Below are 72,089 nucleotides of genomic sequence, written 5' to 3'. Positions count from 1 at the left end.
ATGAAGAGCACACCCATGGAAGCCAGAGAGCGAAAGAGGACAATGAACAACATTCAGACACTTGCAATTGGTGGTGGCAAAGAATTCATGCAGCAAGGTTTGTTTTCTATTCATCTTTTTGGTTATAAGTTATTATTATTGGAGTGTATCTATTGTTTGATTTTTTTCATTAACTATTAATTCATTATATAATATTGCTACTATAAGTAATCTTTGTTACTATAATATTGCTACTATAAGTAATCTTTGTTAGTTCATTACAAGACCTTTCTTAAAGATGCGTGTGGTGATAATGGTCCTCAAGATACTGGAGATATGTTACGTAGTTCCATGAGAAAACATGACATTATTTCCATAGTTCAAGATCCACGCTACAAGAAGGTACGATAGATACTTGCAAATGAGATAATGAAAGATATAACTAACATTTTAGGCATTGAGGAAGTTCAGAATGCATGTGATGAAGTAGGCATAAGCACAAAAGGATACGAGGCTCTCCATCAATTACTGCAAGATACACTTCGTAAAAACAAGGCATCACACAAAATATTTTTCTTGCCCCCCAAGAAGATTAAGATTAGCAAAGAGGACATGCAATGAAGATGTGCAACGTAAGATTGGAGAGTACAACTGCATCAATGATGTACTGACCATTAGAGCTTGGGGAAAAAAGCAAGGCAATAATGGTAATATTGTGGTTCCTTACGAGTTCAACAATATATTTGTTGATTTACGTCTTCAAAAAGTTATGATCTTATTCTATGGATTATGTAATAATTGTAAGTAACTTTTATATCTCTTGCAAACTAGTTGAAAAAGTCTATGAAAAATCAAAGCTTATTTAATTTTGTTTGTCATGGAAGGTGACAAAGTTAGCTTTGTGTTGAAAATGGATGAGTGTCAGATTGTGAAAAGAAAGAGGATAGAGCGAATGAGTATCACACTCATGAATGAGGCTATGGCATATGAAAAAAGTTTAGAGTTATCGTCTTTTCCAGTGAAGACACATTTGAGGCAAATACTGAGATCAACCAAACTCTTGATAGGGAGAGGATTTGCAAGATAGACTTTCCCTCATATAGTGTCCAATCTGAGAAAGAGATATGGTGGCTTGGGGCATTTGAAGCACCAAAAGAGACACATGAAGTTCTCGCTTAGATGTTTGTTAGGATACCCTGGATTACCACTGTCATCAAAGCACAGATTCAGGGAGAAAAACTTGAGGTAGAGGGCAAGGGTACTTATAGAGTGGATTGGCATTTGGGGGGTGACCTGAAGACAATAAAGTGCTTGGATGTCCAGAAGGTGCTAACACCCCAAATCCTTGTTCGTGGTGTATGAGAATGGTGAGGGAAAACAAAAAAAAAAAGTCGAGAAAGAAGAGGATGCTTGAGAATCAAGATATTGAGCATGACCCCATGGACGATGATGATAGCAATTGGGTTGGAGGTTTCTTGTCTACCAACATGCTAGCTTTGCCAAACAAGAATTTGAGAGACCCATAATAGAATCCTATAATTCCATTTGAACTGAAGAATGTCCACTTCTGTACACTGCATGCATTCATGCATGTGTTTGACCGTTTGCTCAAGTGTCACATAGATTATGAATTTACCATGCAAGGCAAAGAACGACAAGAAGAAGCTCTTTATAAAGTAGAGTAACTACTCAACTCAATTGGGTGCCATGGTGGCAATGTGCATATTACTGTTAACAAAAGGACCTCTGGCATGAATCATGAGGTTGCACAACAAGTGTCCATGAGTGGAAATAAAGCAAGACGTTCTCTCAAGAAGCTAGAAAATGCAAAAGACTCAACCAAGCCTTGGAACTTGTGGAATGATTTATGCAAATGTACAACATTTGACTGCACCGATTCAAGCCTTGTAATTCTACGTGAGAAGGTTTGGTCAGAGTTCAACAAGATGGTGAAACTTTTGACCAAAATCAAGACAACCACCACAGAGGAGTGACAAAAATTTCAAGATGAGCTTTCTAATTTTACGAAGTCCATGGTTGATACATGGGGTGAAACCAACATTACGCACTACATGGTAAACACATTTTCTCCTTCCTACTGGATATTAAGAAACGAGTATGAATAACTACTGACTCTGTCTTAATTTTTTTGCAACACATTCTTTATGCTCATGGTGCATACTTCATGAATGAGTATGGTTCTCTAGACATGTGGAGCACACAAGGAATGGAGAAATCTCACTATCGAGCTAGAAGAGTATATTTTAAAAACACCCAGCATGGAGGAGGGAAGACTCGTACAAATCACCTCAAGGAGATGTTTAACTGGTTTTACAAATACACTTTTGGGAGAAAATTATCCATGGCTTTAAAGGGCACGTATGAGTAATCTAGCAAGGGCAGCATGAAATAATTCCAAACACAATGGCACAGGACTAGTACGTCATGCAGCATGGAGATCTTCACAAAGACGCATAGGAAGAATTTGGAAGTAGAAACAACACTTTGAAGTTGAAATTATTTTGAATAAAGCTGTAAACATTTTTGACTTAGGAAGTAGACAACATTTAGAAGAAAGTTGTAAAGCTTTTTGACTTGAAAATAAAAAATAATTGCACCATTCCATTATATTGAAGATTTAAAGTGAAAATATCTACAACGAAAAGAGCTAATTGCTCTTGAGTCTCTTCTCTTCTTGCTCCCCCTCTTCCGTAGGCACTTTCCCTCTATAACGCAAAAACCTCTTACGACTATAGCCCTTGAGTGACTTTACATCCTCCACTCCTGCACCTAGGGCATAGCTTGAATAACATAGGAAATAACCTGCTCGAGAAGGCCAAAAACCAAGGCCGTATCCAAAGATACAGATGGCAGCTATAAGCATGACTTTATGTATATTATAAGGTATAAATGCATACCCTATATATAGATAGGACTTTCAGTGTAAGAGAATCTCTGCATCCTTGGAGTACTTGCTATGATATATAATAAATATATTTTTTTCGATAGAAGAGATGTAGTGTGCAAGGGCGGCATCTTGCCCAACTCTTGCACGACCAACACCACCTCGTCCAAGAAATCCATCGGTGTCGTCAAGCTCTATTTGCATTGACACAAAGAACCAGGAGGGAACAAACTAAAGTAAGAAATAATTCAAACAGACTGAAGCAATAAGAATTAAACCACACAAACTTAAGTAATAAGAATTAAACCAGACAAACTTAAGCAATAATTTAACTTCTAGTTCTCATCCTCCTCCAACTTGGCTGCATCCCAAAGGTTGATGGAGCCCTCTTTGTTTTCTTGGTCAAGTTTGGGAGAAAGTTCCTTGCCAAACTCAGAAATGCCCATATCCTGCTGAAGGACTTGAAATTCTTCCTCTGAAGGAAGAGAAACTTCATTCTCCTTGGCTTTTTTAAAGCACAAGGACATTGCTTCTGGGGCCTCTATGAAGTTTTCTGTCACTTCCGTATCCAATGCGAGAAATTCATCCTTATGCTCATTCTCTACATCGAGAACATCGGACGCAGCTTCACAACCGTCTGCTATTATAGCAAGACAGTAATCCTCCCTGAAATTGTAGAGTTTTTGAATGTGAGAGAGGAGGAGGTAATACTTCCCATTAATTAGGAAGGATGGTAGCCTAGGGATGACAAAATTGGACGTCAATCGCTCCCCATGGGCGGATGACGTTCCTTCATCAATGATGGTGGAGGCCTTAAACTCTGCTGCCACATCAAAATTTGTGTGCTGAGGAGTTCTTCTTCTTGGACACAAGGTCCAGGACCTCTTCTTCTACAGACAAAGCACTTGAAATAAAGGATTGTTCTGATTTATTAGTCCTTCCTTTGAGCTCCTCCTTTGTGTAATCCTCCTTATCAGCATGAAGAAAGAGGTAGGCAACAAACCCAAAATAATATTCTAGCAACCTGCATCTCTTGCCATGCACTAGGCACATGTCAACACATATCTTGATACGTTGATCATCTGAGTAAGTGTCCCACCTCTTCGACATGCTTGAATTCTGAGACAAGGTGACTGCAACGCTTGACAAGTGAACATACGTAATTGACCCTTCCGAGATAGTTCCTCCACCGACCAACTTGCAATACTCTGTCCACTCTCCCTCCAGTGATGTCCTTGCCATGTCCTTGATAATATCCTCCAGAGACTGAAAGAAACGTTAAACATAGGTTCTACATGGGAAAGGGATTTCTCTTACCCATCCCTCCTCAGCAAATCAAAGAGATGCTCTGTGACGCTGGGCTCGTCCCCTTAAACTCCTCCAACCAATAAATCATCCACATCATCTGCAACATTGTACAAGTGAGAACTCTTAACCTCCATCGTTGCTGTGATCTGGCTGAAAATCGTTCACAGTACGATAAGGGGAAAGCAAAGGAGGGTGAATGCAGCTATCACACCATGGACGGTAAGGGCCATACTCGCACCATTGATGGTATGGAAGGCGAGAAATTTTTGAGCGCAGAGAAAAGAACAAAAAAAAGACTTGCACCGTGGCCGTGGGACGATATGGAAATTATCAAAAGACATCTTTATATAGGTCAAATAATAGGGCTGACCTCACATGATTTAGGATCAAACGCCACGTGTGGTAGGGCTTATGTCATCGTCCATTCACGAATTGCCACGAGTAGGGCTGACGATATTGACGTCATGATTACGTTTTGCTTTATAAAAAGGAGGAATATTTTTTTTCCAACCTTTTTTTCCATTGCGTTTCTCCATGCTTGTCAGATCCCTGTCCCCACCACGCAATGAGTTCAAGAGTGCTAGCAGCGAAAGTAGCACTTCTTGCGCGGAGCAGGGTCCCTCACTCGGGGCCTTGCCCACGAATATCTAGACAAGAGACTAATCCCTCGGTTCTTCCAAAACCGGACCCGAAAAAACGTCCCTCGCCCGGAAAGCATAGGCGATTCCTCCATGATATTTTTACTCTAACGTAGTGAAGAGCCTTAACTAACTAAACTGATTTGACCATACCCGTAAGTCCCATAGTCAGATCAAGGAAGAGATTGCACTTGGATCATAGAGACCAACGCATTTTTCCTCATTGTTGAGAGGCACAACCATTGATTCTTTTCTATAGAACAATTTTTATCCGGGATTTACTTTATCTATCGTACCATAACAGAATTGAGTCCCAATTTTAGGGATCCATCAGTCCAGCCTAACCCCATCTTGTCCCGTGGGTTAGCCAACCGCCCAACCACTGTAGTGATGGGATCCAATTAAGAATTTGGTTAGGTTTTGTCCCGGGTACCAGGGAAAAGAGTTCCCAGGCCCCCTAGCCGGATATTCATGCAAACTTAAAATTAGTCACACCACTTACACACCCAATATGAAATTGCCTTTTTCACAGAATCAGCTCTCTTTAAAACAATCGTTTAATGAAACCATAGTGTCACTGATCATAATCCTCCAAAATATCCAATTGAATCCTAATTTCTAATTTTTCCTTCATCGGTGTACCTATGGCATCATTGGCAACCAGAACGCTCACCACCTGTCCCCCCAGGAGCCTTTTCGATAGTTCTTAGCTCACAGTAACCGGCAATATATTCACATATCAAAATGGAATCTCCGTTGAAGATCAACAAGATCAACCAACGGATCCATATAAAAGAGCCATGGACTCATCCGTTGAGGACCAGTAAGGTCAATCAACCAGATCCATGCCCGAATTGAGAAAACAACTCTTACTCCTTGTTCCAATATCTTCCTTGACGCACACGTGGGTATCATCGGTGACCCACAGCCCGAGCATCGTATGGTCAGCACCCTCTAGGATCCTTGGCAGGTGACCTAGCGCTTCACTCATAGGACACTTCCTTGGTCCCTCATCCACCGTACCGGAAGCTCACCATTTTAATCGAACCGAGGCTGGTCAAGACCTCGACCGACCTTGCTATGCGAGACGTCCTCCATTGACTCTCCGTCAGCTGATGCAACTTTATTAGATTAGGTCTCCACGACCTCATCCACAAGACGGTCAAAATGCTTCCCCAGCATTCTTGACATAAAACAGTCATTTAAAAACATGTCATAAATACAGTTTCTATAACAAACTCTCGTCTTTCCACATTGTTCCATCATCAATCCACATTATTTAATTCCACAACCATTTCATAAGTATTCCTATTCTCATCCAATCACATCATTTTCATCTCATCACATCTTTCCTCAATTTATCCTCATCGGATCTCATCCACTCACATCTACCCATATCCACATCTCATCACATCACATTCATTCACATCTCATCCATTCATACCACATCACATTCACTCACATCACATCTCATTCATTTTACCTCACATCTCATTCATTCACATCTCATTCATTTTACCTCACATCTCATTCATTCACATCTATCCTGATTCACATCCCATCACATCACATTCATTCATATCCATCACATTCATTCTCATCACCATATATCACATCACTTCTATCCACATCATATCTATGTCATCTCATTCATCCACATCCATCCAATCATTGACATGTACGACTTCTCACATCTATCTATACATTCATATCTATCACTTCACATTCGCATATATTCATGACACATCACATCTCTTTACATCACATCACATTCTTTCACATACACATCTATATCCATTCTTTCACATACATCCACATCCATTCTTTGACATATACATTCACATCCATTCTTTACTTATACATTCATATCCATTTTCATCACATAACATCCACTCATATCCCATATCATCCATTTACATCTTGATTCACATGACATCACATCTCATCCATTCATTCACATCTATCTGATTCACATCACATCTCATCACATCTATTCACCTCACATCTCATCACCTCTATTCACATCACATCCATCCATCCATTCACATCTATCTGATTCATATCACATCTCATCACGTCTATTCACCTCACATCTCATCACCTCTATTCACATCACATCCATCCATCCATTCACATCTATCTGATTCACATCTCATCACCTCTATTCACATCACATCCATCCATCCATTCACATCTCATCACCTCTATTCACATCACATCCATCCATCCATCCATTCACATCTCATCACCTCTATTCACATCACATCCATCCATCCATTCACATCTATCTGATTCAGATCTCATCACATCTATTCACCTCACATCTCATCACCTCTATTCACATCACATCTCATCACCTCTATTCACATCACATCTATCCATCCCTTCATTCACATCTATTTCATAGAATTTAAACATAGAATTTAAGAGAATTCTAATTTTGACATAAAGATTCTTTACGCATCTATTTATGCATAAAAATCAACTTCAATGGGAATAACACTTTTATAAAAATCCTTTTATGCATCTATTCTAGGCATAAAATCAATTTTAATGAAAATAACACTTTTGAAATAAAAATAAATCCTTTATGCATCTTTCTATGCATAAAATCAATTTTAATGAAAATAACACTTTTGAAATAAAAATAAATCCTTTATGCATCTTTCTATGCATAAAATCAATTCTAATGAAAATGACACTTTTGAAATAAAAATAAATCCTTTATGCATCTTTCTATGCATAAAATCAATTTTAATGAAAATGACACTTTTATAATAAAAATTTCCATTATGCATCTTTCCATGCATAAAATCAATTTTAATGAGAATAACACTTTTGAAAGAAAAATAAATCCTTTATGCATCTTTCTAGGCATAAAATCAATTTTAATGAAAATAACACTTTTGAAATAAAAATAAATCCTTTATGCATCTTTCTATGCATAAAATCAATTTTAATGAGAATAACACTTTTGAAAGAAAAATAAATCTTTTATGCATCTTTCTATGCATAAAATCAATTTTAATGAAAATAACGCTTTTATAATAAAAATTTCCATTATGCATCTTTCTATGCATAGAAATTAAATTCAATGAAAACAACACTTTTATAATAAAAATTTTCATTATGCATCTTTCTATGCATAGAAATTAAATTCAATGAAAACAACACTTTTATAATAAAAATTTTCATTATGCATCTTTCTATGCATAGAAATTAATTTTTATAATTAATATCAGTGATATCCATGCATATTCACAGGTGAATATGTACATGGAGTAAATTAGAATATTTCTTTTATGAATGCTCAAACGGTGGGAATTACTCTTTTAGAATAACATAAAAATACTTTCTTTTCCATAAAATTCAAGAAAATTTTGCCATAACCTCCTTTGTACGGCTGACCATTTCTCAATTTTTAACATTCTATTTTCTATTTAAATTACCCCAATAAGATATAAAGGATTCTAACCTACACAAGTTTCAATTTCAAGAGAGTAAACAATAAGAAAAGTTTAATCAATTTGTTTGTTGATCATTCTAGGATAAAGAAAGGCTGAATTGTAAGGAAGAGAAGGGGATGGCCTTTTCATCAAGGCATAGCATTATAATTTAATTTAATCAACTATAAAAAACAAGCAGATTAAGAAAACCATAGATTTAAAATTTAAAAGTAAGAAGAATTTAGCTTACATAGAGTTTGTAAGCTTTCCTTTGGCTTGAGGGATTGAGGGTTCTACTCTTGTTTGGATCAAGAGTGGCCACCAATTACTTTGGAGAGGATTAAGCCAAAAATAATTGAATTATCAAGAAATTCAATGTAATTGGCTCTGGGTGTAGGAGTAGAGTAACAGTGCATAAACACTATTAACCTTTTACAAAGGGGGAGGCTTCTATTTATAGGAAAAAATAAGCCTCTAACCAAGCAAACTGATTCTAGAATTTTCCAGATCAGTTTGGTCAATTTTGACCATTTTTGGGTGAGTTTAGCTTACTTTTTGGATCTAGTTGAAACAGTAGAGAGGAGAGATGAAAATATCTCATTATTTATGAGTTTAAAAATCCTCCACACATGTGAAATAGGCACCTCCTTCATGAGGGGAGATCCCCACATTGAGGTGTCAAAAATGTATCATTTCCTCTAAATATCTCTTCTTTTTTAACTAATAAACCTTGTCGTTAGTCAACTCTTCATCTTATGTGAGCATTTACTCATTTTTGGGAGATTTTCTTTTATTCTTCAATTTATCTTGTCCCTACATTTGGATTAATCTTATTGGTCCATAGGAACCTTAATTGGAGCATAATTCAAAAATTTCTAAGGTCCTTTTTACCTATTTTCAATTAATTCCAATTGCACATTGGAAAGTTCTTTTTGAATTTCTATTTCAAGGGAAACCATTTTAGACACTAGAAGGATTTTTATATCCATAAATATCTCAATTTTGAATTACCTCCCTCTAGACATTTTCTCTCTGTAGGCCAAAACAGGATCTTTCTTTTATTTCAGAGAGGGGAATAATTATAAGATCAGAAGGGGAGGTTCTTACACCTGCACACCTCAAAGGCCGGAGGGAGGAATCTTACAACGTTTTGCTCCTACAACTCCCCAAACAGCTCAATCCTCCATACCAGCCCCTGTTCCCAGTCCTTGTAGGTTTTTTGCTCTCTTCGCCTTGTATTTCGGTCTCTTCGTTCACGGCGCGATATGACCATTCTCCAACTTTTGGAATCGTCATATCGCTCCGTGGATGATTTGGGTTAATTTTATTGCTGTAAGATTCCTCCCCCAACCCCTTTTTGATGTCTAGTATCTTCCCCTGTAATCAATTCCTTTTCTGAAATATAAGAGATCTTGTTTGTGGCTGTTTTAACCTAGAGAGAGAAAATATTCTAGAGAGAGAATATTCAGATTTTGAATATTTTTGGATAGAAAAATATCTCATCTTATTAAAATAAGTTTCCCTGAAACAGAAATTCAAAAAGAATTTTTCAATGTGCAATTGGAATTAATTGGAAATAGGTATAAAGAACCTTAGTCTAAGGGTCTAGATTTTCAGAAATTTTTGGATTATGGTCCAATTAAGGTTCCTATGGGCCAATAGCATCAATCCATGTGTAGGGAGGAGATAAATCCAAATTGTAAAAGAAGATACCCAAAAATGAGTAAATGCTCACATAAGATGAAGAGTTGAAAATGTACAAGGTTTATTAGTAAAAAACTATGAGCAATATTAAAAATATGAGATATTTTGGGTATCCAAAAATGAGTAAATGATCACATAAGATGAAGAGTTGAAAATGTACAAGGTTTATTAGTAAAAAACTATGAGCAATAAAATTTTGACACATATGTAAGGAAGGAGAGTTCTTTAAAGAAGGTGCATATTTCACATAAGATGAAGAGTTGAAAATGTACAAGGTTTATTAGTAAAAAACTATAAGCAATAAAATTTTGACACATATGTAAGGAAGGAGAGTTCTTTAAAGAAGGTGCATATTTCACATAAGATGAAGAGTTGAAAATGTACAAGGTTTATTAGTAAAAAAACTATGAGCAATAAAATTTTGACACATATGTAAGGAAGGGGAGTTCTTTAAAGGAGGTGCATAATTCACATGCTTGAATGAGTTTTAAACTCAAAAATAATGTGATATTTTTATCTCTCATATCTCTTGAACCAAACCAAATCAAAATGGAACCAAATCGAATCAAAAAGTAACCAAACTAGGTCCAAATCTAGTCCAAATTCAACCAAACTGACTTGGAAAATTCTAGAATCAGTTTGTTTGGTTAGGAGCTCAATTTTTCCTATAAATAGAAGCCTTCCCTTGTTGAAAAAAATATAGTGTCTTATGCATTGTTACTCTACTCCACCTAAGCCAAGAACTGTGAATTCTTTAATAATTCACTAGTTTTTGACACTTCTCTCTTTCTTCAATCCCCATTGGTGGCTCCATCAACATACTAAACCAATTGATTGGTTGGGAGCCTCTATCGTGATCAAAGAATCAAGAAAATTATAAGATAAGTATAGTGAATTTTGATCTTTTCTATAATTTCTCAATGATTCTCTCTTCTCAACCCCTCTCAAGCTTGAGAAGCTTAATTGGTATGGTTTTTGAAATGCTATTGAAGTTAATTAATTAATGATAGTAAAGAATTACATAAAATTTTATTTATATTTAATTCTAATGGTTTTTCTCTCTCTCACTTAAGAAATGATCATACTCATGACCCTTTTTCAATCCAAATGAAGCTTTTCATAAGGCTTCTCCTTAATCCAAGATTAAGCTATGCTTGAGACCAAATTAATGGCTTTTTTCTATGCTTTTAGTTTATGTATATTGATGATTCAATCCATTATGGATTGATGATCCAATTAGAGACCATTCTAATTATTTCCTTAATGGTAAGCCTTATCTCTTAAAAAAAATTGAGATTTATCAGTCATAGTAGCGGAGCTATGGCAAAATTTTTATAGAAATTACGCATAAAATAATTTCATTCAAAGCATAAAAAGAGGACTTCCTACCATATTCTAGGAACTATCATCCTAGATTAATTAAAAGAATTCTATTATGCATGGAGATGTGGATGTTTGCATGTAGACGTAGATGTATAGATGTAGATGTGGATGTGGAGGTGGATGGATGCATGTAGATGTAGATGTATAGATGTAGATGGGAATGGAGATGTGGATGTATGCATGTAGATGTAGAAGTATAGATGTAGATGTGGATGTGGAGGTGGATGTATGCATGTAGATGTAGATGTGGATGTAGATGTGGAGGTGGATGTATGCATGTAGTTGTAGATGTATGGATGTGAGTGTGAATGTGGAGGTGGATGTATGCATGGAGATGTGGATGTATGCATGTAGAAGTAGATGTATAGATGAGGATGTAAATGGAGATGTGGATGGATGCATGTAGATGTAGATGTATAGATGTAGATGTGAATGGAGATTATGATGTATGCATGTAGATGTAGAAGTATAGATGTAGATGTGGATGTGGAGGTGGATGTATGCATGTAGAAGTAGATGTATAGATGAGGATGTAAATGGAGATGTGGATGGATGCATGTAGAAGTAGATGTATAGATGTAGATGTGAATGGAGATGTGGATGTATGCATGTAGATGTAGATGTGGATGTAGATGTGGAGGTGGATGCATGCATGTAGTTGTAGATGTATGGATGTGAGTGTGAATGTGGAGGTGGATGTATGCATGGAGATGTGGATGTATGCATGTAGAAGTAGATGTATAGATGAGGATGTAAATGGAGATGTGGATGGATGCATGTAGATGTAGATGTGAATGGAGATGTGGATGTATGCATGTAGATGTAGAAGTATAGATGTAGATGTGGATGTGGAGGTGGATGTATGCATGTAGAAGTAGATGTATAGATGAGGATGTAAATGGAGATGTGGATGGATGCATGTAGAAGTAGATGTATAGATGTAGATGTGAATGGAGATGTGGATGTATGCATGTAGATGTAGATGTGGAAGTGGAGGTGGATGGATGCATGTAGAAGTAGATGTATAGATATAGATGTGAATGGAGATGTGGATGTATGCATGTAGATGTAGATGTATAGATGTAGATGTGGATGTGGAGGTGGATGTATGCATGTAGATGTAGATGTAGATGTAGATGTGGAGGTGGATGTATGCATGTAGATGTAGATGTATAGATGTGGATGTGAATGTATGATATATGTAGATGTGAATGGAGATGTGGATGTATGCATGTAGATGTAGATGTATAGATGTAGATGTGGATGTGGAGGTGGATGGATGCATGTAGAAGTAGATGTATAGATGTAGATGTGAATGGAGATGTGGATGTATGCATGTAGATGTAGATGTATAGATGTAGATGTGGAAGTGAAGGTGGATGGATGCATGTAGAAGTAGATGTATAGATATAGATGTGAATGGAGATGTGGATGTATGCATGTAGATGTAGATGTATAGATGGGGATGTGAATGGAGATGTGGATGTATGGATGTATGGAGGTAGATGTATAGATGTGGATGTGAATGTGGAGGTGGATGTATGCATGTAGATGTAAATGTATGGATGTGAATGTGAATGTGGATGTGGATGTATGCATGGAGTTGTGGATGTATGCATGTAGATATGAATGTATGCATATAGATGTGGATGTATGGATGTGAATGTGGATGTGGATGTGGATATATGTATGGATGTGAATATATGATATGTGATGTGAAGGAATCTGAAGTGATGAGATGGAAAATGATGTGATGGGATGTGTACACATATAAATGGAATGTGGAATAAGTAAGGTGGGTTGATGAGGGATAATGTGGAAAAATGAGAGTTAATATAGAAACTGTTTGTAAATGCTGTTTGTAAATGACTGTTTTATGTCAAGAATGCTGGGGGAGCATTTTGACCGTCTTGTGATTAAGGTCGTGGACCTAACTGATAAAGTTGCAACTGTTGACGGAGAGTCAATGAAGGACGTCTCGCGTAGCAAGGTCGGCCGAGGTCTTGACCAGCCTCGGTGCGATTAAAATGGTGAGCTTCCGGTACAGTGGATGAGGGGCCAAGGAAGCGGCCTATGAGTGAAGCGCTAGGTCACCTGTGAAGGATCCTAGAGGGTGTTGACCATACGGTGCTCGGGCTCTGGGTCGCCTAGGATACCCACGCGTGCGTCGAGGAAGATATTGGAACAAGAGTAGGAGTTGTTTTTTGAAATCGGGCATGGATCTGGTTGATTGACCTTGCTGGTCTTCAATGGATGAGTCCATGGCTCTTTATATGGATCTGTTGGTTGATCTTGCTGATCTTCAACGAGAGTCCATCTTGATAAGTGATTATATTGCCGAGTATTATGGGCTAGGGATTAGGAAACGGCCCCTGAGTGGACAGGTGGTGAGCGTCCTAGTTGCCAATGATGCCATAGATACTCTGATGAAGGAATGATGGAAAAATTAAGAATCAACTGGATAAATTGGAAGATGGTGATCAGTGATATCATGGTTTTATTAAAGGATTGTTTTAAACTGGTTGAATATGTGAAAAGGCAATTTCATATTGGGTGTGTGAGTGGTGTGACTAGTTTTATTTTGCATGAACATCCGGCTAGGGGGCCTTGGAACTCTTTTCCTTGGTACCCGGGACAAAACCTAACCAAATTCTTAATTGGATCCCATCACTACAGTGGTTGGGCGGTTGGTTAACCCATGGGACTGGATGGGGTTAGGCTGGACTGATGGATCCGTAAATCGAGACTCAAACTTTTGTTTTTACGATCGATAAAATAAATCCCGGACAGTAACTGTTCTATGGATAGGAATCAACGGCTGTGCCTCTTGAATGGGGAAAAAAGCGTTGATCCCAATGATCCAAGTGCAAGTTTCTTCCTCGATCTGACCAAGTATCTTATAGATGTAATTGGATCAGCTCGATCAGAAATGATCTTGACCACGTTAGAGTAAAAAGTTATCCTGGTGGAATCACCCGTGCTTTCCGGTAAAGGAAGTTTTTTCGGGTTCGGTTTTGGAACAATCGACGGATTAGTCTTTTATCCGGATATCCGTGGGTGAGGCCCCGAATGTGGGACCCCTGTCCCGCGCGAGAAGTGCTACTTCCGCTGCTAGTATCCCAAATCTGTTGCTCGGTGGGAACAGGGATCCTACAATTGCCACATTATTGTTTCATTCACCGCGCGATATTTATATTGGCCCACATTTGGATTCACCATATCACGCACTGGATGGTTGTGTCGACTAATTTTTGGCTACTAATTTTGCCTTCTCTTTTCCAGTACTGCCATGGCCGGCACGAAACATACCGTCAAGAGAGTTTCAATGCCAGCACCAGATCCACCACCAAATCCAACGCCGGTTCCAGATCTTCCCCAGAAGACATTCCAAAGGACCTCACAAGCGAACCTGTGCTCCCTGAGGTCAAACCCAGCACCACCAGGAATATTTCAAAGGCCCAGGTCTCTTTGCAGAGGCAAAGGAAAATGTTTGCGGAGATAAGGAAGGTGCAGGTGGCTGTGAATCTCCTCATCCCAAAAGCTCCTTTCTTGAGGATTGTCAGATCCATTAGCGATAGAATAAAGATGAAAGGTTACTTTAAATGGCAGAGTAGTGCCATTTCATGTCTTCAAGAGTCATGCAAGGACTTCCTTATAAACTTATTGAATAATAGTAACATTTGTGTTGCCCATGCCAAGAGGGTCACACTAATGGACAAGGACATAACAGTAGTAAGTAGAGTTAGGTATAGGTATGATAAGGTCATGCAACCTTTGCCATTCAGGGATAGGAAGGCATCAAAAATCCTCTCCATTCCTCCTGCTTTGAAGAGAAAGAGGGCTGCAGACAAGGTGAAGATTGAAGAGGTGAAAACACCAGGTCCACAAAGTTGGAAGAGGTTGGTAAAGGGGGGGGATTTGAAGGGAAAGGAGAGTTTTAGAAGAGAATGTGGTTAGGGATGAATTGGCAAAAAACCTTCTAGAGTTGGAGATAGAGAATAATGACAGACTTAAGATGGTGCCTAGTCAGATCATATGCAATGTCTCCTACACCGCCAAGCAAGAGGAGTACCTCCATATCACCTCCAATGGATGTTTATATCCTCATTGAAAAGAATAGGGAGATCAATGATAGTATTGTGCTTACTTGTTTAAGGTGTGTACTCTTCACCTTTTTTTAAATGCTTCCTTAATTGGATTTCTTTTTCCCTTTCCTAATGTTTTTAATTCAATCTGCAGGGCATTGTTGAAACAGCTTTTGTCAGCAGACTAGGCAAAGCAAGTATATATTTGTGATTCTTTGGTATCAACTATCCTAATTGACTCGTCGAGGTCTGAAGAGGATCTTGCTCCTTATTTCGAGGGAGTTAGTCCAGGTACCTGCTTTGTTGTGCTACCATATGTAGAGAAGTATGTATTTTCTTTGGATTTCAAGCTGTTGATGGAATTTAAATTATTAGTTGCTTGTGTTAGGTTTCTTATATTTTTTGTTTACTTTCTCAATTTCAGAGGGCACTGGTCTGGTTGTTTGATTAATGTGGTGAAACGCCAGATAATTTTTATGAATAGCCTTCTCTCGGAATGCACGGACAGTCTAAATTGTAAGTCAACAATCATGTTCTCCCAATACTCTTGAATGATAGGTTTAATCCATTTTGCATATGTTTAACCATCTCCTTTGCTTTCCACAAAGATTTTTCACCAATTAAAGAAGGTATTCAAGCCTTGTACAACCTTGATGTTATCATTTATGTATTCATACGTAGGTAGAACCTTTGGTACCCCTTGAGAAATCATATGTGCCCCTTCATCATTACACTTCCATAGTTCAATTCCATTTTCAGGTAACCACTCACTTGACTTGGGATGTATTTTGTATTGCATCAATGGTATGGCATCATTCATATAAAATCTAAACTACAATGGCTTTGAATGTCCTACTAGTTTATCTGCTCCATCATGCAAGTACCCTTTCACATACTCTTTGAAATCTGGCAGCTCCTTCATAGAAAAGGCATTGGTTTCATACTTGTGAACTCATTAAAGATTATCATTATAGTAGCTGAGGAAAGGTAAATGTCTGCCTTGTTCTAAGCTTCTTAGAAAATAAACTAAACAATACATCAATATCCTCATGTGTGTGTCCCACCATAAGAAAACCAAGTTGAACCGTGTCAAAAACCCCTTTTGCCACCAACAAAGACAAATATGCAAATACATACCAATATCTCCTCAAGGCAAGAGGGTTAGTGGGAAAATCTAGTTCTGGAGGATTGAAGGTTGAGAAAATGCAATCAGCTTGAGATGTGTTAGTAGGTGGCGTGTTAGGATAGGGGTTAAGTAGCTTACTAGTGACATTAGAATAGACAGGGTAAGTTGATTTTGAAGATGAGGAAGAGGATTCTTCTTGACCTTGACCTGTGCTAGGGGTGGGTGCCTAGGCTTATGAGACTTTATAAATTCTTGTAAGTCCAGAATTTCTTCGAAATTGATAGTGGGATAGTCAATGTGGGTAGCATCAAAATTGTATTGTACATCTATTAGCATGGCTTCTAAGTGCTTGTAGATATTAGAGTAGAGTTTTAGAATTCCAAAAGGATGATATAAGGTGGACTCACATAAATTTAGATATTGGCGAGTGTTATATACTTTAAGCCACCCATGACTTATAATCCACTGGTAACTATGTACTACTACCTCATAGTTGGCCGACATCTCAAGAATGTCATCTAAGACAAACAAGTCTAATTTTTGACACTATTGTCTAAAATTTTTCAATTTTGGAGGATGCGACACCAACTACAAAGGTTTAGCACTATAGGATGTAAAGGGTAGAAGAATGTGTCTTATGGATTAGTTAATACTAAGTCTCCCCCATAAAATTCCCATTATTATGATAGGGTCAGCATCTCTTTTAGTATTTTGTTTAATTAGGGTTAGTTCTCCTAGACCTTCCTAGCTTATATAGTTCTCCTCGCAAAATCAGTTGATAAGGTTTAGCAAGTTTGATAAGCCTTCGCATTTTATCTTTGTTCAAAGGTACTTCTTGGCGGCGGCGAAAAACCATACGCTAGGTAATCAGAGATTTCCTCACTCCATTCGGGTACCATGTCCAACTTGAACAAACAAGCATCAGGGAGATCATCATCAACACCAGTTGCTAGTTTCCCATTTGGAATTCTTGACATATGATTGGCTAACACATGTTGTGTTCCCTTTCTTACCGTGACTGTAAAGTTGAATTCCAATAATAATAGCAACCATCATGTGATTCTCCCCATGGTGTAAGGCTTATTCACCAGGTATAATAAGGCTTAATGGTCCACGAAGAATACGAATTTGTTTGCTAAGAGGTAATGTCGATATTTCTTGACGGCATAAACCATGGCCAATCCTTCCCTCTCTGTGGTGGTGTAGTTCACGTTTGCATCATTTAACTGACTAGTGTGAAGAAGACTGGATAGTCCGATTTGAACTCACCAGGCTGGGCTAGTACGCAACCAATAGCAAAATTTGATGCATCAATATGCACATGAAATATGAGATCCCAATTGGGGGATCGTAGAATTGGCACGCTAGCCAATGCTTGCTTCAGTAGATCATATGCTTCCTAGCATTCCTCAGTCCATTCAAAGACAATGAGGAGCTTGTACAATGATTTGGCTATTTCAGCCGCATAGAAAATTATGAAGCGACGATAATACCCCACATGCCACATAAATCTTTACACACCCTTGTAATTGGTGGGGTGGTGGCAGCTCCAATATTAGCTTAACCTTGCTATCATCCATGGATACACCATTCTTTGAGACAATGTGTTCCAATATTACACCATGCTTGACCCAAAACTGACACTTTAAAGGGTTTAGGGATATACGATATAATCAACATCGTTTGAACACTTTCCTCAAGCAGGCCAGATGGTATGCCCATCGAGAGTGTGCACATAGATCATCAATGAGAATACCTCCAACCTCTTCTATAAGTAGTCCTTTGAAGTTGAAATGTTGTTGGGGCATTGGTGAGGCTGAAGGGCATAACCTTGTATGGAAATGTCCCCCACATTGTATTGAAGGCTATCTTATGCTGGTCCTTTGGTGCTATATGGACACCCAATTGTAACCAGAGAATCCATCCAAGAAGCTGTAAGCTTCTTCCCCATCCACTCTTTCCAAAACATGTTCCGTATAGGGTAGTGGATAATGGTCTTTCCTAGTAGTTGCGTTGACCTTTTTAAGATCAACACATACCCTTAGTTTTCCATTCTTTTTTGGCACTATTACGATTGGTGACAACCAATTCGTATGTTCGATTTCATAGATGAAATCTGCAGCAATGAGCGTGTCTATTTCCTCCTTTATAATTTCCACATACTTAGGATTTATCTGGTATGGTTTCTATTTGGTTGACCTTGACCTTTCCATGATTTGAATCATATGTTGTACCACCTCAGGTGGTACCCCCTTCATCTCCTTATAATTCTAGGCAAAATAGTCCTTAAATTCCTTAAGGAGAGCGATGAGCTCATCTTCTTTAGCCAAAGTCAAGTCCTTAGAAATGTATACGGGTCGAGCTTCCTCCCTCGGTCCCACAATATCCACTTCCTTGTTGACGTCTGTCGGGCCATCGTATGATGTGGAAAGCCCATCCTCCTTAACCCTTGTTGTCGTCAATCGGACCACTTTCCATTCGTCAACAGTATAGGTTTTAAAGTGGTCCGGTACTGAGAGCAAGTCTGGTTTATCCTCATTTTCACTTTTGGTTTTAGCCATGATCTTTCTAGCCTCATATTCTGCTTTTGCAAGGCTTTATTACATTTTTGGTGCCCAGCTTTTGAAATCTTGAAGGGTGACTTTCTCCTTTGTCTTCCCTATAGCGATATCTTACTCAACTCCTCACCCCAATCTTTAGAGAAAGTCAAGTCCTTAGAAATGTATACGGGTCGAGCTTCCTCCCCCGGTCCCACAATATCCACTTCCTTGACATCTGTCGGGGGCCATCGTATGATGTGGAAAGCCCATCCTCCTTAACCCTTGTTGCCTTCAATCGGACCACTTTCCATTCGTCTCAACAGTATAGGTTTTAAAGTGGTCGAGTACTGAGGGCAAGTCTAGTTTGTCCTCATTTTCACTTTTGGTTTTAGCCATGATCTTTCTAGCCTCATATTTTGCTTTTGCAAGGCTTTATTACATTTTTGGTGCCCAGCTTTTGAAATCTTGAAGGGTGACTTTCTCCTTGTGTCTTCCCTATAGCGATATCTTACTTAACTCCTCACCCCAATCTTTAGAGAACTCATCGTGTACCTTAGTGGCCTCAAGGTATCTCAACCACTAGGCATCCGCTAGGCATCCGTGGTTTTTCTTCATAATAGGGCATTTTGTCGGGCTATATATCGTTTCTGTTTTTGCCACCTTCTGAGGTGTTGAAAATTAGTACGACCTTGTGCTATGGTCCCTTCTATACTCGATGTCTCCTCTTCTGATGCTTCATCAATGGTCTGCCAAAATAACCATACACATAGAGGTCGTTGGGGATAGTTCCAGATTCCACATACTAGGTCCCCCTAGGTTTCATCGCATCTATGGTGGCCAACACATACATCCAGTTCTCACTGAAATCTAGAGGAGGAAGTGACTCATACATTTCAGTTTCCTCTTCTTCCTTGGGATATCCCACTGAGGGGGGGTTGGCATATTTTTACAGAGGTAGTCGATTGCGTTGTGACCGAATCATTACCAAACAATTGCCCTTCCATGGGGTGTGCTTTCCATGTTCTCAGATCAATATTTAAAATTTGTGAATCCCTATGTACATACACACGTGTTCTAAGGCCCAATCATGCACCGATTTGGATTCCCTCATGAAGGGTCTCCCCAATATTATGTCATATGAATTAGGTTGGCACAGGAAGTCCATGACCACAAATGTATGATGGTAGTGAAACGTAAAGAGTTTGAATTCCACATTCTCCAGAAGTCCAATGGGCCTTGAAGATGTCCCGTCATCCATTTTAACGAGATTAGATCTTTTTTAAGATCAAGTTTCCTCCAATTTTCCCAGCAAAGTTTTGTGATGATGCTAACCCCCACCCCACCATCCAGGATAGCTAGTGCCTGGTACCCATTATGATGAATCGAGATTGTAGCATTTGTGTCATCTCTTTTGTAATAATGCCCCAATTGATTAATTGGTATCTTAACGCCCCAATTGATTAACTGGTAACTTAACGACTCGAGTTTTCCTTGTGTGTCTCAAGGTTCTTTCTCCCAGAGGTGGCAGAGTCTCATCTATAGTATCAGCTGGCTTTAGTCTACCTTCTACTCGTTCTTTTACGTCTGTCCATAGGGTTGGTGAATTGCATAATAGTTGCCCTAATGGCATTTGTACAGAGGCGTGGACAACACAGCTACGAGACTTCCTATGTCTCTGGGTTCTTTGGAGATAGAGGGTTCTCCCCATATGTGTGACTCGCATTCCTCCCCATATGTGTGACTTGCATTCCTCCCCATATGTGTGACTGGCATTCCTCCCCATATGTGTGACTCGCATTCCTCCATAGGGAAGGAACGGATGGACTCCCCCAACACATTTTCCTCAAACATTATGGACAGTGTGTTTGCTTGGGACCCCTCTTCTGTTTCTTCCGGAATTTGGGTAGGTACGTCCAATTCCCTTTCCCCCTTGTGAGCTCATTTTGTGGATAAATTGTATCCCTGACCCAGTTACCCTTACCTTTGGCTTAATGAAGCCGTTGGCATTCTTCAACTAAGGCCCTGGCATCTTCAAGCTTTCTTATTTCCTCATCGGCATTGGGGTATTCACCGACTTCTTTAGGAGTTGTTGGTTTCTCCCTTTGCTCTTCTAGGTTTGGCCCCTTGATCCTTTGATCCCCCTCTTCTCTCGATTGGGTGGATCCTGTGTGGATTGTATCTTCTTCAGATCCATCTTGGATTGTGACCCTTGTGTCACTCTTACCCACTTTTTTCACTCTTCTCCTGCGGCTAGTTCTGGAAATAGTCGCATCCGCTCGGTTTTTCCCCTTGTCTCTTAATTGAGCTTGAGCTCTTGTTAGGACATTGAGTGGTGTGATATTTCCAAGTTGCACAACACTAATGGCTCAAATGATGGCCTAATTGGCCATAGAATTCCAACCACTTGTGCGGTATGGACAATCCTTGATCAAATGATCAATCCCACATTTAGTATAAGTGAGTACTAGCATGTCATTGGGCATAACAGCCACTTTTCCACCAAGGTGGGGAAGGGTGAAAGCCAAGTGATTATCCAAAGCATTTCTAACTCTGGCACCATAACTCATCCTTTGACTTCTTCATCTGAACAAAAAGATATGCTACATGCTGTAGCCCGTGCCCAAGAACCCACTGACCCCCGTCAGCTACCCAAAAAGCTTATGGAGTATCCAAAATCCTATTGAGAAAAAAGAAAGGCTCCAAGCTCCCTAATAGTTAGTTGGAGAGTGCCAGGCTTGGTTGGAAACTGATCCTCCTACTGTCTACCTTGAACCATGCTCGTCTGTCTCAAACTAGAGACCTACACATGAAGCTCAAGTTTATCCTTGCAAACTTCTAGACTAACCACTCCTGCAAGAGTTAACAGAAGAAGAAGCTACCCCCCAGCAAAACATAGGGTGGTGTAATATCTTAGAGACCTGGGAAATGAACATCATAGGGGAACCAATGCGAAAATCCCTGTTCCCATCCCATACACCTCAAAAAGCTTGAGACAAAGAAGACCCGACCTTCCTCAAGGGATAGCCTCTGTTCCAAGAGACATTGTAGGTATCTCTTCTTTCCTCTCTTCTCATGTCCAAATTCCTATTAGCACCTTGCTCCAAGGTAGCCCAAGCCTATGGAATGGCTTGAAAGACTGGATGGAGGGATGTCTCAGGGTATGCATGCATGAAACCATGGAGCATGATAGCTCTAATGATTATGAGGAAGAAGAATTCCACATACATCTTAAGGTAAAAGGGACTCCTACTATTTGAGTGAACAAGCTCGGACAATACTTTGAAGGCGATGAACTTAATGTGGCCTTGCCGATAACTTTGAATGGCCACCAAGTTACTACAATATTGGATGGAGAAGCCGGAGTAAGCATTGTGACCAAACAATGCTGGGAAAAATGGGGAGCACCTACCCTTGATAACACTTGATTGTTAGTGAAACTCGCTGATGGAGCCACCGCTAGACCCATTGGTCTACTAAGGGATCTTAAAATTAAGATTTTGGGAACCACCTTGTGGTAAAATGAATTTTGGATGTCATCTAGTTTCATATGATTGTATCCTTGGAAGACCCCTTATGTGAGAGTCCAAGATGATCCATGATTGGGATCCTAACCACATCTATATTCAGAGAAAAGATCTTACCTTCAAGATCAATCTATGTACGTGGAAAGTACACCCCCTGAGTGGTAGACCATTTTCAGAGGACTCAATCACAACTACACGAACTACTAAAGTTCATCTATGCCAGACATGGCATAAAATACTAGACGATGAAAGGGAGAGTGAGGATTGCACACCACTTCCAGAGCCAAAAGTCTCTGAGAACTGGATGCATATCCTTGCTACCCTGGACATCTTGCCTAGAAAAACTAGTACTAGATTTGCACAGCGGATGGGCAAGATCTTACATCATTATATATGCTTAGTTCAGCATATTGGCCCAATATAGCCACGCAAGAGCTTGAACAGGTTGTTTGAGCCAAGCCATCAAGGAGTGCATGCTCCCATATGTTGAGATTCAAGCTCGATGTCAGTGTGAGCCAGCTATGCTATGTGCTGGCATGTTAGGTAGGAACATGTGTGAGACATAAATGACCGCGTCCAGCTGGTCATAGTGTGTGGACATTAGCTAGGGTTAGATGTGTGTGGACACAACTCATAGTGTGTTGTGTGTATTATGGATGATGGCTTTATGCATTGTGTGAGAAGGGAGATGGCTTCCCTCTATGGTTAGGGTTTGCAATATACATTAGGGTTTTCTCCTGTGTGTGTGTCTCCTCTCCCTCTACCTATCTTTTAACATGGTATCAGAGCCTTGTGCTGTCTATTAGGGTTTATGAGTGAGTGAGAGAAGAGGGAGAAAAAGCTGTGAAGCTTGCCATTTGATGCTGTGAAGCTTGGAGCACACCGATTACTATCAGATCTGAGAGCTTGGCCTACCGGGTAAGGTCTTCTAAACATCCTTGAGCGGATTGTAGGTGATTCACACAGAAACAAAGCAAATTAGAGCAACCCAAAGCAAAGAAAAATTTTGGTTTTTTGGAAGCTTTCCATTAAAGCTTGGAAGCGGTGATGTATGGTGGAAATACATGTAAATCTAGCAAAGACACATGTATATGACAAGGAGGAATGTATTGGCAACTCATGTACAAGCCCTACACTGATTTTGGAGCAATTTGGATGCATTTGAATGAGTGAAAATTTTTGGTTTTTGAGCTCTCACAAAACAGAGAAAAGGAAGTTAAAATTTGATGCATTTGGAGCACGTTTTTGGCAAAAATCAAAGCATTGATGTTAAAACCCTAAGATCTCTCTAAATAATTGTTATGCATAAAACATGCATAGAACAGGCATAAACTCAACCACCCAACCACCCCCGAGCCCAAGGGATGCACACATGAATAAAGAATGAAATACATCATACCTCTACCTTGATGTCCCATACCATCAAGAGGTATAATACAAACCAATAGCATGTAGCTATAGTGTGAAATGGTAGGTGAGTAGATATGGACCTCTACACAAGAGACCATAGCATAGCCTTGGCCTCATGGAGCCCAAACCTCCAAGCCCCCAAGCTCCCTTGAGTGTGCCCCATGCCTCTATTATATAGGAGGGCCCTCAAGTGACTCTTGACTTTCCATTCCTCATGTGTGACCCTTGGATGCCTGACCCTAACCTTAAACCTTAAGGTTAGTCCTAACCCATGCTCCACTAGAGCTTGTTCCCATGCTCCCATGCTCACAAGCCTAATGTGGGTTAGCCTCCTAGTATATGCACACATAATGTGTAAATAATATAGCACACATAATGTACATATAACATACTTCCCCTCTCTCAAAACATTGCACTCTTGCAATGAAAAGAAGGAGAACTGCGTTGAACAATCTCAACCGACTCCCAAGTCGAATTCTCAATTTCCCTATCTTTCCACCTAATTTTAACCTCAGGGATTAGTCAACTACAAAGTTTCCTTTCCCTCAATTCAAGTACCTTATCAGGTTCATGTGGAACATAGGATAATTCATCGACTTCAACGAGTTCTTGAGGAGTGACTGTGTCATCCTCACCTCCCAATTTCCCTTTCAATCTATCGATATGAAAGACTGGATGAACTCTAACAATTGGAGGTAGTTTTAGTTCATACGCAACCGTGCCAATCCGATATATTACTCGAAATGGACCACAATATCTAGGAGATAAATTCGAGCATTTTCCCATTGACAAAGTCTGAGAATCTTTAAGAACATTAAAATAAATCAACGCTCCTGGTTCAAAAAACCGAGATGAGCGTCCCCTATCAGCATAAAACCGTGCCCTATCATGAGCACTCCTGATAGAATTCCGAGCTTCGGTCAGAATTTCCTACATATCTCGCAAGAAATCCCTCGATGCATCAAGCTCGATGTCCTTAAGACTGACATCAATAGGTGCCCTGAATTGATACCCATACATAAGTATGCACGGACTAAAATAATAGCCGTAAATTTAGAACTGTTATAGGCAAATTCCATCATTGGAAGATATTTCCCAATATGATGATTTTCTAGAGACATGCACGAAGCATATACTCTACAATCTGATTCATACACTCTGTTTGCCCATCAGACTACTGCGGATGATCAGAACAATTCACATTCAAAGTAACTTTTTCGTTGTAAATCTTTCGGAATAAAGTAGGAAAACATGGCATTATAACAGCAGAAACCAGGGATTCATCGGTGCCCCGACATACCCACATCTGCATATGGAATAATCGACGTCTCGAGTTACCCATATCAACATAGAGTCATCAACGTCTCGATGAGTCACATATGTCCATCCGTAAACCTATCAGGTTGATTGTGTAAATCACCTAAAGTACGGAACTAAAGAAAGAAATGCCAACAAAGGAAGAATCCAAATTTCATTATCCGAACACAACAAGATAAACTTGTTTGAACTCTAGAAAGAGATTTCCACAAGTGAAAATGCCGATGAGATTGCCCTCATCATAACATGTAGGCTATAGATAAAAGAAGTTTATCTAGAGAATGCCCACACTATAACTTCTAGTGAATTTAGAAAATAAGATTGTCTTTGAATGTTGAGGTCAACATGCTAAGTGATGTAAGCAAAGCAACAATCTTGAGTCCAAATTATCCCATAAGATAATATATGTGAGGGATCCCTAGCGTCCCATACCACCATGATACCACCCATACATACCTTAACAATTTGAAACTCCCTAGTATGCCGTCTAGGAAAATATGAATAAAATCCTGTAAAAAGGAATAAGATGGCCTTATCCAGACTTTCACATACTAAAACCTGTCTCTATATACTTGAGACTACATCAAGGAATAAATCCTTCTGAGTACATCATTAGAAAAGAAATTGAATTATCGGCGCCTTTCTAATGATAACTACCCAAAACACAATAAAGTTAGGGTAGGAAAATAACTCACCTAGATATATAAGCAACTAGGTATCCGAGTTGGAATATATACAAGAGTATAAGAAATATACTCCAAAATTATGTGCAAAAAACGAAGACAAATGCTACCTTCAAAGCACCATAGTTGATCATAAAAATCAATGCATACCATCTAATGGACATAAATCATGCCAAAAGAAGCATTAAAATTGGTGGCCAACTCATCAATCCGGAGTATATGAACGTTATGTTGTTCAAATAAAACTCCAAAGTAAGAAAGTGAAACACATGTGTGTAACACTCAATAAGAAAACCCTAGACATAAGTGATCTAGGCAAAACCTGATGAGTCCATATAAAACTTGGAAAACATCCAATAAAATCCACCAAAACAGACCGATCAACTGACCCATGATAGAGGCTTAAGAAATTAAGCACAAACCACACTTTAATAAGTGCAAAATAAATTATCATGGAAAAGTGTCAAAGGTGAAACACACTTTGAACGTAAATTATAGCCATCAAAAGAAATTAAGGAACATGTCCAAAAAGAATGGCTAAACAATGGTAAAAAATCATGAATACATCGTTTAGAATTAATCCAAACATAAATATCCATTAATACGAGGTATAATCGTATTAATAATATGTGAATAATACGCATCTATCTAATGTCAGCACGAGAAAACGTACTTCAACATTAAATAACCCTCGAAAATATTAAATTCTCGAGAAAAAGAATTATCATGATTTTTTTCTAATTTTCCTAAATTTTACAGGGCCTCAAAATATAATAATTTTGAATTCCACCAAACCTATCTCATGGCATTCCAAACCTATATTTTTCCAGAAAATTTTTAGCAATTTAATTTGCCAAAATACCATTGATATTATAAAAATACCAATTTTTAGGATTTCTAAATATAATATCTAGAATATTCCTAATTTTCCCTGAGAATCCCATCGTTCACGAAATTTCCAATTCCGCCCGACAATTCTCAAATCCAATGAAAATTTTCAATTTTAATGGATTTTTCTAATTTTCTGGGTCAAAAAATATATTTTTAAAGGAATTTGAATGGTCACGGGCGCCCGAATGGACACACCACATGCCAAACACCAACCCCACATTTTTCCAAAATTTAAAATAACCTTTGTCTAATTTTCCACTAATTTTCAAGAATTTTTTGAAATTTTTAATCAACCCCGAACGCATTTAGAATACGAACGGTCAAAAAATTTCGGAATTCCAACGGTTTTCCCGGAATACGGAAAGCCAAAAGTTTTGGGAAAATGAAAAGACAAAAAAAAATTCGGAATGTGAAAGGTCAAAAGTTTCCGGAATACGGAAGGTCAAAAGTTTTCCGGAATTCGGAAAGCCAAAAGGTTTCGGGAAAACGGAAAGCCAAAGGTTTTCCGGAAGATGAAAAGCCAAGAAATTTTAAGAAGAAATTTTCCAGGAATTTTTCAGAGATTTTTTAACCTCAAATTCCAATTTTCTGAATTTTTTAGGCTTTTTTTTTCAAGCTTTTTTCTTGAAAAATCTCCAAAAGCTTTTTTTTAAAAATAAAAAACTCATTTTTTTAAAAAAATGAAAAAAAATGGAAAAATAAGCTTTATTAGCTTATGACTTGGTTTTGATTTTTCAGGGGGGGGGGGGGGCGCGATTTTTCGCCGGCGGCTGCTGCGCAGCCCCCCCTCCCGTCGTCGCCTGCTGCGTGTAAGAGAGAGAGAGATTGATTCTCTCTTCTCCCCTCTCTCCTCCCTTTCCTCTCCATTCTCTTTCTCCACCCTTCTCTCTGTTAATCAGAGATTAGCTTAATCCTCAATTAAGCTTTTTTCAATTAAATCCTTAATCATAATTAGCATTAATTATGATTAATGTAAAAAATTCATTTTTAAGAGAATTTTCACCCGGAAAAGAGAAAGAAAAATCAGATTTGAGAGGCGGAGAGGACCCCACGCACACGGGAGAGCAATTTATGCATCAACACGCTGTCCCCTACTGAATTTCAGTAGCAAATTGACAGAAATTTGATCGCATTCCCGCGGAAAAAACCCGCAAAAATGTATAAAAAATACATTTTTAATCATAAAAATGCTCAAAAAATTCCTAAAAAATTAGGAAAAATTTCTAAAAAATTCTAGAAATTCAGGGAATCCATCCTACAAAAATATCCACCATAAACTTTATGGTATTTTTGTAAAAAATTCCATTAATGCTCGATTTTAACCATTAAAAATAGAGAAAAATAGCATTAACTCACGGAATTTCCCCGCAACGTCGATTCGTCCATTGAATTGAAGTACCACACGTTCCAATCACCATAACGATGATCCATGTGCATTTCATCAACACAAATCAACAAAAAAATAACATTTTATTAGTAAATATTAAAATTTACTAAAAAAAATCAACAATTAAATAGAGATTGCTCTGATACCACTGTTAAAACCCTAAGATCTCTCTAGATAATTGTTATGCATAAAACATGCATAGAACAGGCATAAACTCAACCACCCAACCACCCCCGAGCCCAAGGGATGCACACATGAATAAAGAATGAAATACATCATACCTCTACCTTGATGTCCCATACCATCAAGAGGTATAATACAAACCAATAGCATGTAGCTATAGTGTGAAATGGTAGGTGAGTAGATATGGACCTCTACACAAGAGACCATAGCATAGCCTTGGCCTCATGGAGCCCAAACCTCCAAGCCCCCAAGCTCCCTTGAGTGTGCCCCATGCCCCTATTATATAGGAGGGCCCTCAAGTGACTCTTGACTTTCCATTCCTCATGTGTGACCCTTGGATGCCTGACCCTAACCTTAAACCTTAAGGTTAGTCCTAACCCATGCTCCACTAGAGCTTGTTCCCATGCTCCCATGCTCACAAGCCTAATGTGGGTTAGCCTCCTAGTATATGCACACATAATGTGTAAATAATATAGCACACATAATGTACATATAACAATTGACTGGTTGCACACATACCTAGGTGTGTTGGGTACTTGTTTACCTCATCAATTAGCAACATAAACACTCACAAACCCCCCTACAGTAGCCGACGCATTTTGGACAGAGAAACAGGGTAATTTTTTGACATTTTTGATACAAGGAGGTTGATTACAACTTGGGTGCTTGATATATTTCAAAATTGGTTTAGCAATTAGTTGCTACACACACTTGAGAAGGAGGCTACATGATTGGATTGATCAATTATCATCAATTGAGCTGGGAATGAGCTAATTAAACAGGCTGTCTACTGGTTGCAGAGAAACAGAGTGAGTTTAATCGAACAATTTACTCATTGGTCTTAAACAATTGGACTAATTCCTTTTACATGGAGTTAGTGGACATCATTGCTAAGCTAATGAATACCTGGTTGCTCAATTTGGACAAGGATTGAAGAAATTAGAGCAAAATTACTACCGGTTTTTTTGGTTTTTCTGGTTTTTCACAAAACAGAGAAAGGGGTTTGATAAAATTGATATGTACACATGTCGGATGGTGTTGATACTCAACATTGAGGTTGTTTAGGTGTCAATGCAAGTTGTACATACTTGATTGAACCACTACATTGTGATTTGGAGCCTTGGAAGGCACATCAAAATAGGGTATCAAGGACTGTGTGAGTCAGTTCATTTTGGATGCATACAGGTTGATTTTCTACATCAAATATGGAGTTTGTTGACTATTTTGGAGTATCTGGAACACTTATTGGAGTGTGGTTGAGCTGAGGAAGGCTCATTTACAGATTTGGAATTGTGCGGAAGGTGTATTTTCATTGTGCGGAAGGTGTATTTGCATTGTGCAATCTAGCCATGATGATAATGGCAGAAATCAGGCTTTCTATTCGCAAAAAGAGGTTTTAGAGGCAGGGGGAGATTCGCATCACGAGGCCATGGTAATGGTCGTGGATGGTAGGATAGGTCACCACAACAGAATTTTCAGCCTTCATATGGTGCTAGAGGTGGTCGTGGATATACACCTCAGAGAGGCAGAGGTAATCCTCGTGGTAGAGGACGTTGGCAAGGCCAACAAACATCTATGAATTATGGTGTTGCTCTTCCTTCTCTATGTAAGATTCCTCCCGAGCCTCTCAAGATGTCCACTATCTTCCCCTGTAATCAAATCCCTCTTCAGATATATAAAAGATCTTGTTTCTACCTATTTTGGCCTAGAGAGAGAAAATGTTCTAGAGAGAGATTATTCAGATTTTAGATATTTTTGGATGGAAAAATATCTCATCTTATTAAAATAAATTCCCCCAAAACAGAAGTTCAAAAAGATTTTCAGAAGGCGCATTAGAAATCAATTTATTCATCCAAATGTGTGGAGGAGATAAATAGAAGAAATAAAGAAAATCCCTCCAAAAATGAGTACATACTTGCATAAGATGAAGAGTGGACTAAGGACCAAAGGAAATACTAAAAAAATAAATTTTTGACACCTCAGAGTGGGGATTCCCCCTCATGAAGGAGGCGCCTCTTTCACATGTGTGGTGGAGTTTTAAATTCTCAAATATTGAGATATTTCATCTCTCCTCTCTCCTAATTCAAGTCTAGTTCCAAAAAGTAAGCTAAACTAACCCAAAAATGATCAAAATTGACCAAATTGATTTGGAAAATTCTAGAATCCGTTTGCTTGGTTAGAAGCTCACTTTTTCCTATAAATAGAAGCCTCCCCCTTTGTTGAAGCTTAATAGTGTTTTATGCACTGTTACTCTACTCCTCCCCAGAGCTAAAAACTGTGAATTTCTTAATAATTCATTAGTTTTTGATCTTTCCCTCTTCTAAAGAATTGGTGGCCACACTTGTTGCAAAACAAGAGTAGATCCCTCAAACCATCAAGCCAAAGGAAAGCTCCCAGAATTTCATGTAAGTTACAAATCCTACTTTTTCTTATTCTTTTAATGGTTTTCTAATTTTTTGTTATCTTTAAAATCATAATCTGATGCTATGCCTTGCTGGAAAGGCTTTCCCCCTCTCTCATTCTTAAATTCAGCCCTTTTTTATCCTAGTTAAGTAATCAAATTGTTTGGATTCAACTTTTCATATTATTTCTCTTTTGAAAGTGAAATTTGATTAGTTTAGAATGCTTTAAACAAATTGGGGATAATTTTTAAGTAAATTAAGAATATGAAAAATTAAAAATGGTCAGTAATACAAAGGAGGTTATGGCAAAACTTTCTTAAATTTTGTGAAATAAGTATTACCTTTTATTATTCAAAAAGAGTAATCCCCATCGTTTGTGTATTCTAAAGTGTTATTTTCACTCTATGCATAGGAAAATGCATAGTAGAAATATTTTCATTACAAAAGTGTTATTTCTATTAGATTTAAATTTTATGCATAGAAGGATGCATATTGGTTATTTTTATTATTATAAAAGAGTGATTTTCATTAGATTTAAATTCTATGCATAGAAAGATGTATATTGATTTTTTTAATTATAAAAGTGTGATTTTCATTAGATTTAAATTCTATGCATAGAAAGATGCATATTGCATATTCTTTTAAATTATAAAAGTGTTACTTTCATCAATATTGATTTTTATGCATAAATAGATGCATAAAAGAATTTTTCTTATTATAAAAGTGTTACTTTCATCAATATTGATTTTTATGCATAAAAGAATTTTTTTTGTTATAAAAGTGTTACTTTCATCAATATTTATTTTTATGCATAAATAGATGCATAAAAGAATTTTTATTATTTATAAAAGTATTACTTTCATAAATATTAATTTTTATGCATAAATAGTTGCATAAAAAGAATTTTTTTATTATAAAAGTGTTACTTTCATCAATATTGATTTTTATGCATAAATAGATGCATAAAAGAATTTTATTATAAAAGTGTTACTTTCACCAATATTGATTTTTATGCATAAATAGATGCATAAAAGAATTTTTTATTATAAAAGTGTTACTTTCATCAATATTGATTTTTATGCATAAATAGATGCATAAAAGAATTGTTTTTATTATAAAAGTGTTACTTTCATCAATATTGATTTTTATGCATAAATAGATGCATAAAGAAGTTTTTTATTTTAAAAGTGTTACTTTCATCAATATTGATTTTTATGCATAAATAGATACATAAAAGGATTTTCTTTTATATAAAAGTGTTATTTCCATAGAAATTGAATTTTATGCATAAATAGATGCATACATAATTTTTTATATCAAAATAAGAGTTCTCTTTAATCCTATGTTTAATTCCCATGAATATTGGTAAATGAATAAGTAAATACTCTGTGAAGGAAAATTCTATGGTTTCATATTCTCTAGGATGATAATGAGAAAATTCAGTGAAACTATCGAAGTCAGAATTTTAGATAAATGAGGAATTCGTGACTAGTTTTGAATTCAGTGAAGCAAAATACTCAATGAATGAAATTCAGTAAAGTAGTAATTGAAATATTACCTTCGAGAAAGATAGTTCAGAGAGAACCTTTCCAGACTCAAACCCTGAATCAGACTATGACCAAGACGTAACTCCTTCGTCAGTTTCAAGAAATGACGATGTGACCAGTTCAGTAATCTACACTCAAATCACCCACCGAATCTGAAACTAAGTTGAGACCTTTGATTTTGATCTGAGGATCAAGAATTCAGAATTCGAGGAATTCTGCTTGGGAATCCTGTGATCTAGAAGTCTTGGGATACGGAATTAAGATATACTCATTGTACTCAAAAGAAAATCAAAACTGAAAACTTGCATAGAAACCCTGTATTTCTTAAAGGACTATCTTACGCTAGAATGATGGAGTGAGCATTTGGTATATGTGTTTTTCTAAGGGAAGTTCAGTTGCAACAGCAAGTGAGGAGTGTTCATAGGACGGCTCACGCGGCAAAAACCTACCCACACCAGGTCTTGACCAGCCTGGGTATGGTGTAAAATGGTGTGCTTCCAGTACGATGGGCGAGGGCCGACGAAGCGGTCCCTGAGTGTAGTGCCAAGACACCTAAGGAGGATCCTGGAGGGTTCTGACCAGGTGATGCACGGGCTCGCGATGCTTAGGATACCCATGCGTATGTCGTGGAAGATATATATATGTATGTATGATGACGAGAAAAGTATTGTAATCTGTTACACTGGATCTTGTTGCTGACCTGCTAGTCTCAACGGAGAGTCCAGAGTGATACTGTTTTGCGAGAATCAGGGATTGAATGGAAATTTTGAGTTATGACATCTATAACCAATAATTGTTTGTCAATGGATTGTTTTAAAAGTTAAAGTATAAAGAGGAGTGTGTGTGTATCTGTATTCTAAAGCAAAAGTTAAGAAAGGCATTCAATTATGGGTGGGTGAGTACTTGTCTGGTTCTACCAATTCTAGTGGTTGGGCGGTGGTGGCTAACCCATGGGCCGGATGGGGTTAGGCTTGAATCATTAGAGTTTTGATAATAAAATTGATCAATAGGAATACGCTTAGAACTCGAATAGTTAAATAATAACTTGAAGACTTCTCAAATGAATAGATCAACGGCTGTGCCTGATTCAATTAGGAAAAAAGCGTTGATTCCTTCAAGTTAAGTCTGTAATAGTTTCCCTTCTATCTGGTTTATTTAGATGAAGGTTAGTTCAGTATCCTGACCTCGTTAGAAAAATTCGTTAAGAAATTCAAAATGGTGGAATCATCCCCGTTTTCTTGGCATGGGAAATTTTCTCGGTTTTGGTTTTTGGAATGACCACCAGCTTAGTCTCTTGCCCCGACTGTCGATGGCGAGGCCCCGAGTGGGAAACCCTGCCCGGCGCATGAGGGAGCAGCTTCCGCTGCCAAGTACCGAGAATCCAGTGCGCTAGGGGGCAGTGGGATCCCAATAGACTCAAAGTTAAAAGCTAAAAAACCTGAATGGTTAAGTGATTATGATGATTTATTCCCAGCAGAATTAACAGAAATGCCTCCAATTCGGGAAGTAGATCATGTGATAAAATTGACCCCCCCCAGAGCTCACCAGAGTAGCCCTGCACACATACAAAATTCCAATTCCTAAAGCCATCAAACTCAAGGAACAGCTTAGACAGCTGCTAGAACAAGGGTTTGTAAGACCCAGTGTTTCACCTTGGGGTGCGCTAGTTCTCTTTCAGAAAAAGAAAGATGGAATGCTAAGACTCTGTGTGGACTACAGAGGTCTCAATCAGCTAATAGTTAAGAATAAATATCCTATCCCCAGAATTGATGAGCTTCTGGACAGGCTAAGTGGAGCCCAGATCTTCACAAAGATAGATCTCAAATCAGGGTATTATCAGATCAGGATTAATGAGCAAGATTCCCTATCATGCCGTTTGGATTGACAAATGCCCCAGCTACATTCAATCGATTAATGCAAGACATTCTCAGAGAATACTTGGATGATTTTGTTCTTGTTTTCTTTGATGATATTCTAATTTACTCAAAGAATGTAGCTGACCACGAAGCTCATGTCAAAAGAGTTCTTGAGATCCTAAGGAAGCACCAACTCTTTGCAAAAAAGAGCAAATGCACTTTCTCTACGGACCATGTTGAATACTTGGGCTTTCTAGTATCCAAAGATGGAATTTCTCCAGATTCCGCTAAAGTCCAAGCACTCATAGATTGGCATGAACCAAAGACAGTGAAAGAAGTCAAAGGATTCTTGGGATTGACTAGTTGGTATAGAATTTTTATACCAAAGCATGCTCTCATAGCTTCCCCCCAAACTAATCTTCTCAAGAATAATATCCCATTTCAATGGTTTGCCAGGTGCCAGAGTGCTTTTGATAAGCTGAAGATCGCCTTGGTAACCAATCCCATTCTAAAGCTGCCAGATTTATCTCTACCCTTTGAGGTAGCAACTGATGCCAGTGGTTTTTCCCTGGGAGGTGCACTCATGCAGGAAGGTCATGTAGTGGCCTATGAATCCCAAAAACTCAAAATGCATGAGAGAAATTATGATGTCCATGACCTGGAACTACTTTCAGTAGTATATGCCCTGAAGTTGTGGAGACATTACCTACTGGGTCAAAGATTCACTTTGATGACAGATCATCAGAGCTTAAAGTGGATCTTCACTCAGAAGGATCTCAACATGCGCCAAAGACGATGGATGCAGACCTTGCAGGAATTTGATTTTGAAATCAAGTACTACCCAGGCAAAGAAAATGTGGTAGTAGATGCCCTCAGCAGAAAAGCCTCCTTGCTTGCAATTACTGTAGTGTCAAATCCTTTGGTTATTGAAGCAAGAGAGAAGATCATGCAAGATAGATTCTTTGGCCCTATTGCTACCCTACTTATGCAGGAAAGCAAAACTCCTCAGGAGTTGACCGAGTTCAAGGGTACAGCCTGGATGATGGAATTATGTATTATAATCGTAGGTTATGCATTCCCAATGATGAGGGAGCTAAGGGTCAAATTCTAAATGAAGCCCATGACAGCCTTATCGCTCGCAGGACATCCAGGTTTCATCAAAACCTACATGTCTGTGAAGAAAAGCTTCTTTTGGCCTTGTCTAAAAAAGGACGTGCTTAATCATGTACGTCAATATCTGACCTATCAGAAAGTCAAGGCGGAGAGAGTAAAAATGCCTGGGAAGTTACATCCATTAGACATCCCCCAGATGAAGTGGAAATGTATCAGTATGGATTTTATTATTGGATTACCCTTAGTGCAATTAGGTTACAACTCCATCTTCGTGGTAGTTGATAGACTAACCAAAGTTGCCCGTCTAATTCCAGTAAAAGAAACCTACATTGCAGTGTTTCTCAAGGATGTGCTTAATCATGTACGTCAATATCTGACCTATCAGATAGTCAAGGCGGAGAGAGTAAAAATGCCTGGGAAGTTACATCCATTAGACATCCCCCAGATGAAGTGGAAATGTAACAGTATGGATTTTATTACTGGATTACCCTTAGTGCAATTAGGTTACAACTCCATCTTCGTGGTAGTTGATAGACTAACCAAAGTTGCCTGTCTAATTCTAGTAAAAGAAACCTACACTGCAGTGTTTCTCAAGGAAATCTTCAGATTGCATGGCCTACCCAGAAGAATAGTAAGTGATCGAGGTCCCAAATTCACGTTAAGATTCTGGACTGCATTTTTCGAAGCAGTAGGAACTTTATTGGATCTCAGCACAGCTTACCACCCCGAGACCGATGGTCAAACTGAAAGGGTGAACCAAGTAATCAAAGATATACTTCGATCATGCTGTGGCAGGGAACCCAAGAAGTGGCTAAGCTATCTGCACCTAGTCGAGTTTGCCTACAATGCTTCTTCACCTGCCATGCACACGTATGTACACAAGCCCGAAATACCACTCAAAAAAACGCCTGACACCCACCTCTTTCAAGGATTCAGAGGGATGAGCTCAGAAGTGAGAACCGGTGTTTTGGATGCCAAGGTTATGGTCACCAGTTGAAAGACTACCCGAATCCTGCCATGTCAAGGGGACAGGGAAGTCAAGGACTGAGAGTGCAGAGACCAGCCCCTTCCTATCAGTCAAATCAGGGTCCATCTCGCCCAAATCAAGGAAATCCCAGGAGAACTCCAGCTCACAGCCGTCTGCCTCTATCCAAAGTAGCCTCAGAACTCCTTCCCAGAACTAGGGCAATCAAAGAGAAAGAGTTCCGTCTCAGACTATAGCAGCCAGAGCAGTCGCAATAGTAGAAGTAGTGGAAGAGGAAAGAGGATAGATTTATGCAACAATTGAAAACCAAGGGCCAAACCATCAATTCTCTGTCATCCATACTCTAGTTGAGTATCAGGGTAAGCCTTTTAAGCTTTTGATTGATTCAGGCAGTACTCATTCTTTCATTTTCCCTGGATGCTTGTGTAAGCTAGTCTTAGATCAGAAATCAAGGAAACCTATGCAAGTTGAATTGGCAAGTGGGAAGATTCTTTTCACTCACCTTCAGAGAGACAGATCGTATTCAATTCAATCTAGATGGGAATTTAACTGACTGTCAGTTCAGAGTTATACCTTTGGGAGTTTTCGACGTGATCCTTGAAATGGATTGCCTCCATAAAAATCAAGCTGACATTCACTGTCATGGAACCTTTTCCTTCCGTGACCTTCACAGAAGGAAAGTTCAAGGAATCAGAATTTCACGATCCCCAAGTTTGCACTTAGTAAAAGCTTCTAAGTTACTAAAAGGACTTAGAAAGAAGCAGCTCATTTATGTTGTCAAAATGAATCCAGTAGACTCAAAGTTAAAAGCTAAAGAACTTGAATGGTTAAGAGATTATGATGATTTATTCCCAGCACAAATAATAGAGATGCCTCTAATTCGGGAAGTAGATCATGTGATAGAATTGACCCCCGGAGTTTAGCAGTCAGTAGCCCTGCATACATACAAAATGCCAGTTCTTGAAGCCATCGAACTCAAGGAACAGCTTAGACAGCTGTTAGAACAAGGGTTTGTAAGACCCAGTGCTTCACCTTGGGGTGCACCAGTTCTCTTTCAGAAAAAGAAAGATGAAACGCTGACTCTGTGTGGACTACAGAGGTCTCAATCAGCTGACAGTTAAGAATAAATATCCTATCCCCAGAATTGATGAGCTTCTGGGGACAGGCTAAGTGGAGCCCAGATCTTCACAAAGATAGATCTCAAATCAAGTTTTTATCAGATCAGGATTAATGAGCAAGATATCCCAAAGACAGCCATCAATACTCGGTATGGGCATTATGAATTCACTATCATGCCGTTTGGATTTTAATGGTTTTCTAATTTTTTGTTATCTTTAAAATGATAATCTGATGCTATGCCTTGCTGGAAAGGCTTTCCCCCTCTCTTATTCTTAAATTCAGCCCTTCTTTATCCTAGTTAAGTAATCAAATTGTTTGAATTAAACTTTTCATATTGTTTCTCTTTTAAAAGTGGAATTTGATTACTTTAGAATGCTTTAAAGAAATTGAGGATAATTTTTAAGTAAATTAAGAATAGAAAAATTTGAAAAATGGTCAGCCATACAAAGGAGGTTATGGCAAAATTTTCTTAAATTTTGTGAAATAAGTATTACCTTTTATTATTCAAAAAGAGTAATCCCCATTGTTTGTGTATTCTAAAAGTGTTATTTTCATTCTATGCATAGGAAAATGCATAGTAGAAATATTTTCATTACAAAAGTGTTATTTCTATTAGATTTAAATTTTATGCATAGAAGAATGCATATTGGTTATTTTTTATTATAAAAGAGTGATTTTCATTAGATTTAAATTCTATGCATAGAAAGATGCATATTGATTATTTTTTTATTATAAAAGTGTGATTTTCATTAGATTTAAATTCTACGCATAGAAAGATGCATATTGGATTTTTTTAATTATAAGAGTGTTACTTTCATCAATATTGATTTTTATGCATAAATAGATGCATAAAAGAATTTTTTTTATTATGCATAAATAGATGCATAAAAGAACTTTTTTTTTATAAAAGTGTTACTTTCATCAACATTGATTTTTATGCATGAATAGATGCATAAAAGATTTTTTTTATTATAAAAGTGTTACTTTCATCAATATTGATTTTTATGCATAAATAGATGCATAAAAGAATTTTTATTATTATAAAAGTGTTACTTTCATCAATATTTATTTTTATGCATAAATAGATGCATAAAAGATTTTTTTTAATTATAAAAATATTACTTTCATCAATATTAATTTTTATGGATAAAAGATTTTTTTTTAATTATAAAAGTGTTACTTTCATCAATATTGATTTTTTTGCATAAATAGATGCATAAAAGAATTTTTTTTTATAAAAGTGTTACTTTGATCAATATTGATTTTTATGCATAAATAGATGCATAAAAGAATTTTTTTTATTATAAAAGTGTTACTTTCATCAATATTGATTTTTATGCATAAATAGATACATAAAAGGATTTTCTTTTATATAAAAGTGTTATTTCCATAGAAGTTGGATTTTATGCATAAATAGATGCATACATAATTAATTATATCAAAATTAGAGTTTTCTTTAATCCTATGTTTAATTCCCATGAATATTGGTGAATGAATAAGTAAATACTCTGTGAAGGAAAATTCTACCGTTTCATATTCTCTAGGATGATAATGAGAAAATTCAGTGAAGCTATCGAAGTTGGAATTTTAGATAAATGATTAATTTCTCATAGGAATTCGTGTGACTAGTTTTAATTCAGTTAAGCAAAATACTCAATGAATGAAATTCAGTAAAGTAGTAATTGAAATATTACCCTTCGAGAAAGATAGTTCAGAGAGAACCTTTCCAGACTCAAACCCTAAATCTGTAAGGTTCCTCCCTTTAAAAATGGGAGAAACACTTAAGATAGTCCGCTAAGTCTTATCTTGGAAAAATTTTCCTATTCATCGACACCTTGACCCTGTAGAGATTCAAGGATACGATTCATAGGTATGACCTAGCTCTATCCCGTAGGGGGAGCGTGATTTTCTAAACATCAAATCACCCATAGGGCAATTGATCAAAAATTGGGCAACTACTAGACTTGGTTTCTAGAGACAACGCTTTTTTCCTCATCTTATGCAAGGCACAGCCGCTGACCTAGCCTTCTAGAATAGAGTTGCCCAAGAACCTAACTATCTAACGTAGGGCTTTCACTTAATCTGTTGGAAAGCTACCCGACTAATCGGGTCCACCCGTCCGTAGGATGGTGCCGTCAGGGCATTCCATCCTCCCACTTTCCACCCTACTCACGCATCAATTTGTTTTCTAATTAATACTACCACACTGTTTGACATAAATAAGCATATTCCTTAATTAGGGCCCTTCTTCACAAGGTTCGTTAAAACAGCCTTCTTACACAATACAATCATACCAAAGACAAGATGCAATTATATAAAAAGTTTATACATGAATCCATTTCCATACAAGCCAATCCGGCTCTCTTATTCTTATTCTGCCGATGATCTAGAATTCGGCCTTCCAGCCTCTCATGCTGGGCAAAACCCTACGGGACCATACACCTCATCGTCGGCCGCTGGCGAGGACTCAAGCCGGCCTGTCGCCCTCTCAGGCTCCATCGCTCGATCCTCCCGCCCCTCAGAGGGATGTCTGCACACTAGGGTGGGCTTATTTACCGCACTAGCCTGGGCCCTCACAACTAGGCAGCCTCATAATCTCTCACCTCAATCGGCGATCCTTATTCTCCCAAAGGTATGAGGGATACCTTGGGCCATTCCCGGGCTTTGCTAATGACGCTGCCCGGCTACACAAGCACGGAACGGAGTTAGCGTTGAAGTCAAAAAAAATCTTGAATTCCAAAGATAACAACTTCAATGCAATTTTCCAAGTATAGCATTCACAATTCATGAAGATAGCAATTTCAACGCAATTTATCGAATACAACATCACATAATTCGTAATTTCATATAATTTTTATGTCCTCATTTTAAAAGAAAAAGACACCATTCATTAATACTAATTTAAGGAAAAATCTCTTCTTTTGAAAATAACCAAGCTAACCTGGCCACCGTCTCCTTGAGGGGCTTGAAAAGGGAGGACTGGAGCTGCATCCCTCCATCTCGTTGTTATGTGCCCCTCTTGAGGCAATATTTTGTCGTCTCCGGGATGAGGCCATCTTAGGCATCGCCTTGTAGAGCTCGCTGCTGCGATCGAAACGCTTCAGTCGGATCTGAATTCCGAGCTCGTTTGCTCACCGTACAAGCAAAAGAATATGGCGCACGAACCCTTGCTTGAGTCAAAAATCCCTTACTAAAGTCTACGCAAATGGGGGGGGGGATTGTGAGATGTCCTTAAGGGCAAAGGCAAAAACGTGGAGAGGGCTGGGAGGGGTTGCTGCAAGCCTCTCTGTAAGTCTATTCACACCGGGGGGGGAGGGGAGAAGAGTTAAGGACACTGGCCTCTAGCAAGAGGGGGATGGAGGAAAATTGGCTTATCTGAAAAGAGCCAAATGAGGGGGTGTGAGAGGGGTGGCTGCAAGGGCGGCTGTACTTGCAGCAAGTACGCTACACAGGGACGGATGGCGGTACGGACGGCGGCACAACAGGGCATACGCTACACAGAAATGCGTGCCGTCTGTGGAGCACCCCAGGGGTTTATATAGCTGAGGGGTGAGGGTACGGGCGCTCCGCAAAGCAAGGACAAAAGGACGGTGTACCTTCAAAGGCTATGGATCAGTGGCCTGCATGGGTCTAGGGGAAAGGTACGGTGTCGGTTGTCTGGGAAAGGAGTGGTACGCATGTACCTTATCTGGTCTGGGTGTAGGGTACGCGTGGACCATACAGTGGGCGGCCGTCCTTTGGTTCTTGGGCGGCCATTGTACGGGCGCCCTAGTAAGTTTGTACGGACCAAATTTTTGGGGCGGGGTACCCAAATTTGGGGCGCCCGCTTCGATTTGCGTGCCGGACCGCCCCGGGGGGCGAAAATTTTTTTTGTCCGGGAGGTTCTCCTGGTCGCAGGGGTTCAGACCGTTCGTCAATCGGACGTGTGGTCGTGCATTTATTAAGGTTTAAAGGTCGCCGTTTTTTAACTAAAATGATTGAAATTAGCGTATAGGCTTGATCCGGTGTCCGTTTTGGATGCTGTAAAATCCTATATTAGGGTAAAATCGCGCGCAGATTCCAAATTTGGACTCAGAATTTGAAGATTCTAAGTAGAAATGACTCAAATAATAAAATCATTGATATTTATACCATAAAAACTCATAATTACATGGACATTTCTTTATTAGTGAAGATGGGTACGTTACATCCTTCCTCCCTTAAAGAAATCGAGATGTCCTCATCTCGTCATGAATTGGGGATAATCCTTTAAGAGTGTAGCTTCATCTTCCCAAGTTGCATCCTCTTCAGGGTAATCTTTCCACTGAACTAGATGTTCTACAAGAGTTCTATTTCGGAGTTGCCTTTCCCTAGAATCTATGATGCTACTGGGCTGTAATTCAAGGACTCCTTGAGTAGGGATTACAACTTGTTCATCATCAAGAATATGATCGAGACTGGGGACATATGGTTTTAATAAACTTACATGAAATACATTATGGACTTTGATATGGGCTGGGAGTTGGAGTTTATAGGCACTTTTACCTAGACACTTGATAACTGTATAAGGACCACAATACCTAGGGCTGAGCTTCTTGTATTTCCCAAGTGATAGAGAACTTCGTTTGGGTCGCACTCGTAGAAGAACTTTGTCTCCTTCCTTGAAGATCCTTTCAGACCTCTTGTTGTCAGCATAATGCTTTTGTCGATCTTGGGCAGCTTTAATATCCTTTTGGATAGCCTTGGGTTGTTCCTCCATTTCTTCGAGCATTTTCCTGGATGCCTCAACTCTTATGGTTGGATCAGAGAAATTTAGAGGAGACAGGCATTCTTGCCCATAGAGTGCCTTGAATGGTGACATTCCTATGCTTTAATGATAAGACGCATTGTAGGCGAATTCTACCAGAGGAAGGTATTGAATCCACCTTCTGGGTTCCCGTCCACAATATGCTCTGAGAATGTCTTCAATTACTTGATTGACTCTCTCAGTCTGGCCATCGGTCTCTGGATGATAAGCTGTGCTAAAGCAAAGTTGAGTCCCCAGAGCTTGAAATAGAGACTGCCAGAATTTTGAGGTGAAGTCAGAATCCCGATCACTTACTATCCTTTTTGGGAGACCATGAAGTTTGAGGACTTCCTTGATGAATATTCGAGCAACATCGGAAGCTTTAAAGGTCTTCTTTGCTGGTATAAGGTGAGCTACTTTGGTAAGTAAGTCCACTACTACTAGAATGGAGTCATATCCTCCTTGAACAGTGGGGAGACTTGTGACAAAATCCATACTAATGCAATCCCACTTCATTTGGGGAATATCTAAGGGTTGAAGCTTTCCAGGCATTTTGACCCTTTCATCCTTGATCCTTTGGCATGAGAGACATTGTTTCAAGTACCGAAGCACATCATTTTTCAAGCCTGCCCAATGAAAGCTCCTTCTTACCGCATTTAATGTCTTTGCATAACCTGGGTGTCCTGCAGCAGGGCTATCATGAGCTTCATGGAGGATTAGTTTCTATAAAGCAGGATCCTTAGGGATACATAGCCTGTGATTGAAGTAGAGGCTTCCTTCATGAGTGGAGTATCCCTTGATTAGATTCTTCTCTTTCTCTGAATGTCCCCCTTCTTCTACCAACTTTATCATTCTTTGATAATCTGGGTCATGAGATGAGACTTCTTCCACCTTGACCAGTATGGGATTATTTGGCATTGAAATTGCATTCAAGAAAGATTTGCGGCTAAGTGCATCAGCTACCACATTATCTTTCCCAGGGCGGAATTTGATGTCGAAATCATATTCTTGTAGAATTTCAATCCATCTCCTTTGCCGCATGTTGAGGTTAGGCTGGGTGAAGATCCACTTTAGACTTTTGTGGTCAGTTACAAGCTGGAATTTGCCTCCCAAGAGATAATGTCTCCATAATTTGAGGCAATGAACAACTGCTAAGAGTTCCAAATCATGGGTGGCATAGTTTGCTTGATATTGCTTCAGCTTGCGGGAAGTATAAGCGACTGGTCTGCCTTCTTGGCCTAAGACACCACCAAGTGCTAGACTACTAGCATCGGTAACCACTTCAAATTCTTTGGAGAAATCAGGAAGCTTTAAGACTGGGGTAGAAGTAATAATGACTTTCAGCTGATCAAAGCTGTTTTGATGGATTGGCAGCCACACTATTTTGCAATCCTTCTTAAGAAGATCTGTCAAGGGTGCAGCTACCAAGGCATAATCTTTGATAAAAATCCTATACCAACCCGTGATTCCCAAGAACCCACGAACTTCACGAACTGATTTAGGGGGTGGCCATTCTAGAATATCCTTGACCTTGGCGGGGTCTACTGAGATGCCATCTTTGGAGACGATGAATCCAAGATACTCAATTTGATGAGTAAAGAAGGTACATTTGCTCTTCTTGGCATAGAGTTTGTGTCTGCGCAGCAATTGCAGAACTCTACGCACATGCTCCTCATGCTCTTCCATTGATTTGGAGTAGATTAGGATGTCATCAAAGAAGACAAGCACAAACTCATCCAAGTACGGGTGGAATATATCTTGCATTAGGCGGTTGAAGGTTGCAGGAGCATTGGTTAACCCGAATGACATTACAGTAAACTCATAGTGGCCATAACGGGTATTGAAGGCTGTTTTGGGTATATCTGCTTCTTTGACTTTGATCTGATAGTAACCAGACCTCAAATCTATTTTTGAGAAGACTTTGGCCCCATGAAGCCTGTCAAGAAGTTCATCGATGCGAGAGATAGGATACTTATTCTTGACAGTGACTTGATTTAGCCCTCGATAATCTATGCAGAGGCGGAGAGTCCCGTCCTTCTTTTTTTGGAAAAGAACAGGTGCTCCCCACGGAGAGCTACTGGGGCGTACAAATCCTTGTTCAATGAGTTGGGAAAGTTACTCCTTAAGTTCAATGGCTTCAGGAAGGGACATTTTATAGGGAGTTTTTGAGACGGGTTGAGCTCCAGGGATCACCTCGATTTCATGGTCGACTTCTCGAGGAGGCGGTAACCCTGTAAGCTCGTCAGGAAAGATGTCAGAGAATTCTTGGAGCCAAGAGGGTTCTGTCTCCATACTAGATTCAATGACTTTGTTGAGTTTGACTAAGAAAACTTGCTGACCCTTACGTGTCCCCTTGAGAAGATGTTTTGCCTTGACTACCCTAGACTTAGGTTTTCCTGTGATTCCCTGAACAGATATTACTTGGCCATGCTCATTTTCAAAAGTGATACTCCCCCGGTTACAATGAATGCTAGCCTTGTTTGCAATTAACCAATCCATCCCAAGGATTCCATCATAAATTCCTAGTGGCAAGACTCTAAAGTGACCATGAGTTTGCTCATTACCCAGCTCAAAATCAAGGTTTCCTATAGAGTGGCGAGATACTACTTCTTTCCCACTGGCTAACTCTACAATCATTTTTCTAGCTATTTTTTGACTCAAGTTTAATTTTTGCAAGCACCTAGGAGAAAGGAATGAATGGGTACTGCCACAATCAATCAAAAGCTGAAATGGCTTACCGTGATGAGTGGCGGGGGCTTGGATTACACCAAATTGTTTATTCGGACCTTGGTGTTCTACCGCCGCATGGACGGTGGCGCGCTCTTCTTCAGCCGTTTCCAAGGTCGGTTCTTCACTTATAACACAGGCAGTTCTAGCAACTGTTCCTCCGCGGCCTCTGCCCCACGGCCACTGCCTCTTGCACCTTGGTGGGTAGGGGTTCCACGGCCTTGATTTCCTCTGTTACCTTGGGGGAATGATGTTGCCATCTTGGGACAGTTGGCTCTAAAGTGTCCCGGCTCATTGCACTCAAAACACAGAGGGCCTTCTCTAGAAGAAGCAGCATACGAGCGGGGGGCAAAAGAGTTGCCTTGTCGCCCTCTGTTGTAGTAGGGAAAATTCTGTTGAGGTTTCTTGTAGGGTTGATCTCTAAGGTTTGCCTCAGGGTAAGATCTCTTTTGATTCTTCGGTTTGTTAGCCTTCATTTCTTTCACAAGGGGCTTAGCTCGTATGAGAGCATCCTGTAATGTGCTTGGCCTCATTGCTTCAAGGCGGGAATCTAGGGGTTCATTTAGCCCTTGGCAGAAACGAGCCACTTGCTGGGAAGTAGTCATAGCTGGGGCATACTTCCGAAGGGTAATAAATTTGGAATAGTAGTCTTCCAGAGTTAAGCTGCACTGTCTAAGACTAAAAAACTCATTCATCTTTATGGACTCATGGGATGGAGGAAGATATCTTTCCTTCACTGCCTGCTTGATGTCTTCCCATGTTTGAGAATGCTCGGTGACTTCCTTGTCACGGCACCACTGTTTCCACCAGAGTTTAGCATCTCCAGTGAGGCGAAATCGTGCGAGCATAGACTGATTTGCTACCCCAGTACCGGCAGCAGAGAAATAATCGTCCATCGCCTCAATCCAGACTTCAGCATCCTTCTCAACCTTTGAACCTTCTCCTTTAAAGGAGGGAGGTTGCATTTGCTTGAGCAGGAGCTTCTTCTCCTGGGTATCGGTGTAAAGTGCATTGGGAAGTGGAGGGTGGTCGTCCTGGCCATCATTGTAAAAACAATTTTAAGATTCATATTTGCACAACGCTTAATTTTTGAAGAGTAAAACATTGAAATTATTTTATTTCCAAATATTTACAAGGACAAGTTTTATTACAAAGTTCTGAGACTATAATCAGTCTTATTTGCTATGAAGGGAAATTCCTAGGCTTGACTATGACATAAGGGTAGAGCGGTCCACATAGGTGAAATATGGGGGTTCCGCTGTAGTTTCTAAGACTCTAAAAACTGATGGTAAGGGTGGTAAACTCTGGATTGGGGTAGATCCCAACACCGCTACTCTATCAGCAGGTAAGACCTGCATCACTTTGTCATACACCCAACGATCCTGAGGTATGCGAACCCCATCTATAGTCACCGAGGTGTCGGCCCTGGGGGTACCGACAAACCAAAATAAGCGGATCATCTTCAGCTTCTCAATCTAACGAATCCACTTAAGGTCGGTGGTGAGGTTCCCAGTCTGATCTGCTCGAATGAAGAAGTATCTCGGCCCACGACTCCAGAAATCTCTACCCCATCCTCTCTGAATACGAGAGAAATGAGGGAGGGATATCTTCTCTAATATCTGCACCATGGTGTCGCGGAACTCGAAATTCGAGGAGTGACTAGCAGTCTCGAAGATGCATTGGAAAACTAGAAATTTGGAGTAGGCATCTTCCTCATCCTACAATCATTCAAACATCAATTTAACTTATTTGTTTTAGTAGGGTATCTTTACTAATTAGCATTACGTTAGGTAAAACATTTATTACAAAACAGTCCTTAAACCGCAATTCCTAGGAGCCAAACCTGGCTCTGATACCAATTGTAAGGTTCCTCCCTTTAAAAATGGGAGAAACACTTAAGATAGTCCGCTAAGTCTTATCTTGGAAAAATTTTCCTATTCATCGACACCTTGACCCTGTAGAGATTCAAGGATACGATTCATAGGTATGACCTAGCTCTATCCCGCAGGGGGAGCGTGATTTTCTAAACATCAAATCACCCATAGGGCAATTGATCAAAAATTGGGCAACTACTAGACTTGGTTTCTAGAGACAACGCTTTTTTCCTCATCTTATGCAAGGCACAGCCGCTGACCTAGCCTTCTAGAATAGAGTTGTCCAAGAACCTAACTATCTAACGTAGGGCTTTCACTTAATCTGTTGGAAAGCTACCCGACTAATCGGGTCCACCCGTCCGTAGGATGGTGCCGTCAGGGCATTCCATCCTCCCACTTTCCACCCTACTCATGCATCAATTTGTTTTCTAATTAATACTACCACACTGTTTGACATAAATAAGCATATTCCTTAATTAGGGCCCTTCTTCACAAGGTTCGTTAAAACGGCCTTCTTACACAATACAATCATACCAAAGACAAGATGCAATTATATAAAAAGTTTATACATGAATCCATTTCCATACAAGCCAATCCGGCTCTCTTATTCTTATTCTGCCGATGATCTAGAATTCGGCCTTCCAGCCTCTCATGCTGGGCAAAACCCTACGGGACCATACACCTCATCGTCGGCCGCTGGCGAGGACTCAAGCCGGCCTGTCGCCCTCTCAGGCTCCATCGCTCGATCCTCCCGCCCCTCAGAGGGATGTCTGCACACTAGGGTGGGCTTATTTACCGCACTAGCCTGGGCCCTCACAACTAGGCAGCCTCATAATCTCTCACCTCAATCGGCGATCCTTATTCTCCCAAAGGTATGAGGGATACCTTGGGCCATTCCCGGGCTTTGCTAATGACGCCGCCCGGCTACACAAGCACGGAACGGAGTTAGCGTTGAAGTCAAAAAAAATCTTGAATTCCAAAGATAACAACTTCAATGCAATTTTCCAAGTATAGCATTCACAATTCATGAAGATAGCAATTTCAACGCAATTTATCGAATACAACATCACATAATTCGTAATTTCATATAATTTTTATGTCCTCATTTTAAAAGAAAAAGACACCATTCATTAATACTAATTTAAGAAAAAATCTCTTCTTTTGAAAATAACCAAGCTAACCTGGCCACCGTCTCCTTGAGGGGCTTGAAAAGGGAGGACTGGAGCCGCATCCCTCCATCTCATTGTTACGTGCCCCTCTTGAGGCAATATTTTGTCGTCTCCGGGATGAGGCCATCTTAGGCATCGCCTTGTAGAGCTCGCTGCTGCGATCGAAACGCTTCAGTCGGATCTGAATTCCGAGCTCGTTTGCTCACCGTACGAGCAAAAAAATATGGCGCACGAACCCTTGCTTGAGTCAAAAATCCCTTACTAAAGTCTACGCAAATGGGGGGGGGGATTGTGAGATGTCCTTAAGGGCAAAGGCAAAAACGTGGAGAGGGCTGGGAGGGGTTGCTGCAAGCCTCTCTGTAAGTCTATTCACACCGGGGGGGGGGGGGGGGGGAGAAGAGTTAAGGACACTGGCCTCTAGCAAGAGGGGGATGGAGGAAAATTGGCTTATCTGAAAAGAGCCAAATGAGGGGGTGTGAGAGGGGTGGCTGCAAGGGCGGCTGTACTTGCAGCAAGTACGCTACACAGGGACGGATGGCGGTACGGACGGCGGCACAACAGGGCATACGCTACACAGAAATGCATGCCGTCTGTGGAGCACCCCAGGGGTTTATATAGCTGAGGGGTGAGGGTACGGGCGCTGCGCAAAGCAAGGACAAAAGGACGGTGTACCTTCAAAGGCTATGGATCAGTGGCCTGCATGGGTCTAGGGGAAAGGTACGGTGTCGGTTGTCTGGGAAAGGAGTGGTACGCATGTACCTTATCTGGTCTGGGTGTCCACCTAAGGGTACGCGTGGACCATACAGTGGGCGGCCGTCCTTTGGTTCTTGGGCGGCCATTGTACGGGCGCCCTAGTAAGTTTGTACGGACCAAATTTTTGGGGCGGGGTACCCAAATTTGGGGCGCCCGCCTCGATTTGCGTGCCGGACCGCCCCGGGGGGCGAAATTTTTTTTGTCCGGGACGTTCTCCTGGTCGCAGGGGTTCAGACCGTTCGTCAATCGGACGTGCGGTCGTGCATTTATTAAGGTTTAAAGGTCGCCGTTTTTTAACTAAAATGATTGAAATTAGCGTATAGGCTTGATCCGGTGTCCGTTTTGGATGCTGTAAAATCCTATATTAGGGTAAAATCGCGCGCAGATTCCAAATTTGGACTCAGAATTTGAAGATTCTAAGTAGAAATGACTCAAATAATAAAATCATTGATATTTATACCATAAAAACTCATAATTACATGGACATTTCTTTATTAGTGAAGATGGGTACGTTACAAAATCACACAATGACCAAGACGTAACTCCTTCATCAATTTCAAGAAATGATGATGTGACCAGTTCAGTAATCTACACTCAAATCAACCACTGAATCTGAAACTAAGTTGAGACCTTTGATTTTGATCTGAGGATCAAGAATTGAGAATTTGAGGAATTTTGCTTGGGAATCCAGACCTGTGATCTAGAAGTCTTGGGATACGGAATTAAGATATACTCATTGTATTTAAAAGAAAATCAAAACTGAAAACTTGCATAGAAACCCTGTTTTTCTTAATGGATTGTCTTATGCCAAAATGCTGGAGGGAGCATTTGGTATATGTGTTTTTTTAAGGGAAGTTTGGTTGCAACAGCTGGCGGGGAGTGTTCAAAGGACGGCTCACGCGGTAAAAACCTGCCCAGGTCTTGACCAGCCTGGGTATGGTGTAAAATGGTGTGCTTCCAGTACGATGGGCGAGGGCCGACAAAGCGGTCCCTGAGTGAAGTGCCAAGACACCTAAGGAGGATCCTGGAGGGTTCTGACCAGGCGATGCACGGGCTCACGGTGCTTAGGAGTATGTATGATGACGAGAAAAGTATTGTAATCTGTTACACTGGATCTTGTTGCTAACCTGCTAGTCTCAACGGAGAGTCCAGAGTGATACTGTTTTGTGAGAATCAGGCATTGAATGGAAATTTTGAGTTATGACATCTATAACCAATAATTGTTTGTCAATGGATTGTTTTAAAAGTTAAAGTATAAAGAGGAGTGTGTGCGTATCTGTATTCTAAAGCAAAAGTTAAGAAAGGCATTCAATTATGGGTGGGTGAGTACTTGTCTGGTTCTACCAATTCTAGTGGTTGGGAGGTGGCTAACCCATGGGCCGGATGGGGTTAGGCTTGAATCAGTAGAGTTTTGATAATAAAATTGATCTAGGAATACGCTTAGAACTCGAATAGTTAAATAATAACTTGAAGACTTCTCAAATGAATAGATCAACGGCTGTGCCTGATTCAATTAGGAAAAAAGCGTTGATTCCTTCAAGTTAAGTCTGTAATAGTTTCCCTTCTATCTCGTTTATTTAGATGAAGGTTAGTTCAGTATCTTGACCTCGTTAGAAAAATTCATTAAGAAATTCAAAATGGTGGAATCGTCCCTGTTTTTCGGGCATGGGAAGTTTTCTTGGTTTCGGTTTTTGGAATGACCACCTGTTGAGAGATGTAATCGCGGTGTTGTGTGTATGTGGGAAAGCACTCTAGAAGTGCAAGATATTGTGGTGAGATGGAATGCCACATGTAATATTGCATGGTGTGTGAGAGTTGACTAAAAGAAGTGGAAAAGGAGTTGCCACATGGATGATGATGTGTAAAGTGGGATAAGGCTAGAAAGCCTATATCATTGTATGGTTCATTGTGATATGCAATACAAGGGAATAGTGTTGAGTGTGCAATCTCCCTCTCTCTCTTATGGAGTTTTTAGTGTGGTTTAATCCACCTTAATCTTATGCTTAATCTATCTCCTTCACCATGACCAATCCCATTTCTAGAATCTTAACATGGTATCAGAGCCTGGTTCGTGCTAAGGGCTGAGCTGCAAGCAAGAGAACCACAGGAAGCGGTACGAGGGTAAGAGCTTCAACTACTCTTCCCTATTGTGTTGGTGACTACACCCTTGTCGGGAGCTCTACGGGAGGCACCGGCAAACGATCTCCGATTGAGGAGCTTTCTTCGCAGGAGTGAAGCTATAGGGCAACTATACAATCCTACGGACTTGAAATTTTCGGGCCGAAAACGCGTTTCGGACGCGTCTGGACCTCCGTTTTTCAGAAAGCAGGCGATTTCGAGCACTGCGGGTAAGTCATCGATTCACTGCAGAACTCTGTTTTAAGAACTGCAGGAAGACAGATTGACTGTGCAGACACTGTGGGTGCTGCAAAGAGGTCTACAGTTGCCATTGGGTGTATGTATGTGCATTGAAGTCACTGGTTGTGACATTTGAGAGTACTGCAGTACCGCTGTGCAGAAAATACTGCATTTGTGCAGAAAAACCAGAGTGCAGGTTCTGGTAAAATTGTGTGTTTGGCAAGATGTCTAATGATGGCATAACACAGATTGTGGCTGAGAAGCTGGATAAGAATAACTTCCATGCCTGGAGGTTCAGGTTGACAAATTTCCTGATGGGAAAAGGTTATTGGGACTACATAGAAGGTGAGCATGAAGAGGCACCGGAGATACCGGATATAAATCCGACTGCTGCAGATGTGAAAGAGTTTAAAGACTGGAACCAAGGAGCCAGGAAGGTTATGTATTGGCTTTCCATTAGTATACAGGACACCATGATTGGGCACATTCAGGATGCCAAGTCCCCCAAGGAGGCGTGGGACACCTTGGTAAAGCTTTATGAAACAAACACCAAGGCACGTAAGATACAGTTGAAGAATGAACTTCATACTGTGGAGAAAAAGAGCATGTCTGTGAATGACTATGCGCTGAAGATAAAGGGTATTGTGGAATCCCTTGCATCTATTGGTGTGTTAGTAGATGATGATGACAAGGTGGAAGTCTGTCTACGTGGTCTCGGGCCACAATACAAGGCGTTTAAGACGTCTATTCAGACTCAGGAAAACATTCCCAACTTTACAGATTTGGTGTCTATGCTGATTATCGAAGAGAAGAACTTGGGTGAAGACCAACAGTCTTCACAAAGCAAAAACAGTTCAGAGCAACAGGCCTTCTACACGAGTTCAGGAAGAGGACGAGGTAGAGGAGGCCGTGGACGCGGTCAAGGAGGTGGCCGAACAGGTAATCAGAATTATGGCCAGCAGCAGCAGCAACAACAACAGTCCCAGAATCAACAACAACAACAACACGCAGGTGGAAGAGGCAAATTCAGAGGCAGGGGGAGTCAAAGAGGCCGTGGAAATTGGCAAAGGCAATATAATGATACACGTGAATGCTATTATTGTGGTAAGCCTGGACATGTGCAGTCAGAATGTTATAAGAAGCAGGCTGACATGCAAAATGGAAAAGTGCAGCAAAACAACTATGCATCCTCAAGCAGAAATAATGAGGATAATGAAAGGTTATTTGTTATGCAGCATGTTGTGAATGCCATGTCTGAAAATGTTGATGCAGCACAAAAAGATAATGTATGGTATGTGGATTCAGGCGCTTCGAACCACATGACGAGTCATGGGGAGTGGTTCAAGGAGATGAAAAACCCGGAAAGGCCAGGTTTTGTGGAAACAGGGGATGACACTGCTCATCCAATTGCCCACGTTGGAGATGTGCCATTGTCTATGCAGGATGGCAAAGTGAAGTACCTTGCAGATGTACTTCATGTACCGAACATAACAAAGAATCTGGTTTCAGTTGGCCAAATGATTGAGCAGGGTTTGCAGGTTAGGTTTAACCCTGATGGGTGTTATGTCGAAGACTTTAAAGACAAGTGCAGGTTGGTTGCAAAAGGCAACAGAGTGGGCAGAATGTTTACGTTGAATGTAGACATGCCTGAAATGAGTGCTGCAATGTTTGCAAATGGTTCAGGAGTTGTTGCAGACACAGACATATGGCATAAAAGAATTGGACATGTAAATGTGCAGAGATTGAAGTCTATGCAGACAAAAGGAATTGTGACAGGGCTGCCAAAATTTAAAGTGGAAGGTATGCAGAAAATCTGTGAAGCATGCCAATTTGGGAAGCAAACAAAGCATGTGTTTCCACGTAACAGATATGTGAGCAGAAATGCACTAGATCTTGTGCATTCAGATGTATGGGGTCCTACGAAGACCGTGTCTATGGGAGGCTGCAGGTACTATGTCACTTTCATTGATGACCACACAAGGAAAGTGTGGGTATATTTCATGAAGGAGAAGAGTGAGGTTTTCACTCACTTTCAGAATTTCAGAGTTTTGGTTGAAAAGCAAACAGGAAAATATGTCAAGTGCCTAAGGTCAGATGGAGGGGGAGAGTACTTCTCCAATGAGTTCTCTGAATTCTTGAAGAAGAATGGTATTCGGAGACAGTTCACATGCAGATATACTCCGCAGCAAAATGGAGTTGCTGAGTGGAAAAACAGGCACATTGCTGAGATTGCGCGAGCATTGATGGAAGAGAAGAATATGCCGCATTGCTATTGGGCTGAGGCTGTTTCTACAGCAGTATACATCATGAACAGGACTCCAACTGCAGCCATACATGATGTAACTCCAGAGGAGAGGTTTACTGGCAGAAAACCAGATTTATCTCATCTGAAAGTTTTTGGATGCATTGCATATGTGCATGTGCCAGATGAGCTGAGAACCAAGCTGGATCCGAAAGCTGAAAAATGTGTGTTTATTGGATATTCCCTTGAGCAAAAGGGATACAGGTGTTATAATCCTGCTACACATGAGTTGAGGGTAAGCAGGGATGTTGTCTTTGATGAGATGAGCAGCTGGTATGCTGCTGAAAAAGAAGCTGTTGGGGCTGATTTGAGTGGAAGTGTGGTTGCACAGAATGCAGGTCAGCAATCACAGTCTTTGAGTGGACCAGGAGAGTCCTCATCTAGTGGGTCTGTTGATAGACCATGGAGTGGCAGGCTGCGTCATAATACCAGCCCTGCAAATGTGATTAGTACATCACGTAAAGGAAAAGAGAAAGTGGTTGAGCCCCTTGGTATGCCTGACATTTCTGCAGGGCATTCTCATGTTGATGGAGAGTCTAGTGGCTCAGATATGAACCTTGATGAGGAGCTTGGGATCCCAGCTATGAGAACACCTGGTGTAAAGAAGGCTATGGAAGCCATGAATGAAAAGCTGCGAAGATCTGGGAGAGTGAAGAATCCTGTGCAGAGGTTTACTTATGATGGTTATGTGGCACATCACTATGCATATATGGCAAAGGTTGTGCAGGTTGTTGAGTCCACATGCATTGATGAGGCTGTTGGAAATGTGTGTTGGGAGAAAGCTATGGATGAGGAGATGGATGTACTATATGGAAATGAAACTTGGGATTTAGTGCAATTGCCAGAAGGCAAGAAAGCCATTGGATGCAAGTGGGTGTACAAAGTTAAACATAACAGTGATGGAAGCATAAACAGGTACAAGGCTAGATTGGTAGCCAAAGGATATGCGGAGACATATGGGATTGATTATGAGGAAACTTTCAGCCCAGTTGCCAAGATGGCAACAGTGAGAGTTGTGATAGCAGTGGCTGCGTCAAAGCAATGGTCTTTACATCAGATGGATGTAAAGAATGCATTCTTGCATGGGGATTTGCAAGAAGAGGTGTATATGTTGCAGCCACCTGGTTATGAGGATGAGGGTCACCCCGAGCATGTTTGCAGGTTGAAGAAAGCCTTGTATGGCTTAAAGCAAGCACCAAGAGCATGGTCTGACAAGATTTCTGAATATCTTGTCACTATTGGCTTTCATGTAGCCAATGCAGATTTCTCATTGTATGTGAGACATGGTGATAGAGGGGTTGTGCTTGTTGTCATCTATGTAGATGACTTGATCATTACGGGGGACCATGATGCAGAGATCTTTGATGTAAAGATCTTGCTTAGACAGAAGTTTGAGATGAAGGATCTGGGGGAGCTCAGATATTTCTTGGGCATTGAGGTGATTAGGTCACCACATGGTATTGGATTACTGCAGAGACAGTATGGCTTGGACATGTTGTCCAAGTATGGTATGACAGGCTGTAAGCCTATTTCTGTGCCATTGGATCAGAATGGCAAGTTGAGTGCAGATTCAGGAGAGATCTTGGAGAATCCTACTATGTACAGGAGCATAGTAGGAAGTTTGATCTACATGACGATCACCAGACCAGATTTGAGCTATGCTGTTGGGTTGGTGAGTCAGTTTATGCAGGTTCCACGGAAACCGCATTTGGATGCAGTGAGACGCATACTGAGGTATGTGAAGTCTACTTTACATTGTGGGCTATTCTATGAGACTGGGACAGAGATATGCGTACATGGGTACACAGATGCTGATTGGGCTGGTAGTATCTCAGACAGAAGATCTACCAGTGGCTTTATGTTTTCTTTGGGGAGTGCTGCTGTGACTTGGAGCAGCAAGAAGCAGCCTACGGTTGCTCTATCGAGTACAGAGGCCGAGTACAGAGGAGCTGCTATGGCAGCATGTGAGGTAGCTTGGTTGAGAAAGCTACTTGCAGATTTGGGTCTATCAGTGGATAGACAAGTTGTCATTTTCTGTGACAACATTAGTAGTATACAGTTGGCCAGGAACCCAGTCTTTCATGCTCGTACGAAGCACATAGAGGTTCACTACCACTTCGTCAGAGAGAAGGTCTTGGCAGGAGACCTTGACCTTGTTTATGTCAGCACAGAGGATCAGGTAGCTGACATCTTCACCAAAGCATTGGGTACAGAGAAGCTCCGCAGATTCAGGGCTTCGCTTGGTGTACATGAGATGGAGTTGAGCTCGAGGGGGAGTGTTGAGATATCGAGCTCTAGTGAGGCGGTGGACACTGATGACCCGCCTGGGGGATAGGCCCCGCACTTACACCACTGGCATGGTTGGTGAGATCTTGGGTGATATGCGGCCAGTGGGATGACAGGCTGTGTGACAGCCACTCTAGAGACTGGCATAGTTATAGCGCCAGCTCATTTAGTCGGGTTCAAACTATAGAGAACTCGTGTATGTATTTGGTTGAGTACCTTTCATATTGTGTGTACTCTTATTCTTGTATATGGTGTGTTGAGTGTTGAGTAGAGTAGAAGAAGATTTTCAGCCTCTCACCTTGTGTGTTCTCTATTAGGGTTTTGTGAGTGTGTGTGTGTGCTTGCAAGAGCTCAAGCTCTCTTCCCCCCTGCATGATGGATGATGGATGATGGGTGAGTTGTAGAACACCTCGATTAAGAGGGGGTGTTGAGAGATGTAATCGCGGTGTTGTGTGTATGTGGGAAAGCACTCTAGAAGTGCAAGATATTGTGGTGAGATGGAATGCCACATGTAATATTGCATGGTGTGTGAGAGTTGACTAAAAGAAGTGGAAAAGGAGTTGCCACATGGATGATGATGTGTAAAGTGGGATAAGGCTAGAAAGCCTATATCATTGTATGGTTCATTGTGATATGCAATACAAGGGAATAGTGTTGAGTATGCAATCTCCCTCTCTCTCTTATGGAGTTTTTAGTGTGGTTTAATCCACCTTAATCTTATGCTTAATCTATCTCCTTCACCATGACCAATCCCATTTCTAGAATCTTAACACCACCAGCTTAGTCTCGTGCCCGGACATTCGAGGGAGAGGCCTCGAGTGGGAAACCCTGCCCCGCGCATGAGGGAGCGGCTTCCGCTGCCAAGTACCGGGAATCCGGTGCACAGAGGGGGCAGTGGGATCCCACACTCTCCTTGACTCCCTCCTCATTGCTCTCCACCTTGTCTTGTTTGCATACGATTGGCATGAGTTAGAGGTTGATCTATCCATAGCTCCTTCCCTCTTTCTCCTACCTAGCTTGCTTGGATCTCTCTTTGGGTGACACAAAGAGAGTGTAGAGTGAGCCCCTAGCAGCCTCACATCAAGGAGTTAACCCTATAGGGTTGGCCAAGTGCAAATCACCAAATTTGATCCTTGTATGCACTCTCTTCTTCTTCTCTCTTGTCCTCATGAGGTAGCATGTTAAATCATCAACAAAGGTCCCTCAAACTTGAGAGTAAAACTCTTGAGGAAGTTATATCTTGTCATGTTCTTCTTATATTCTATCTCCTTCTCTGTTTGTTTGGCTTCTAATGGGTAGGGATCTGTTTCTACCAGAGAAAACTTCATGTGACATGATGCTCTTTGAGTTCTTTCATAGAAGCAATGCACATGAAGAGTATGATATATTCTATGAGATGTTCAACAAGGAACTAGACTATGCAAAAATACTGGAGCGGCACAAAGACTTCTTGGCTGAGGAGACCAAATTGTTCCAAGGTCTGACAAAGCAAGGAAGGGTTTGTCTTGAGGACAAAGCTTACATCCACATCAAGGATATATTGATAGATATGATATACAAGAATGCGGTCAACAAAAGGTATGAACAATTGCCACAGGCTACCAAGGCAAAGTGTTCCATACACCCCAGAAGGTGCAAGCTCCTTGATGAAAGTGTGGCTTCTGCAATCTACCTTTGGTATGTGCATGGATCACCAAAAGGGATCTCAAAGCAAGCAGAGAGGAGGAGGAGTATCTTGAGGAACTGAGAGAAGCAAGGGAGTCAGATGAGGTTAAAAGTCAAGATGAAGAGGCTGAGGAAAACGATGTAGAGGAAGACATCAACATTGAGAAGGAGAGGGAAGAGATTGCTACTACGGACCTTATTAGTTTAGTGTCAAAGACATTGAAGACAGCAATTCATGGTCAAGCTTTGGACATTGAGAACTCTAATCATATTGTTTCTTTGCTCCCAACTTTTAGGATTTGAGATGTGGAGTATGTTTTGCTATATGATATACAATGTACATTGAATTTGAGGGAGGACTATGCACTTGCAATGAATGCCCAGCCTTTCACTCTGGAGTATGGGTTCATTGATGAGGATGATCCCCTACATCTCTCTAGAGGACAACTTTAACTTACAAGAGTCATTGGCTTTCTATTTTGAGAAGGCCGCCAAGTTTGAGTATGAGTATGATCCCTACATCTCTCTAGAGGACAACTTTAACTTACAAGAGAGCAGAGAGGACTCTATTGAAAGAAGCATTTTTCTTTGGTCAGACAAGCAATTGGAAGCAGAAGAGAATATGAAGGTTGTCATACTACAATATTTGTTCATTAAAGCTTTGTTTTCTTCATTTCAGTGCTAATTAAAGATGAAAGCTTCCGTCTGAGATCATCCGGGTGCAGAGAGATAATCCTTGGTCAATCATCTAGTTTGTCACACTACATTAGTGAAAAGATGTAGGGGAGAAGAGAGCTTGATCTCTTGCAAGCACACACACACACTCACACAAAACCTAGAAGAGAACACACAAGGTGAGCGGCTGAAAATTCTTCTTCTTCTTCACACAACAAAAGAGGTCTACAAAGAAGATAAAGTGACTAACACACATAATAGAGTATATACAAGCAGTCCATAATGTGAACATGCTAAGAGGAATGGGTAGATGTGGACTAGTTGGTGTAGTCCAGCTATAGAATCTCTGGCGAAGATATGTCGATGCCAGCCAAACCCGCCAGTGATGTAAATGTCAAATGGTCATGCCGGTGCCTTGCGAGTGTTAGCTCATGTTGAGCTTAACATCTCAACACTCCCCCTCAAGCTCAACTCTAGTTCATGAACTCCAAGTATATCTCAAAATATGTGGAGCTTCTCAACTCCCAAGGCCTTCGTGAAGATGTGAGCGACCTGATCCTATGTGCTGACGTAGGCCAAGTCAATATCACCTACCAAGACTCTCTCCATGATGAAGTGGTAATGTACCTCAATGTGTTTCATCCGTGCATGAAAAACTAGGTTCCTGGCCAATTGTATATTGCTAATATTTTCACAATATATGATAACCTTTCTCTCCACATGCAACCCCAAATCAACAGTTGCTTGTGTAACCAATCTACCTCACATGCTGCCATCGCAACTCCTCTGTACTCGACAAGGCAACTGTGGGCTTCTTCTTGCTGCTCCATGTGAAAGCAGCACTCCCCAATGAAAACATAAATCCCCTGGTAGATCTCCTGTCTGAGATGCTACCTGCCCAATCTGCATCGTTGTACCCACATAGCTCCAATGATATACCTATTGCATAAAACAATGCATAATCTACAATGTCCCTCAAATACCGAAGCATGCGTTGCACACTATCAAGATGTGGTTTTCATGGAACCTTCACAAACTGGCTCTCTAAGCCAACAGTGTAACTCAAATCTGGCGTGCTCATCGTGACATAGATCAAACTCCCCACAATCTTCCTGTACATAGTGGGATCCTCTAACACATAACCTCCATCCGCACTAAGCTTGCCATTTTTATCTAATGGCACCTAGAGAGAAACAAGTGGAAGCTGAGCGCCAATGTGCCCAGTTGAGTCTGAGGAGACCCCGCACGCAGACCCAACACCAAAGCAGAAGACGCAAAAGGCACCTTAACACTCACGGAGAGGCCTGCCTCGGTAACCCCTATCTCCCGTCCTCCTTTTCTTGAATTGGGGAAGCGCAAGACTTCAAAAGCAGGATCATCTGCTTACAAAAGATGGAGGGAGTCAGTGTGCCCTGTCCCGGTATCGACAGTAGTGCCGACACCCAGCACTCAAGCAAGGGCGGAGTCCGCACAGTGAGTGGCAGCAGTTCCGGTGCGGACGGGACGAACCCGCAAGGAGGTTTCCTTGGAAAGTGCCGGATTTTATGGTGCAACCAGAACACTTCCGGGCATGCGCCCAATTTTTGACAAGAGCAGCAGAACAATGGCCTGTGGTGACGGCAATAGAAGGGTTTAAGAGCTAGAGGCTGAGCTGGCCCAAGTGCGGGTGGATAACGAGTAGCTGTGGGATGTATAGAACAGAAGGGCACAAGCTTTGCAACTTGCTTGCATAAATTTTCAGTTTGCCCATCACAGGAAATTGTGGGCTACATAGTGCAAAATGCACTTGCGGCAGCACTTAACTAGACTCTGGGTGCCAAGGTAGTAACCTTAAATATGGAGCAACTAGATGGGCTGGTGGCTGCATTAATAGAAGAGGTCCAGGAGGAGTGGCAACACCAAATATAGATTTGGACCTTAGCGGTGCAACCGCTATGCTAGAACTTGGTACCTCGCATCTAGATGGTGATGAAGATGATGATCAAGAGGGAGCGGGTGGCCAACAAGGAAGCACAGCTGTGCTTGTAGAAGCAACCCCAGTTGCCAACTGCAATTGGAACTGGGGGATAACCGGCACAGTACTAGCCGAGTCGACCGAAGCAACAACCTCGGGGTCGATCGGAGTAACAACAACTGAAGAGACACCGACTCTGCTATGACTTAACATGTTTTATGTTAAGTGCCAAAGTAGGCCAATTTGGGGACAGACCATTGGATAAAGAGAAGTAGCTGGTAGCAGTGATTCCAGAGATGATAAAGCCAGCGAAAATGCAAATAGTGGAAAGCATGTTCTCGCGGCAGTGGAGGCTCCAGCTCTAATCCACAACTTGAAATTATGAGGGAGCATGTAGTTGCACTAAAGCGAAGAGTGCAAGATTTACAATCAGAAATATTATTGCTTTGCGAGAGAATCAGAGGAGTCCGCCACACAACAGAGTAGAAGCCCGCAAGCCAGATGCGGGGCGAGCAATACAACCTAGACAAGAATGGATAAGGAAGGAAAGGAGGATGAAGGAAGAATGCAGAAGATTATGCTTTTGGGTAGAAATGTGTGCACACCAGCTAGCACTATATCTACCGAAGCAACCGCCCTGGTGGGAAGCAGCCAATGATTTCTTTCCAGAAAATACTCTCAGCATGTGCAGTTTCCCCGACTGCTGGATACTCGCAGAGAACCTGCCAAAGTAGACCCCTCAGCACCACATCCACTATAATGGTTGCAGGATTGGCAGGAGTGACAGGATCTGCTGGTTCAGACGCCGAGACCTCGCAATAGACAGTAGGAAGACCGACAAGGTGGTGCGGCTGCAACATCTATGCAAGCTTCTGTAAACTTACTTTCTGAAGATGAAGATTGATACTTAAGTCTATATTGTGGGTTCTCGCGTCCACCATGCGTGCCAAGTGTATTGGACGGCCACCAAACAAATTAATGAATAGTCACAACCAGTCATACTGGAACGTCAAGCGGTGCTTGTATGCCTGCTATAAATTGTAAGAAGTACATGAATAAATTAGTGAGAAGTTATCTTGTCTGTGTGTTCTGTGTGTGCAAATCTTTGCCATGTTCTGTGTTTATAGCAGATTATATTCTTGATGATTTTTTCCTCTCTGAAATTACGCAGTAGTAAAGCTTATGTTTAACATCGTTTATCCACATTAATCTTATCAATTAATTATGGCGGATAACAAAGAGCTCTCGACAAGGGTGTAGTAGCCAACACAAAGGAGGAAGATTAGATGAAGCTCTTACCCTCGTACCGCTTCTTGTGCTTCTTCTGCTTACCGCTCAGCCCTTAGCATAAACCACGCTCTGATACCATGAAAAGATGTAAGGGAGAAGAGAGCTTGAGCTCTTGCAACAAGCACACACGCACTCACACAAACCCTAGAGGAGAATACACAAGGTGAGAGGCTGAAAATTTCTTCTTCTTCATACAACACAAAAGAGCTCTACAAAGAAGATAAAGTGACTAACACACATAATAGAGTATATACAAGCAGTCCATAATGTGAAAACACACTAAGTGGAGTGGGTAGGTGTGGACTAGTCGGTGTAGTCCAATTGTAGAATCTCTAGTGAAGATATGACGGTGCTAGCTACCAAACCCGGCTAGTGATGTAAATGTCGAACAATCATGCAGGTGCCTCGTGAGTGTTAGCTCATGTTGATCTTGACATCTCAACAATAGTGAGTGCTCCCTAAGCCCGTACCATTGTTCGAGAGTATCATTTTTACATCAGTGGTGGATAATCTCTCACATAATACACATTTTGTGCAACATGTTTTTTATGTCCATGATGATTTTATATGAGATTATGGAGTCACATGACGTCAGCAATGGGTTTGGTTGAATGATTGCGATGCATAGCACAAGTCGGCATGACAGTTCTATTGGCTCTATATAGGTAGTCCTTATAGTTCTCAAGGATCCATAAATAACCTAAATTCACTAGAACATCTTGAAGAAAACAATAATGAAGACTTGTTTTTATGGGTTTATAGGTGGCATGTGTAGTCTAGAAGCTCACTGATTTGGAGCTTCTTTGATATTGGTCACGGGAAGGGTGAGCATGATGGGTGCAGGAGAATGTGTGAAATGCGCTTTGAGATATCATCAATTATGCAAGATGCTGAGAAGTTCAGAGATGCATGCCATGTGGTCGAGTGGTGCTCCGAGCATTTGTGTGGGAGTGCAACATCAACCTATCCCTCATGTGCTGCTTGAATTGTGAGGAGATTTTTTTGGTATGTGGATGGTGGTCTTATTGACCATAGAGGCCCACATGATTATGACACAGTACCAAACACCTTGGTCATACATTCCATCAGGAGCACGTGCATGGCGGCCCCCGTGATTCATATATATAGCAGCAGAGGTGTTGAGAAATATGGTACCAAAGAGCACAAAGAAGAGGTAGGGAGTGAGAATGAGTAGCCAAGAAAGTGCAAAGCCTAGCACGAAGCCACTGCATGAGCAAAGGGATTTATCCCACATTCATGTACAATCCCAAGGTTGTATCTCCTCATACAAAAGGGGGCCATTTCAAGCAATGAAATATATCACCTACACAAGTCTCAAGTCTCTCTATAAGTACAAGTTTTAATCTTGTAACCTAATTGTACTTGAGTTCATTAGCACTATTCACTCATGATGAGTTCACTTAGGTATCACCCTCGTCCTTAGATTAGTCATGTTAGTTATGTTATCTTTAGAGTAGGATTAGCATCTCATTTGTCATCATTAGAAGAGCTTGATTCAGGATTCTCAACATGGTATCAGAGCTTGGTTTTGCTCTCCTAGTTTAGTTTAGTAGCACTGATGCATATTATTAGCATAATCTCTATCATTAGGATTTCTTAGTGTGACTAAAGTTTTCCAAATTAGGCTCCTTGTCTCTTTTCATGGCTTTCCCTCATTGCTGCCCTTAAGATTAGAGAGAGAGGTTCCTAATCTGCATCTTTTTTTTAAGCTGTAACACTACGTCCTTAGCACAACCAAAGTAAGCACCAGTAAAAGCACAAGCACAACATGGCTAGCATATTCAATCAGCATCACATTAAAGAAAAATAAGCACATTAGTCCTACGTTCATGACCAACTATGAGAGCTGATAGATTTGCTATACAGGAGGGTTATTTATTTGCCATTATTTCCCATGAGGGGAATAGCAAGGGAGTAGACTACTAACTCATGAGTTGCACTAGGCCAAAGTGAGACCTATCATAAAGTAGGAATTCAGCACCGCCGAAGCTGGTTCTTGAGCCACTCGAACCCTCTGCAACAAGATTCGGAAATAGGCTGCATAATTCTCCACATCCTTTTGGCCTTGCTTTAACTCCCGCAGCAGGCCCTCTAGGATTTGCAGCACTGTCTTCTCTTTCCTGAATCATCACAAAAATACCCGCTATACCTCATCATAGGTCGGGAAGTGATCCATTAGATACTCTTCTAGCCAACACACTGCTTTACCTTGCAGCGTTGTCTCAAACACCGCCTCCTTACGTGCGGCATCCACTGCCCCAGGCACGTTTAATGCATAGTGTTTGTCGAACTATCTAACATGAGCATCAAGGTCTTTTGAGGACTTTCCACTGAATTTGTTGTATCAGACGGGTGCTGCAGCCGCCATCACTACCGGAAGTGAAAATAATTACCTCGGCAACTCCAGATGGTGAACCAGGTAACGGACTATGCCTTCTCTGGGACTCAAATCTTCTTACCATAGGCAATAATCGAGCTCGTCTACGGTTGATTGAGGGCACCAATGAATCCTCGTTGGTTTGCAGTTCCCCATTGGATGCAACACCATCGTGCTTCGCATGAACATGACTGCGAATACACCCACTCACAACCAATAGCTTTCTTGCCTTTAGGCAATGGCACCAAATCCCAAGTCTCATTTCCATACAATGCATCCATCTCCTCATCCATGGCTTTCTCCCAACACACATTTCCAATAGCCTCATCAAAACATGTGGGTTCTACAACTTGCACAACGTTTGCCATATAAGCATAGTGATGTGCCACATAACCATCATAAGTCAACCTCTACACATGGTTTTTGACTCTTCTAGATCGTTTTAATTTTTCATTCATGGCTTCCGTAGCCTTCTTCACACCAAGTGTTCTCATTGTTGGAACCCAAGCTTCTCATCAAGGTTCATCTCCAAGCCACTAGACTCTCCATCAACAAAATTCCCTACAAAAATATCAGGCATACCAAGGGGCTCAACCACTTTCTCTTTGCCTTTATGTGATGTACCAACAAAATTTCAAGGACTGATATTATGATGCAGCCCTGCCACTCCATGGTTGTTGAGGGCAGCAGGATCACCAAGTGTTGAAGGCTGTAGCCCTCAACAAGATATACACACACACACGACTCTCATGGAAGCATTACACAGAGATTGAGAGAGAGAGAGAGAGAGAGAGAGAGAGAGAGAGAGATGAAAAAAGGAGAGAAACTGATTCTTGATTTTTCACTTTGATTGCACACACATACATATATCCACGAGATTACAACTGATTTCCCTTTTATAGTCTTTATGTAACCGTTCCTATGACCCTACGTAACCGTTCCTATGACACTTCTGTCGGACAACTAAAATGACATCATTGACGACACTTTTGTTGATGACAATTTTGACGACACTTTTGATGACAACTCAGATGATAATTCTGATGACAATTTTATGACACTGTAAATGACACTTTTCTGCACCCTTATACACTGGCACGCACGAGGGAACATTTGCGTAGCAATTGAGAACCCACTTATACCCTTGAGAGAGGTCAAGTGCCTTATCCCAGGGTTTACATTGAATTTTGAGACAATAATTGAAAATCTCTCTTGGCATTGATTCACCAAAAGACTCCTCCATCAGCTTTTCCAAGATTCGTGCTTCTTGCCGACTTTGTGTCTCTAGGTCGTACATCCGATCTTCTCTTTATCGGTATGCCTCCTTTGGAACACTCCATCCTTGCAAAAAGTCATCTTCTTGAATCCGCTTCAAAAAGTTCCTCTTGATGTCGACACTTTGAAAAACTTCCGCTTCAGAAAATCCCCTCATGAAATGCTTAAACATGACTCTGCTTGATAAACACCCTTTTGCACAGCATGAACGCCCTCTTACTTCACTGAAATAACAAGAACAAAATAAATTATGTGAATAACCATATTTCCCTACATTGATATGTGTGCAACATGGCACTGGGAAAAAACGATGACTTCTTCGCTCCCAATATTCTGCTGAAACTCCGGCATCATTGGCAACCGCGCTGTATTTCGCTCACAACAGCGTCTTCCTCACAGTGCTGGCTGTCAAACATGCTTCATCTTGGTAAATACCAGTAGCGCTTGGAGCTTCTTGATAACTGTGCACTGAAATGAAAATGCCGAGCATTCGAGAGAAAACGAGAGAAAGCTGTTGTACAGGGGAAACAATTTTCCTAAAAGCTATGAGTTCCTTCCCTAATCTACCCTTAAAGTAGAAACCAGCAGATCGCGAAGTGTTGAGGGCAGCAGGATCGCCAAGTGTTGAGGGCAGCAGGATTGCCAAGTGTTGAAGGCCGTAGCCCTCAACAAGATATACACACACACACGACTCTCATGGAAGCATTACACAGAGATTGAGAGAGAAAGAGAGAGAGAGAGAGAGAGAGAGAGAGATACGAAAAAAGGAGAGAAACTGATTCTTGATTTTTCACTTTGATTGCACACACATACATATATCCACGAGATTACAACTGATTTCCCTTTCATAGTCTTTATGTAACCGTTCCTATGACCCTACGTAACTGTTCCTATGACACTTCTGTCGGACAACTAAAATGACATCATTGACGACACTTCTGATGACAACTTTGACGACACTTTTGATGACAACTCACATGACAATTCTGATGACAGTTTTATGACACTGTAAATGACACTTTTCTGCACCCTTATACAATGGTCTATCAATAGAACCACTGGATGAGGACTCTCCCGGTCCACTCAATGACTGTGATTGCTGACTTGCCATCTTTGCAACCATGTTTCCACTTACATCAACCCTAATAACATCTTTTTCAACAGCATACCAGCTACTCATTTCACCAAATACAACATCCCTGTTGCTTACCCTCAATTCACGTGTAGCAAGATTATAGCATCTATATCCCTTTTTCTCAACGAAATACACAATAAACACACATTTTTCAGCTTTTGGATCCATCTTAGTATGCAACTCATCTGGCACATGCACCTATGCTATACATTCAAAAACTTTCAAGTGAGACAAATAAGGTTTCTTGCTAGTAAACGTCTCCTTTGACATTACATTGTGTATAGTTGTAGTAGGAGTCTTGTTCATGATATAAACTACTGTAGAGATAGCCTCAGCCCAATAGCCATGCGCCATATTCTTCTTTGCCATCAATTCTCATGCTATCTTTGCAATGTTCCTGTTTTTGCGCTCAGCAACTCCATTTTGCTGGAGAGTGTATCTACATGTAAATTGTCTATGAATGCCATTCTTTTGCAATAATTCAGAGAACTCATTGGAGAAGTATTCTCCCCTTCCATCTGACCTTAGGCACTTCACATGCTTTCTTGTCTATTTTTCAGCCCATTACTCTGAATTTCTAAAAATGAGGTAATACTTCACTTTTCTCCTTCATAAAATACACACACACTTTCCTCGTGTGGTCATCAATGAATCTTACATAGTACCTGCAACCACCCATAGACATAATCTTTGCAGGACCCCATACATCTGAATGCACAACATCTAGTACATTCTTGCTCACATTTCTGTCATGTGGAAATACGTGCTTTGTTTTCTTTCCAAATTGACATGCTTCACATACTTTCTGCATACCTTTGACTTTAAACTTAGGCAGCCCTGTCACAATTTCTTTAGTCTGCATAGACTTCATACTTTGCACATTTACATACCCAATTCTCTTATGCCAAATGTCTATACCTGGAACAACTCTTGAACCATTTGCAAACATTGCAACACTCACATCAAGTATATTTACATTCAATGTAAACATTCTATCCACTCTGATGCCTTTTGTCTTTTGCAACCAACCTACACTTATCTTTAAAGTCTTCTATATAACAGCCCCATCAGGGTTGAACCGAACCTGCAAACCTTGCTCAATCATCTAGCCAATAGAAACCAAATTCTTTGTAATGTTCAAAACATGAAGTACATCTGCAAGGTACTTCACCTTACCATCGTGCATAGACAATGGCACATCTCCAACATGGGCAATCAGATGACCAGTATCATACCCTCTTTCATTAAAACCTAGACTCTTCATTTCCTTGAACCACTCACCATGACTTTTCATATGGTTTGAATCACCTGAATCAACATACCATACATCATCCTTACATGCTGCTACATCATTTCCAGACACAGCATTAGTGACATGTTGCATAATAAACAACCTCTCATTATTTCTATTAGAGGACGCATAGTTGTTTTGCTGCACTTTTCCATTTCACATGTCACTCTGTTTCTTATAGAAATCTTCTTATACATGTCCAGGCTTACCCATTGTAAAACTTGCCTCGTGTATTGGTATGTTGCCTTGTCCAATTACCACATGACCTCTTTGACTCCCCCTGCCTCTAAACTAGCATCTTCCACTTGTGTTCGTTCTTACGAATCCTAGGACTGTTATTACTGCTGACCATAATTCTAATTACCTAGTCGGCCACCACCTTGGCCAGAGTCCATGAGACCACTACCTCATCCTCTACCTGAAATTGTGTAGAAGGCCTACTGCTTTGAACTATTTTTGATTTGTGAAGACCGTTGATCTTCACCCAATTTCTTCTCTTCAATAATTGTCATTGACACCAAATCTTCAAAGTTGGGAATGTTCTCCCGAGTCTGAATAGACATCTTGAATGCTTTGTATTGTGGCCCGAGACCACGTATACACACTTCCACCTTGTCATAGGGAGGTACAACTGGCCTTGCTTGCTCATGTGGGATAAAGTGGCCTGGATGATGTGGCTCACTCCTCATGATTAATCAAGAGATAAAGAAGTATGCAGATGCATTGGCAACAATCAATGCCCCCATGCCTGATGATGATTTGGTTACCTTGCGTGGTCTTGGCAAGGAGTATAAGTCTTTTGATACATCCATCTCGGTTCGGAGTACAGGTTTACCAGATTTTGATGAGTTGGTTTCACTCTTGCTTGTTGAGGAAATCAAACTCAATGACTCTTTTCATGATGCATCTACTAGCCATGATGATAATGGCCTTCTATTCACAAAGGGGATTTAGAGACAAGGGGAGATTTGCATCACGTGGCTGTGGTAATGGTCGTGGATGGTGTGAGATCCCTCTGCCCCCTCTGCGCGCCGGATTCTCGATAGCTGATAGCGAAAGCAGCCCCCTCATGCGCGGACAGGGTTTCTCACTCAGGGCCTTGCCCACGAATATCCGGGCACGAGACTAGGCTGGTGGTCACTCCGAAAACCGAAACCGGGAAAATTTCCCATGCCTGAAAAGCGGGGACGATTTCACCTTTTTAAATTTTTCTTAACGAGTTTTCTAACGAGATCAAAATCTAAACTATCCTACACCTGAATAAACCAGATAGAAGGAAACTATCACTGATATTGTTTTGATTTTTGTTTGAAAACCATGAATAATCTTAAATCCGTATCCTAATACTTCTAGATCCAGGTTTGAATTCCAAACAGAATTCCTCGAATTCTGTTAACTTGATCCTCAGATCAAAATCAAAAGTCTTAACTTAGTTTCAGATTCGGTGGGTGTTTTGAGTGCATTTTTCCTGAACTGATCACATCGTCATTGACGAAGGAATTTGGTCTTGGTCAATAGTCTGAATCAGAGTTTGGGTCTGGAAAGGTTCTTCCTAAACTATCTTTCTCAAAAGGTACTATTTCAATTTCTCTTTTTCTAAATTTCGTTCGACGAATATTTACTTACAGATTTCTAAAACATGGATTTCTTAAGAGGAATAAAATAATCATTTATCTCGATCTCCGACTTCGATAGTTTTACTGAATTTTCTCATTACCATCTTAGTGAATATGAAACGGTAGCATTTCTTCTCACAGATTATCTACTTATTCATTTTTCCAATTTTTGCAAAAATTAAATAAAGGATTAAGGAGAACCCTTATTTAATTATAAAGATTCTATATGCATCTAATTATGTATAAAATCCGATTCTGATGAAAGTCACACTTTTATCATCAAAAAAATGAAAATCACTCTTTTAAAAAAAATATCTTTTATGCACCCATTTATGCATGAAAACCATTTATGATGAAAATCACACTTTTAATATTAAAATATATCTTTTATGCACCCATTTATGCATAAAAACCATTTATGATGAAAATCACACTTTTAATAAAAAAATATCTTTTATGCACCCATTTATGCATAAAAATCATTTATGATGACAGTAACACTTTTATAATTAAAAAATAATCTTTCATGCATACTTCTATGCATGAAAATCAAATATGATAAAAGTAACACTTTTATAATAAAAAAAATAATCTTTTATGCATACTTCTATGCATGAAAATCAAATATGATAAAAGAAACACTTTTATAATAAAAAAATAATCTTTTATGCATACTTCTATGCATGAAAATCAAATATGATAAAAGTAACACTTTTATAATAAAAAAATATCTTTATGCATACTTCTATGCATGAAATTCAAATATGATAAAAGTAACACTTTTATAATTTAAAAAATAATCTTTATGCATACTTTTATGCATTAAAATCAAATATGATAAAAGTAACACTTTTATAATAAAAATAATAATCTTTTATGCATACTTTTATGCATAAAAATCAAATATGATAAAAGTAACACTTTTATAATTAAAAAAAATCTTTTATGCATACTTCTATGCATAAAAATCAAATATGATAAAAGTAACACTTTTATAATTAAAAAAATAACCTTTTATGCATACTTTTATGCATAAAAATCAATAGTAATGAAAGTAATACTTTTATAATAAAACTAAATTTCTTTTATATAAATAATCAAAATGCATCTTCTATGCATGAAAATGACACTTTAGAATATAGAAACCATAAGGATCTACTCTTTTAGAATAATAAAAGATGAAATTTATTTCACTAATTTCCAAAAATTTCGCCATCTCCTCCTTTGTATGGGTGACCATTTTTCAATTTTTAAGTCTCTAAAATTAATTAAAAGTGTACCAAGAGTATTGAAATTATTTTAAAGTAAACATTTTTCTACTTATTTAAGACAAACATTATAAAAAACTTGACTTTAATCATTAATCATTCACCTAGGATAGAGAATGGTTGGATCTACTAGAGAAGAGAGGGGAATGCCTTTTGCAGTGAGGCATAACATCACTTGCAATTTTAGAGAAGACAAAAAGTATAAAAAACCATAAAAACCAATGGAAAAGAGAAGAATCACCAACTTACTAATGAATTTTGAGAGCTTTCCTTTGGCTTGATGGTTTGAGGGTTCAACTCTTGTTTGAGACAAGAGTGGCCACCAATCTTTTGGAAGAAGGAAGGTCAAAAACTAATGAATTATGAATACAATTCACTGTTTTTGGCACTTGGGAGAGACAGGGTAACAGTGCAAAACACTATTAAGTTTCAACAAAGGGGAGGGCTTCTATTTATAGGAAAAAGTGAGCTTCTAACCAAGCCAACTGGTTCTAGAATTTTCCAGATCAGTTTGGTCAATTTTTGACCATTTTTAGGTCAGTTTTGCTCACTTTTTGGATCTAGTTGAAACAGGAGAGAGGAGAGATAAAAATATCCCATTATTTGGGAGTTTAAAACTCATTCAAGCATGTGAAATAGGTGCCTCCTTCATGAGGGGAATTCCCCCATGCAGAGGTGTCAAAAATGCATCATTTCACCTAAATATCTCTCTTTTTTAAACCTTGTCCTTAGTCAACTCTTAATCTTATGTGAGTATTTACTCATTTTTGGGGGATTTTTCTTTTAATTCTTCATTTATCTCCTCCCTAAATTTGGATGAATTTTATTGGTCCATGGGAACCTTAATTTAAAATTTCGAAAAAAATCTTCACCCCCAGGATAATGCCTCTTGTACAGATTATACATAGTTTCTAATGCACCTTTTGAAAATGTTTTTGAACTTTTGTTTCAGGGGAACTTATTTTAATAAGATGAGATATTTTTCTATCCAAAAATATTTAAAATCTGAATATTCTCTTTCTAGAATATTTTCTCTCTCTAGGCCAAAACTGGTAGAAACAAGATCTTTTATATTTCTGAAGAGGGATTTGATTACAGGGGAAGATGCTGGACATCTTGAGAGGCTGGGGAGGAATCTTACATTCTCTCCCACTTGAAAAATGCAAGATGTCCTCATCTCGCACACTGGGGGTAATCCCGTAATAGATCGGCTTCATTCTCCCAGGTGGCATCTTCAAAAGGATAGAACTTCCATTTTACTAATAATTCTCTGAGAATTCTGTTCCTGCATGAAGAGCCTTGCGAACATCAGGGTCAAGCTCGTCATCTTCAGAGAGAGGGTCTGGCTGACGGCCACGGTTTCCTCGTCTCATGATTCTGCCAAAAATTTATATATTATTAAATTTTTATTTTGATATTATCCACGAGATCCTAAGACTTAAGAGGTTCAGAAAATAATTTCTTAAACAAGACAATGATTTTATTGGAGATCTATGACATATGTCTGATAACAGATTTTTCTTTATCAGATCATCCACATAAACAATCACTTATACAATAGGGAATTTTTCTCCGGAGAACATTTCTTTATTTATACAAAAGTTGCAATATGTACATAGAGCAGCGGCTCCAGAATTCAAAATCTCCTCGGGAGACGTATAAGAGGACCGTACTGGGCCATAGTCATGCCCTGTTATATAAGTTCTCTAACTGCGAATGGAGCTATTATTTTCTCCTTAGGGATAAATCGACTAAGG

The sequence above is a fragment of the Cibotium barometz genome, chromosome 24 (assembly GCF_041138505.1).
Source record: "Cibotium barometz isolate CiBa-2024 chromosome 24, ASM4113850v1, whole genome shotgun sequence".
NCBI lineage: Eukaryota > Viridiplantae > Streptophyta > Polypodiopsida > Cyatheales > Cibotiaceae > Cibotium > Cibotium barometz.
The sequence above is the reverse complement of the archived record's forward strand: the minus strand, read 5'-3'. Positions refer to the sequence as shown.